General features: G+C 40.0%; 1 protein-coding gene across 1 annotated transcript; it reads left to right on the top strand.

Annotated features, from left to right (window-relative positions):
• Window positions 1-40648: 40648 nt before the first annotated feature.
• Window positions 40649-41754, top strand: LOC109239095 (titin-like). The gene is made up of 3 exons (XM_019405620.1): window positions 40649-40888; window positions 41119-41437; window positions 41480-41754. Exons 1-3 carry the CDS (start codon window positions 40649-40651, stop codon window positions 41752-41754), a joined length of 834 nt encoding a protein of 277 aa, XP_019261165.1.
• Window positions 41755-57763: the final 16009 nt, after the last annotated feature.

Here is a 57763-nt window from a genome sequence, read left to right as displayed (position 1 = left end):
ATATATATATATATATATATATATATATATATATATATATATATATATATATATATATATATATATATATATAAAACATCCTCACCATTTGAGTTCTAAACCCCTCTCAGTCATTATAATCACAGCCTCTCGGGCGTGCAGCCCGATCCATAATATATATATTTATATAACATCCTCACCATCTGGGTTCTAAACCCCTCTCAGTCATTATAATCACAGCCTCTCGGGCACCATAATATAAGGTAGGGATCTCAGCCCACATATTTCTTTCATTTAGGATTAACATTTCAAAAACTGTTTCATATTGTTCTAAACAGTTAGAAACATGACTGAGGATATGGTTTTTAACAAGTAAAGTGAGGAAAATCAGTCATAATGCCCCCTAAGGGTTCTACAAGTCGGCACAAGGCCCTAAACATGGCAACTAGCCCAAATCATAATGATAATTATTAAATCTCAGTCAAAATGCGGTGAAATCATCAATCGAGACGGACCAAGTCACAATTCCCAGTAGTAATGGACCCCACACTCATCATACATCGTGTGTCTCACCTCAACATAGCACTACGTTGTGCAAATCCGGGGCTTCAAACCCTCAGGACATCATTTACAATCATTACTCACCTCAAACCGGCCAAAGCTCTAGCTCGCTATGTCCTTGCCTCTCAAATCGGCCTCCTCGCGCGTCGAATCTGACCAAAATCAGAGCGAATACGTCACAATATGCTAAGGGAACAAAACCCAAGCAAAAACAATCGAAAGATATCAAAAATCTCAAAATTCGCAAAACCCGAGCCCTGGGCCCACTTCTCGAAACTCAGAAATTTTCACATCATTAGACTCCTTATCTCCCCACGAGTTTTTACATATCAAAAACACAAGAATCAGAGTTCAATTGGCCCTTCAAATCCTTAATTTATGCTCTCTTAGGTTCAAGCCCTAAACCACCATTTTTGTCCATTAATTCCTTAAATTTTCAGTCCTAATTCATGAAATAACACCATAGAATCGTGTTTTGGGTCCAAAATCCTTACCTTATCGAAGCTCCTTGAAATACCTCTTCAAAATCGCCCACAATTCTCCAAGTCCGAAGTGAGAAATGATAAACCCTTCAAAATTCGCGAAGAAGGACTTAAATACCTTCTGCCCAGACAAAATCGCATCTGCGGTCTAAAATCCACTTCTGCGGTACCGCTTCTGCGGTTTATTCTCCGCATCTGCGGAACTTCATTAAGTCCCGCCTGGCCGCCTCTGTGGTTCATTAGCCGCATCTGCGGTTCCGCAGGTGCGGCTCCCTATCCGCATCTGCGGTCCCAGCTTTACTCCCCTAACCCGCATCTGCGACCAAATTTTTGGATCTGCGGCTTCGCAGATGCGGCTCCTCGTCCGCTTCTGCGGAAAAAGCTGCCCCCGACCGAAACTCGCACCTGCGGCCTCCCCTTCGCACCTGCGAGACCGCACCTGTGGTCCCCTTTCCGCAGGTGCGGAAATACCAGCAACAACAGAAATTTCAGCACCAACACAACTCCAAATTCTTCCCGTTAGCCATCCGAAATCACCCCGAGGCTCCCAGAACCTCAACCAAAAGCACCAACACATCCTGAAACCTCATTCAAACTTGTTCCAATCATCAAAACACCTCAAACAACACCAAAACCATCAAATTACATCGGATTCAAGCCTAAGTTCTTCTAAAACCTCCGAAACACGCATTTGATCAAAAACCCAACCAAATCACCTCCGAATGACCTAAAATTTTACGCACACATCCCAAATCTCATAACGAAGCTACATCAACTCTAGGAATTCCATTCCGACCCTCGGATCAAAATCTCACCTATCAACAGGAATTCGCCAAAATACTAACTGTGCCAATTCAAGCCTAATTCTACACCGGACCTCCAAAACCACTTCCGATCACACTCCTAAGTCACAAATCATCCCCCGAAGCTAACCGAGTCATCGGAAATCACATCCGATCCCTCTAACGCATAAGTCAACATCCGGTTGACTTTTCCAAACTAAGCCTTCCTTAAAGAGACTAAGTGTCTCATTTCCCACTAAAATCAATCCAAACCAACTCGATCACACAATACACAGATAATGAAGCATAAAGAAGCAGAAAATAGGGAAAACGGAGCGGTAACTCATGAGACGACGGGTCGGGTCGTCACAATTTTACTTGCTTTCTAGGTTAGTTTACATTTCCGCATTTAGGTATAAATATTTTCTCAAAACAATTCTTAGTGTTTGGCATTGCATCATAAGTGATAATTCTCTTACATTCCTAATCGCCTACATGTTGTTCTCTGTGGGATTCGACCCCGACTCATAGTTGGGTAAATTATATTGCATGCGACCGTGTCCATTTACTTTTTAGTAGTGGATTTGGACGTCATCAGATGGATCTTCCCTGAGCCGTATGGGCCATATACAGTACCGAGTGGTTGATTATGATGAGTGAAAGGTGTGCTACAGCGAGGTTGAGTACTCTGAGAGTGTGAGTAAATGATTCGTCTCTGAGGTACATGGCATTGGCATGCATATATGGCATACATGCATAGAGACGCATTTTTCCTCATGCTGTACGGTATCATGTCATTCATGAATTTTTTGCATACATTGATATGTGGTAATAGAGAGGTATTTCACACTTGTTATTTGAAAAAGGAAACGAAACATGCCTATTGTGGAAAGTATTTTCAAGAAGTTACAGTTTTCAAAACTTACTCATATTTTTAAACGATTTCGGTAGAAGATTTGGGCTTTCATTGGTATACTTGAAAAATCTAACTATTTTCGAAAAACTATGAAAAGACGGAGAACTTTATTTGTGAGCTATTTCCATACATATTTGCTGTACACTGTATGAACTACTGTTGGTTATTTATGTTGGACCCACCCTATGCCAGCTCGTCACTGCTTTCAACCCAAGGTTAGGTTTGTTACTTTTTGAGTACATGGGGTCGGTTGTACTCATACTGCACTTCCTGTACATTGCGTGCAGATCCCGGATGCTGACGTTGCTGCGATCGATGGTTGATGGATTTGAAGGCGTACTTGCGTTCCTGCTGTATGCTGCCTCTTGTTCACGGTAACCTAGATTATAAAATTCTGTTTATGTACGTTTCAAATAGAAGATGTATTTTCTTCATAACAACTTTGTAAACTCTATTCTTAGAAGCTCATGATTTGTAGTACCGGTCCTTGGGAAATGTATAAGATTTGGATAATTCTATTATTTAATTGTTTTTCTAAGTTAAAAGGAATCGGATAGTTGTTAATTGGCTTACCTAGCGGGTTGGGTTAGGTGCCATCATGACTGGTGGATTTTGGGTCGTGACAGAAACCCGCCATAATCGTCCTATGTTTATGGTATGATTTGTATGTGAGTAGAGAATATGTAGAATTTTAATCGATGATGGATCTCGCATCCATATTCTCCCAATTCTTACAGTCAAAGAGCTTTGCATACCTATGGATGAATTATGTGAAAGTCGCTTGATGATTAAAGGGTGTGTAAAGAGCTATAGGGTCTATCAAATTAGAAATAAATATGGGAGATATGCATTCGAGTGTATGGATGCACATGATCGATGTAAAGACCTCCTATAATATCTTGTTTGGAAGGCCATGGATACACGAGAACAAAGTGGTTTCATCCAGCTACCATCAATGCTTGAAGTACTGTAAAGATGGGGTCGAAAAGAAGATAGTTGCTGATGATAAACCCTTTACTGAGGCTGAATCATACTTTGCTGATGCAAATTATACTTAAAGAATTATGTCTCACAAGAGGTTAAGATTGATGATACGATGTTGACCAAAAGTGTTGCAAAGATGGTTGATGTCATAAATGTTAAGGCAACGAAGGTTGAAGTGACTCCCATTCTTTGCTATGTCCTAAAGACAACGAAGGTTGAAGATCCATCTTCTGAACTGCAAGGTAATGTGTTTGGAGGCTTCATCCTTCCTGTCAAGCAAATTGATGCAATTAAGTCGTCCACAAAGTTGCTTAAATGGTTTGTCAAATCATCAAACCATAATTCGCTTCTAAATATAGCACTTTCTGCAAAGTGCACAGATGAGTCTTTGACCTAAATGCTTGCAAGTTGTTAGCAAAAGCTGGATATGATCCCATGTACCATCAAAGTTGGGAAAGATCCACCCGAAGCTTCAAACCCTACTCAAAAGATGATGATGGAGAAAGGGTACCCCCTGAAGCAATCACGTGAATGTTTGGATTACAAACAACCCGCGCCAATTCGTATCTCCATAAAAAGGGCAAGTTGTAACGACATTACTGCTAAATAAGAGTCTTCGAAGTTTAATGAGAAGCCTTCTATGTTTGATCGACTTACAAAACCAAGGACCTTAGTCTTTGATAGGTTGGGACCATTGAAGAAGGAACACAAACGTTGTGGAAGTAATAGAAGGATCAAAGCACCTATCTTCGCTAAAAAGGAGATTTTGACCACAAATTGCCCGAGTCTGATTCCTTCTAGAATGAGGCGAGAAACACAACTTGTAGTTTCATGTGGAAAGGTCCTCAAAGCAAAGGGGTAGAGGCAGTGGTTGATGCACTAAAAGAAGTGGTAGAGGCAGCGGTTGATGCACTAAAAGAAGTCAATCTCGGATCTATTGAAGTTCCAAAGCCCACGTATGTAAGTGCCTCTATAATCGATGATAAAGAGAGAAAATACATTGAGCTACTTAAGGAGTTCAAAGATGTATTTGCTTGGAGTTACAAAGAGATGCCAGGTTTGTACCCCAAGGTGGTTGTTTATCATCTTGCTGTCAGACGAGGTGCTCGTCGCGTGAAGCAAGCACAACATCGCTTCAGATTCGAACTGGTTCCCTTGATTGAAATCAAAGTTAACAAGCTTATTGAGGCTGGTTTCTTTTGTGAAGTTAAGTATCCTACATGGATTTAAAGAATCGTCCCTATAAGAAAGAAGAATGGTCAAATTCGATTTTGTTTTGACTTCACAGACTTATATAATGCTTGTCCACAGGATGAATTTCCTCTTCCCATCCTGGAGCTCATGATCGATGCCAAGACTGGATATGAGGCAATATCGTTCATGGATGATGCATATGGATATAATCAAATTCGGATGGAACCGAAGATGAAGAACTTATGCCTTTCGCACCCCTAAAGCTATATACTGCTACAAGGTAATGCCTTTTGGCTTGAAAAATTCTGGTGCTACATATCAACGTGCCATGCAAAATATTTTTGATGACATGCTTCATAAAATCATGGAGTGTTATGTTGACGACTTAGTGGTAAAGTCAAGGAAGATAGATGATCACTTACCGAATTTAAGTATAGTATTCGAAGGTTTTGGAGATACCAACTCAGCATGAATTCGTTGAAGTGCGCCTTTGGAGTTACTTCTGGGAAGTTCCTCGATTTTATTGTTCGACATCGAGGTATCGAAATTGATCAAGCTAAGGTGGATGCTATCTTGAATGTCACGACCCAAACCGAAGGGCCGCGACGGGCACCCGGTGCCTTACTCAACCGAGTACCAACGTAACATATCTTTCTTATCATACTATCATGGGTAAATGAGCTAGAAAACCCTTCATGAGATAACAAGAATAAAACATAAGGGAATACTTAACGTATGATGACCCAGCATGATATACAAACTTATACATGTGACATACGGGCCTATAAGGCCGACATGACCATTTGTAAACTCAAAACATAGGCCGACAAGGCCATACAAGTATCCATACACCTGACATCTGTCTACAAGCCTCTAAGAGTACATAAAATCATAAAGGTCGGGACAGGGCCCCGCCATACCAATCAATACATATCCAAAGCATACTGACCAAATAGGCAACTCCGGAGCAAGTGGAGTACACCAACACCTTCGCTGAGCTGATAGCCTACTAGGAGGAACGTCAACCTGTCTATCGGGACCTGCGGGCATGAAACGCAGCGTCCCCAGGCAAAAGGGACGTCAGTACGAATAAAGTACCGAGTATGTAAGGCAGGAAAGCATAAATAAGAACAGTAATGTAAAGAGAGATAGAGGAGATACAACCTGTAACATCTGAGTGCCTCTGGGGGCTACTGACATGAAATGCATAATACATATATATACATAAACTTTTAAAAACATACGCCTCTGTGGGCATCATCATCATCATATCATACCCGGCCTCAAAGAGGACTCGGTAAAAACATACCCGGCCACGTGAAGCTCGGTAAACCCAACTGATCAGTGGTTGCACAATAGGTGCCATACCCGGCCGACTATAGCGCGGCTCGGTAGAGTAAAGTAGATACGTATATAATGCATGCTGGACTTATGGAGTCACGTTCTAAACCTTTTGGAGTGACATAAAGTCATTGCACCATCGATTAACATTATGGACATCATGCCATCAATATGAACTTCACTAGGACTCAAGGATCATACATACTTTCTTGGAATAACTTTGTAAGGAAAGAATAACGTGGACAACCTTAGTTGCTAGGAGTAGATTCATTATGAAATAGCGTATCGTTTATGTTCGTTTCACTTTAGATCATGCCAAAAGAATGAAGGAAGAGCCTTAACATACCTTGTATACACTGCCCCAATCTCAAGCTATGAAATTTTCACGACTCCTTAGTCTACAATAAGAGAAACGATACTGTAGTTATCATTCAAGCGTCATAACTATTATGTATCGACCACAACCTATTTTACGATGAAACGGACAGCACCTCCCCTATATATATGACTTCACACAATTCCAAACAATCACCAAACAGCCCAAACAACATCAATAATAATCATATTGAGCCTCCCAAGACAGTCCACGCACAACCTAATCACTTCATACATACGACGGCCACCGTAGTCGTGTCAAACGACCCGGAAATGTTACGAAGAACTACTAGCCCACAACCCTACATCTATATGGTGTTTTTCCACATCCTTCCTCCTCCAAAACTCCACAAAACAGTAGTAAAATATACAACCCAATACCAACACGAAACAGTCCACAAAACAGTCCGCTACAAGTGAATAACTCGAACTCACGGCTTCCGATCACCGTCCCGTGAGTTCTTAATGTATGAGAAAATGAATTACCATGAATTCACAGAAGAATAAATGTATGAAAAAGAGCAGTAAACTCACCTTACTTGTTGGATAACTCAGCCCTTCCCTTGGTTCTTCAAACTCTAGGTTTTACCCCCAATTAGAACTTGAAAGAGAGGGAAAATCGATTAGGGTTTGTGGATAATTTTTGGGAGGAAGTTTGCAGGGGTTTAGGTCTGGTTATTTGTGATATATAATGAGGGTTATATTGCAGGAGATAACCCTTTAAATGGGCTCTTTGGCCGACCCGAAATTTCCTATTTTTGGGCTATCATTTAACCAAGTAGGTGACACACCTACTTGTCACCTAGCAGCTTGTGCAGTCTCGTAAAAATGCCTATATCTCTCTACTCCGATNTAATCACTTCATACATACGACGGCCACCGTAGTCGTGTCAAACGACCCGGAAATGTTACGAAGAACTACCAGCCCACAACCCTACATCTATATGGTGTTTTTCCACATCCTTCCTCCTCCAAAACTCCACAAAACAGTAGTAAAATATACAACCCAATACCAACACGAAACAGCCCAAAAACAGCGCACAACAAGTCGAATAATTCGAACTCACGGCTTCCAATCACCGTCCCGTGAGTTCTAGGTATTAGGAAATGAATTTATCAACATTCCTTCATATTTAAAAGTTTAAATACAGAAATAAGGCATTTTCTTAACTATTAAATACCTTCCAAAACTCCAATAACCTTCTCTGCGTGCTCCATGGTTAGAGCCTCTAAGGGGTCCAAATGGGTTAGACTTGAGTAGGTTGCGACTGACTACGACATTGATTGATAAGGCTAACTACAAAGAAAAAAGAGAGGCAATATAGCGATACTCACGTCGTGGGGATCGTTCTAGTGTTATTGCTTCGTGATTTTGTGCCTCGGATGATAATCTTGTTGGATAACCTTGTGGACAGCTTAAGGGTGAGGTTAGGGGTCTTATTTGGTCGAGCTCTCTGGAATTATGAAGAAAGAGACGACATAGGAAGATAAATATCCATTTTGGTTGAAAAGTCAAAAGGTGCTACTTGGCACCATCTCATTGGCCCTTTTTCAAATACCTATATCTTTTTATCCGGATATCGTATGAATGAACGGTTAAGAGTGTTGGAAACTAGATTCCAAGACCTTCAATTTGATATATAATATGTCCCAAAAAGACCTCATATAACACACGAAATGTATTGCTCAAAAAGCTTTAGTGACACACCTACTTGCCAACTATACAGTCTGTGCAGTCTTGCAAAACTGCAAATATCTCTCTACCCCGATGTCGTATCGAAGAACGGTTTAATGCATTGGAAACTAAACTCGTAGATCTTCAATTTGATATGTAGATCATCCATTGATTCCAAGTATATTGGGAGAAAAGTGCATCTACATTTGACCTAAATGTCAGCAAATTATAAATGGAACTTGTGATGACCTTTTCCAACTTTTGTTCCACAACTCGCTTGACTTCAAAACATAACACCAACTATCGTACGACTAAAATAACTCATAATATAATCTCGTTATAATGTTAATAACCCTAGTATCACCCAAAAGTACATGGTAAAATATTCCAACTTGTCGACTTTCGACGAAACTTATTTTCTTCAATTCGTTTAGCTTCTAAGCCTCCAAACCCTCTTGCTACTTGGTACTAATGATCTTAAATATTTGTAACCTCCACATTAACATGATGAACTAACTTTGTAAACTTTTAAAAGATGATTCCCTTTCTGAGCTCACATTAATTGACTTATGACGTACTCTTACATACGATAACACGGGGTGTAACATTGAAAATGCCTGAGCCAAAGGATATTCATGAATTAAAAAGCTTACAAGGTAAGTTGGCATATCTTAGAAGATTTATTTCAAATATAGATGAAAGATGCCAACCGTTTAGTCGCCTCATGAAGAAAGGGGTTCCTTTTGAATGGAGCCAAGCTTGCAGGAATGATTTTGAAAGCAATAAGTCATATCTGATGAAGCCTCCAGTACCCATACTTGGAAAACCATTAATATTATATATTTCACAAGAAACGTCAGTATTAGCACTTCTGGATCAAGGAAACAACGAAGGCAAAGTAAATGCAATTTATTACTTGAGTAGGATGATGACGCCAAATGAGCTCAAGTATTCACCTATCGAGAAGTTATGGTTGGAACTTGTCTTCTCTATTCAGAATTTGAAGCATTACTTCTAAGCTCACATTGTGCGACTCGTCCGAAGAGCGAATCCTATCAAGTCTGTCATGTCTAAACCTGTCCGAAGTGATTGATTAGTGAGGTGGTATGTCCAATTTCAACAATTTGAAATTGTGTATGTTCCTCGGAAGGCAGTAAAAGGATAAGCGTTAGCAGACATCCTAGATGACCAACCAATTAAGATGAGTGGGAGTTGTCTGATGAATTGCCAGATGGAGATGCAATGGTAATCGAAATTCAACCTACTTGGAAGATGTATTTTGATGGTGCTGCACATCGTGAAGGAGCTGGCCCTGGAATAGTGTTTATCACTTCTCAATGGGAGGTTTTGCCATATTCTTTCACTCTAACACAACGCTGCTCGAATAATGTTGGAGGATATGAAACAATTGCAACTATAAGTTTTTGGAGACTCTAAGTTAGTGATCAATAAGCTTTTGGCTAGCTATGAGGTAAAGAAGCCAGAGTTGGTCCCATATCATAAATATTCTCAGAGATTGGTAAGTTGACTTGGAGAGGTAACTATCCAACACATGAAAAGAAGGAAAATAAGAGAACTGATCATTAGCTGCCTTAGCTTCCACATTATCTTTGCCCGATCAAACGGAAGTCCATGTTTGCCAAAGATGGGTAGTTCCTCCACCCAATGTCTACGAAGAAGAAGAAAGCAAAGTTGAGCATTTTTCTGTCATTCTTTAGGTTGAAATTGAAGCTTGGCGACAACCATTAATCGATTATCTTTGTTATGGGATATTTCCAGAAAATCCCTGAAGGAAGACATAAATGCGAAGGAGAGACCCTCGCGTTCTTTTTTATAATGATACACTTTATAGACGATCATTTAATGGATTGCTCTTACGTTGTTTGGGGGCTGATGAATCCCTTCAAGCCCTGCAAAAAGCATATTCTGGAGTATGTGGAGCACATCAATCTGGGCCAAAAGTTCATTTCCACATAAAAGAATGGCGTGTTATTGGCCAACAATGGTAAGATTGTTTAGATTACACTCGACGGTGTAATGCTTGCCAATTACATGCTAACTTCATACATTAACTACCTAAAGTATCGCACCCAACTGTTGCCTCTTGGCCATTTGCTTTTTGGGGGTTTGGATGTTGTTGGCCCATTGCCAATGTCTTCTGGTGGACATTATACACTTGGCTGCAACTGGTTATTTCTCGAAGTGGGCTGAAGCTGTTTCTCTTAAGGAAATAAAGAAGGAAAACATGGCTAACTTCTTCCGAGTCAGTATCATCAAATGTTTTGGCATTCTTCGATATATATTGACGGGTAATGGCAAGCCATTTGATAACAAGTTGATGAATAAAATATATGATCTTTTTGGCTTCAAGTAACACAATTTCTCTATGTATTATGTTGCTACCAATGGGACACTCTAGCACTTGTTGAAAAAGGTTGTCTCTAAGTGTAAGAGAGATTGTCATGAGAGAACAGAAGAAGCTCTTTGGGCATATAGGACCACAAATTGCACACCAACGCAAGCGACTCCTTACTCACTTATTTATGGACTTTAGGTAGTCCTTCCACTTGAGCGTCAAATCCCATCGTTGCGGCTTGCCATTCAAGAAGAACTCACCGATGAAGAAAATGTTTGCTTACGCCTTGAAGAGTTGGAAGCTCTTAATGAAAAGAGGCTAGAAGCTCAACAAAGCCTTGAATGTTATCAAGCTTGGCTTGTCTCGATCTTTTAATAAAAGGGTTCGCCTTAGATCCTTTCAAGTGGGTGAACAAGTTGTTGTCGTGAAAAGGCCTATTATTACCCCTCGCCGATCTGGAGGCAAATCCCTGTTAAGTGGGATGGAACATATGTTGTACAAGAGGTATAATTAAGTGGCTTGGAAGGTTTGGAGACTTCCCCATTAATTGAAAATTCATGAAGCGATACTACGCTTGAACAAAACAAATACGCTCCTTAACGCACGAGCATAAATTGCATCTTACTTCTGGCCTGCAGGAGTACAACTGGGAATGACCCAAAAAAAGTCCGTTAGGTTGAAACCTCAAAAGCAACTGTCTGGGAGAAAGTTAGGACATTAAAGAAAAAGTCCGCTATGTTGAAAATCTTTAAAGAGGCGGCGTAAGAAAAAGTTAGGATATTAAATAAAAAAACTCACCCATTTCGAATTATGATATGACTTGATCCTCTTCACCGAGGTATGTAGGCAACTTAGAGTTTCATTCTAAGTTCAATCATTGATTTCAAAAAATACATATTACTTAAGGCATTATTCGAATGAAGTATGATGAGATATAATTCACTTGATTGACACTTAAAATTAGGTGTACATGTATTCTTTCTTTGACCTCTCTGTCTTATCAGAAATTGATGACTCAATGGGGGGCAAGCCCTCCTTGTCAAATTGAGGTCTCTGATGCAATGATTGTAGTCTTTAGTAAGAGGCTATATCTTCAAGTGGAAGTCTCCAATTCTAAGTCAAGTTGATTTTATCAAGTCTGTTACATCATCAATTTAAAGTATTCAATCTCCTAGGTCTTAAAGTTGTAGTCTTCAAGTTCGCCAAAGTCTTCAAATCCCTAAAGTATTAAAAGTAAATCTCACTTGTTATGAACTACGTAAATTACTTGATCCTCTTCACTAGGTATGTAGGAAACTTAGAATTTTTATTCTAAGTTCAGTCACCTTAGCAACAAGAAAGTGAGGTTTTTCTTTAGAATGCATGGATAGACTACCAAGTCTTAACCATTGAAGCACATAAAAAAAAAGCAAGAACAATAGGGAAATTAATGAGAATGCACAATATGAAGTGAAACAAAAGGAGTTTTATTACTGATGAGAACATCTACTAAACAATAAAATGCAAGAAGAAAGGAAAAATAAAATAAAACAATGTTTATAGCCTAATCTAAACACAACTTTTATTTGGCCAAATCCTTGAGCATAGCTTCCAAGTATTTCTTCTTCTTCTTCTTCTCCAAATCGTCCAAGTCATCAGCAGTCAACAAGGCAACATTGCAGCATACTTCATACTCCTTTCTTGCAGTTGAGACTCCTAACTTGGCTTCTTTCTCAGCAACTTCTAGAAGGGCTTCCATGTTCTTCTCTTTTTCACGGAGCTTCTCTATCTTCTCTTTCACTGTAACTAGGGACTGGCGGATAGATGACACTTCTCTAGCTTTCTCTTCTTCTTCAATCATGACATTTGTAAGGTGTACCTCGACTTCTGATATATTGCAATCTCTTCAACCTTCTAAAATAAAACAGATTGTGTCTTGTTATATGAAGCAGCAAGCTCAAAAAAGTACTCCAGTAGGTTTCTCAGATAAAGCAGATCGTGTCTTCGCTTTCACTTTAGTATTCTTTTCAAGCTCAGATACCTTCTCTGCATCACTACCTTTTAGCTTACATTGGATTGAAGTCCAAATCTTCAAGATAAACTCCTTTCGAATATCCAAGACAACCTTCTTTCCACAAAAAACAGACACTGCAACTGTTGGTTGTTCACATAAATCAAAGCCCAACTTCGCCCTAATTCCATCACGAGAAATAGAATTTGCCTCTTGATCTGCCTTAGCTGTGGAAGATGATCTCCAATGATATTTGGCTGCACATAAAAAATGTAAGAAAATTTTAGTAAAGTCATTTGGTCATGGTTCAAAAAAACATGTTTACCTTTTTTTTACCTTCCCGTTACAAGTTGTTAGTGTTCTTGAAAGGACATCAACGCTTTGGACCTCTACAATTCCACTTGGGTTAGGCCTTTTCTTTTTTTAACATTGATAGCCTTTAGTGTTATCACTAAATTCTTGGAATAGTCGCTTGTTAGAGGCATCAACAACTACATCCAATGGAATGAGACTTTTTTCAACTGGAGCATTGATCTTCTCTCCTTGAACTCCTTTGTGTAGCTGAGGTCCATTGCCAGTGTGCGCCTCAACTACCTTAGACTTTAAAGCAGGAAGCTTATCAATCACTAGGACATCCTTGTTATACTGTTGAAGAGAATTTATGACTGGCTCAATAGTATTCATCAAAAATTGTGAGTGGTCTTAAAGAAAGCTTCTAAGCGCCCTAGCCCACCAATATCAGTAGTTAGACGATATATATTTCTTAATGTTTGACCTAAAAGCAGGAAATATTGCCCTTGACTTAGATCTAGTCAACACACAAATTCATGAAAGTCTTAACCCTTCTTGTAATGAGGCCTCACGAAAATCTCGCTCCAAGCGACTAGAGGTATCTTGATAAAAACTAAATTGGCAGCTAAATCGATGATGGCTATAAGGTTCAATAATAAAGTTGACTCTATCCCTCAAAGGAAGATATTTCGAGCGAATAGTCATAAAGAAATCTAACTCGAATTCACCTGCCTTACCATCGTCATAGTAGTCGAAATCTAAATGATATTTTCTCCATTATGGATATGCTTCCTTGCTTCCTCTTTCCCAAAATATCTAGAAACACCTTCACCTAAACATGCAACCATAAGAGGAACAGTTGTTCCCTTCGTGCATTGGAAATAAGTCTTAAAGTAATGGGCTAACCAACCATACATATAATGGGCTGGAAAGTATGCTTGGGCAAGTTCAAGCAATGAGCACAAAAATACATAACCAAAAAGATAGAAAAGCAGCGAAGTATGCCTCATCTTTATTGTCACCCATAACTCCTATCTTATGGAATAAGGCTTCTTCAACAGTAGACCAATTAATTGCTTCCTCTATGACCCCGGTAGGATTGTGCGGTGATTTTAAACTGATATTTTACACTTAAATACCATAAAAGAGGAGAGGGAGTTGATTTGTGTAAAAGAGAACACCTCAAATATATAGAGTTAGTAGAATAGGATTAACTAGAGTTCTAATGTTACTCTTTCATGGTGGAAGAGTTCTAGTTATCTTCAACTTCTAACTCCTCCCTTATCTAGGATAGAGCTCACCTCAAGTAAGGAGTCCTGCTCCTTATCAATTATACAACTTTTTCGGTCAGGAGATATCAGATATAACCACTTGTGCTTATCCCGTTCACGTGCATGCCTTATTCTTAATCTGCCCTTGCCCTGGGTATACTGTGTATGGACCTGGTTCATGCATGTGTTTCTTTGCCAATCATAAAAACAAACTTACTCAGGCTATCAAATTCCCTTTTTTTTTATTATGACAAACTCTATGCTTTTCGTAAGCATGAAACCTGTTTCAACTCAGCTCAACATCAACACAATGTTAGAACACTTTCTAATATAATGTCACAAATCATCAAGGACCATGTTCATTATGTTATAAATATCACAGTCCAAAGTGAAAAAGCACAACTTAGCTATATCCTTTTGGCATCATCGAAAAGTTGCATAATTTAGTTAGATAACCAGATTTTAGCAAATCTTACTCATGGCCACTGAGGCTACTTCCAATGCACTCATGGCTTCATGTTTCACTTATCTATCTAAGGATATTAGCCATCTAAGAAATATCAAATACAATTAGAGCAAAAATAGTGATTATCATTGATAAGAGTCATCCACAAGCATAAAAGGAAATAAAAGTACTGCACTATGAGCAAAAAGACAAAAAAAATCCCATACGGGTCACTGGTTTTCTAACTAGGTTAGGAAGGGTTTAAGGTTGGGAAGGACCAGGTTCTTGGTTTCTGGCCTCAAGCAGCTTCAACATGTCATGAAGAATGCCTTCGTTCTTCTCATTTTCCTTTGCAAGTTCAGTCCTGAGAGCATCCCTCTCAGCTACTACTTCAGCCAGCCTCTTCTTTAGCCTCTCAAACTCAGCATCCTTAGACCCACTCTCCTACTCCAAGACTCTCACTTTGCTGTTCACAAGCACCCTCTTGGATGAACCGGGTTCTTTGGGAGAAGCATGGACTTCATAGTCATATACAATCAAGGTGTTGGACCTAAAATGATCTTTACTTATACTAACATCCTATTTCTTAAGGGGAACCTTAAAGTGAGCAAGCACAACAGTGAGAAAGACCCCATAGGAGCTGGATTATAAACACCGGCCAATTGATCTTCCTCCCACTATCCAGGCACTCCATGAGGACCAGGTCCGTGAAAGTTGCAATGTGCCTCCTCTCCTGCCCAGGAAGAACAAATTTGTTGACAAATTCAAAGAGCAACTTATGGTCAGGCTTCATTTCACTCTTGTATATAGCCCTGGGTTGTAGTATTAAGTCCCTATCAACAAATTTTTCGGTAATGGCAAGGGAGGTAGGTAGGTTTTCTAGGCTTGGCCATTTCAACCTCTTGTAATCATTGTACCCTTTGGCAGGTACCCCTAGAATTTCTCCTAGTTCCTTGTCATCAAAACTCACTTGCACTCCTTCCACTATGCTGGTTACTCTTTCATTCTTGATTTCACAGTTTGTCAGGAAATCCACAATTTCGGCTCGAGCTAGTTTTCTTCCAGCTGAAGGACCATGTCCTTCCAGCCCTGAAATTCTAGCTTCTCCAGCAACATCACCATTCCTTCCTCCTCCAAATTTATAAGGAGTCTACCCTTTAAGATTTTTCTTTTTCCAAACCTCACCATATTGTCATATTCTTCATTAGTTTCCTCTTCTTCACTTTCTTCTTCCACTACTTGCACTTTTCTTGATTTCCTGCCAAACATGGTTCTTCTTGCCAAGGCAGAAGGTTCAGTGTCAATAGACTTTGCAGGAGACTTCTTTTTGGAAGTCTTTCTTTTCTTTGCTTTTGGATTCATAGCCTCCATTTCCTCTACCTCGTCCGTATCATGAAGGACCAGGTCCATCTCCTCAATTTTAATTGTCTCAACTGGTTCACCCACTTTCATCTTTCCCTTTTCAGCAACTTTTCTTTTACTCTCTTCTAAGTCCCTTTCGAGTTCAGCTCACTCTGCTTCCTCTGACTCCTTGTAGCTCTCCCTCTTGTAGGAGGAGTCTCTATAAGGATAAAAGAGGCAACCTTTCTCTTTTTTCATGCACTAGTAGTTCCAGGGATTTTAACTCATTAACTTTTCTTCTTCTTTGGATTGTAGCTGTCAGACACCCTTTTTAGTAAATCTTCGAGGGGTTCCTCCACATATGGAACAGGTTCTTGGAACCTTTTCCTTAACCTAACCAGGTTCTTGAATTTTCTACAGATATTAGAAGTGAAGAAATGATTAAAGTCTAATCAATTTAAAGAGGGAGAGTTTGAGTGGGTAACGACTGCTTTTTGAACTCAAAAATCCAATCAATTTAGGAAAGTCAGTTTGAATAGACGTTGGACTCTTCCTTAGATTCTAGACAATTATGGCGCGTGAAACACTATTGGTGAAACTTGTTCGTTTGTAATGGATTGTCTTGGAGGAGATTGAGATTAAATGGGAATCTCTTTTTAACCACGATCCAATTACAGTTATTTCAGAATATGCGGAGTGGAGAGTATATACCATGTAATCCTGATGAACCAGGTTCTTAACTGAGAATTATCTTGTGTAAGCCTGAATTTTCCAAGAAAATAAGGGCAATATCATTAGAGATTAATGAGGCATTTTAGTACATGGCACACGAGTATACTAATAAAAGTATGAGACTGGGAAAAATCGAATCTAATTATTTACAAAATTCACAAATATCTAACCAATTATTGAGATAGAACTGGTTCCTTTTAGGTGTCTTAATCATCCCTAATTCTAACATGTTGCTTTCAAAGTGATCTCTAATTAGAGCTTTTGTGAAGATGTCAGCTATTTGCTTGTCAGTAGCACAAAATTCCACAATGATCAAACCTTTCTCATAGTTATCCCTCAGAAAGTGATGCCTAGCATCTATGTGCTTAGTTCTTTTGTGATGAACCGGGTTCATAGTCAACACTAATTGCACTAGTGTTGTCACAACAATTTTTGTTTGATCCACAATAATTGAGCACAACCTACATCAATTCCAAAGTCCATCAATTGTTATTTGATACACAACATGAGGTAGCAGCCACATACACAGCTTCAGTAGTAGAGAAGGCCACAAAATTTTTCTTTTTGGTGGCCTAAAACACAAGACATGAGCCAAGAAAGTGTGCCTTACCTGAAGTGCTCTTACTATCCAGAAGAAACCTGCATAATCAGCATATCCCACTTAGTTGAAATTACTATCTTTTGGATACCATAGGAAGAGATCAGTGGTGCCTTTTAGGTATCTCAAGATCCTTTTGAAAGCTGTCTAATGAGACTCATTGGATTTGCTTGGAATCTAGCACAAAGGCATACACTGAAAACAATGTCAGGTCTACTGCAGCGAGACATAATAAAATAGCCAATCATTCCCCTATACATCTTCTGATCAACAGATGAACCAGTTTCATCTATATCCAATTTTGTGGTTGTTGCTATAGGAGTGTCAATTTCTTTGGAATCTTCCATTTTAAATCTTATAAGCAACTCCTTCACATACTTCTACTGATGGATCATATTTCCATTTGATTTTTTTAATTTGTAAGCCTAAAAAGAAATTAAGTTCACCAATCATACTCATTTCAAATTCACTCTCCGTTAGCTTAGCAAATTCTTTACTTAACCTATATGTAGTTGCTTAAAAGATTATATCATCAACATATATCTGAAATACCAAGAGATCTTTAGCTTTTTCTTTTAATAACAAAGTATTGTCAATTTTACCTCTCTTTTAGCCATGCTCAAGCAACAATTTAGACAATCTTTCTTACCATGCTCTTGGAGTCCGCTTGGGCACATAAAGTGCCTTGTTAAGATTGTACACATGATCAGGACATTCCTTCCTTTCAAATTTAGGAGGTTGCTTGATAAACACCTCTTCCTTTAGATAGCCATTGAGGAAGGCACTCTTCACATCCATCTGATGGAGAGTGAATTCCATGTAAGCAACAAAGGCTATAAGGAGCTAATTGCTTCAAATTTTGCAACTGGAGCAGAATTCTCATCATAGTCTATGCCCTCCTCTTGACAATACCCTTGAACCACCAATCTGCTACGATGAAGAGGGCATAGACTATGATGAGACTTTTTCTCCAGTTGCAAGATTGGAATCAATTAGACTCCTTATAGCCTTTGATGCTTACATGGAATTCACTCTCCATGAGATGGATGTCAACAGTGCCTTCCTTAATGGCTATCTAAAAGAAGAAGTGTTCGTCAAGCAACCTCCTAGATTTGAGAGCAAGGAATTTCCTAATTACGTGTACAAGCTTGACAAGGCACTTTATGGGCTCAAGCATGCTCCAAGAGCATGTTATGAAAGGCTGTCAAAATTCTTGCTTGAGCATGGCTACAAGAGAGGTAAAATTGACAATACTTTGTTCTTATAAAAAAGGTAAATATCTCTTGGTAGTTAAGACGTATGTTGATGATATAATCTTTGGAGCAACTACAGATAAGTTAAGTAAAGAATTTGCTAAGCTAATGGAATGTGAGTTTGATTGAGTATGATGGTGAGCTTAATTTCTTATTAGGCTTACAAATTAAACAAAATTTAATTGGAACTTTGAATCCATCAGCAAAAGTCTGTGAAAGAGTTGCTTAAAAGATTTAAAATGGACAACTCCAACGAAATTGACACTCCTATAGCAACAACCACAAAACTAGATATAGATAAACCTGGTTCATCTATTGTGTCATGCCCCAACCTCGGGAGGCTCGACCGATGCTCAATCGAGTGAACCCAACTGAGCAAGCCTTTCGGACACTTTCTACCCAACTCACTATGATCAAGAAACCATGCTTTCATTTATTTAGACAGTAGGAAAGATCGTACATGTAACATTGTTAGTTCATTTTATATTACAACCCTTAAACCATAGTTAAGTTTCCAAAATCTCATACAGTTATAGTTTAGAAGAACAAGAGTTTAGAATTACAAGATAGTCTAGTTACCCATCCATCACCCGTACATAACCCACACAAACGTCAACGGAGTCTCTAAAGATACAAAAGACAGTTATGACAATGCCGGCAACAAGGCCCCGGCTATACCTCAAAAAGTGATAATTTATAACAAAAGATACACTGCATAACCCCTGGAAAAAAAGGGGGGCTAACCAAGGCTGTTGAGAGGAGAATGCACCGCTATCTACGATCGGCACTGTCTGCTATGGAACCACCTGCATCCATTCAAAGATGTAGTGCCCCCGGCAAAAGGGACGTTAGTACCGTGCAATAGTACTAGTATGTATAAGTGAACACCATCTCATTAGAAAGAACTATCATACAAGAATAAAGAAATCATAAGTATCAACAAAAGCTTTAAACAATCACCACATCATCAAATAAAAGGGATCACATAGCTTTCACATAATTTCCATAGCTTTAGGTTGGGACATTTAATACTGTTGCATCATCATTCACAATACCACCGCTTTCTTACACGGAGTCCGATCACGACCCGATCGGCTAGGTTGCGTCATTTAAGACATGTACCTCAGTCACAATTTCATTCCCACCTTCCGGTTTCAATATAGCACAATACCACCATGTGTGCGGCATGGCATCCGATCACGGGCCGATCGGCTAGGCCGTCTTACCAAGACGTTTTTCCTTTTTCATCAATCATCTCATTTCAATCTTTATTTCATATATATCAGTTCATCAGCACTTGGGGCCACAATTATCACATCATACTTGGCACTAGGCCACATTTCATAACTCAAACTCTTTTCCCCCACATTTCACATCATTTCCACTTTCAACATTAACCTTGCGATTTGAGATAATATGCACATACAAGAGCAATTCAAGTTGTAAGCATATAGAACATTTCACATAGTTTGGCATAACAATCTCAATTTAAACTTGACTTGAAATCTAGGCATTTTAGCACATGGTTCACATTCTTCACACATCCTCAATTTTCCAAGAATAGCATATTGAACACATTGGGGCACACCTTCCACATATATTTTTGCAACACCAATCCATTTGAAATAACAAGCAACACATCAATCAAATTTCGGACTTACAACATTTGCATGGACCCCAAAGGAGCTCAATTTCTAGGAAGAGGGGTTTTTAGCCATACATACCTCAATAGAGCTTTCCTTAAATTCTTACAATAATTTCGGAACTCCTAGCAACTTCGATCTATTTTATGTGAATTACAAGTTGAACCAAAAGTTAGGGGGATAATCAAGATTCTAACTCATTTGGGCACATTATCAAGCACTAAGTGTGCATTGTGATTTTAGGACCTTTTTGTGAGAGATTCTATTATTCTATGCCCCATTTGTTACATTTTTAGCTCACAATCTCCCCATACCCTTTTATCATACATGGATGCAAGAGGTAAGAACTTGTGCCCTAACCTCTTAGAATGAAGGCTTAGTAACTTTACTTGCTAATCTTCAAAGATTTGGGTAGTGACTTGGTGGGGATCACTTCCTCCCTCTAGAACTCTTTCTCTCACTCTAAATGTAGTAGAAACTAGCACAAGAGGGTCTAATGGGGTGTTTTTAACGGAATGTGGTCGGGTTATAAAAGTTAGAAAATAGGAGCCCCGACTCAATCTGCGGTCGCATATGCGAACGCATAACTAATATGCGGCCCGCAAAAGGGAGCGCAAAAGTGGCCCTCAGACTTGAATATTCCGCCCGGGTATGCGACCAATATGCGGTCCGCATACCTGTTCTACGGTCGCATAATGCACCGCAGAACTGTCCTTCGCAAAAATCCCATGGAGGTTATGCGTCCCGCATATCGATTATGCGATCACATAATTGGCTGCATAGTTGTCCTCAAAATTAGCTGACATTCTAACTCACTCTGCGGCAGTTATGCGGTCTGCATTGCTATTATGCGGCCGCGTAATGGGCCGCAGAAATGCTCTCTTCTGAAAAACATTTTTCCTTAACTTTTAAATGCACAAATCAATCCAAGAGGTCCGAACCGCGACGAGCTTATAAATTTCTAACACATATTCTTAACTTGGCACTACGAGATTTCGGATTTTTGAGTAAAAATTTCACGGGGCCTTACATATTGATCAGAAGATGTATAGGGGAATGATTGGCACTTTGTTATATTTCAAAACTAGTAGACCTGGCATTGTATTTAGTGTAGGACTTTGTGCTAGATTCCATGTAAATCCAAAGGAGCCACACTTGTCTGCTGTCAAGAGGATCTTGAGATACCTAAAAGGCACCACTAATCTCTTCCTATGGTATCCAAAAGGTAGTAATTTTAACTTAATGGGATATGCTGATTATGAAGGTTTCGTGTGGATAGAAAGAGCACTTCAGGCATGACACACTTTCTTGGCTCATGTCTTGTGTCTTGGGCCACCAAAAAGCAAACTTTTGTGGCCTTGTCTACCGCTGAAGCTGAGTATGTTCCTGCTTCCTCATGTTGTGCTCATTTGTTATGGATCAAACAACAATTAATGGAATTTGGAATTGATGTAGGTTGTAGCCCCATCTTTTGTGATAAGACCAGTGCAACTAGTATGACCAAGAATCTGGTTCATCACAAAAGAACTAAGCACATAGGTGTTAGGCATCACTTTTTGAGGGACAACGATGAAAAGGGTTTGATCACTGTGGAATTTTGTGCTACTGACATCTTCACAAAAGCTTTAAGTAGAGCTCACTTTGAAAGGAACAAGTTACAATTAGGGAAATTTAAGATCACATAAAAGGAACCAGCTCTACCTCAATAATTGGTTAGATAATTTTGTAAATAATTAGATTAGATGTTGCACAGTCTCATACTTTCACTAGTATACTCTTGTGCCATATGTGAGTACGTGATTTTTGCCCTGTGTGAAATATTCCCACAAATTAAAGAAATAGATTTTTCCCCAATTGTTTGCAATTTTTATAGGATTTTTGTAGGATTTTTGTTAATTGTTTGCATTTCTGTGCATGTTTACTTATATTAAACAACAACAACAACAACTACCCAGTATAGTCCCACAAAGTGGGGTCTGGGAAGGGTAATACGTACACAGGCCTTACCCCTACCCGAAAGGGCAGAGAGGCTGTTTCCAATCGACCCTCAGCTCAGGAAAGAAAAGGAAAAGGAAAAAGAAAAACAAAAAAGCATTAGTGACTCCAGCAGAAATCGCATAAATAATTATCTAAACATAAAACCATAATTAAATGGCATGCAATAATATCGACCAGTAACTACCATAAGGGGGCACAATACAATACGCAAGTCATCTATGGAGAGCCCTACCAAACCCCACCTAGCCCCGGGAATGAAGTACGAAAAGTTCTAGAAGCCCCTATCCTACAACCCTGATACTAGACCTCCAGACTTTCCTATCAAGGGCCATGTCTTCGGAAGTCCGCATTCTTGCCATGTCCTGCCTAATCACCTCTCCCCAATAATTCTTAGGCCTTCCTCTGCCTCGACTCGAGCCAACCACCGCCAGACGCTCACAACTCCTTACCGGGGCATCAGGGCTTCTCCTCCGCACATGCCCGAACCACCTGAGCCTCGCTTCCCGCATCTTCTCATCCACTGGGGCCACCCCCACCTTCTCCCGAATAACTTCATTCTTAATCTTATCTAACCTGGTGCGCCCGCACATCCACCTGAGCATCCTCATCTCCGCAACCTTCACTCTCTGAACGTGCGATTTCTTAACCGGCCAGCACTCCGCCCCATACAACATGGCAGGTCTAACCGCAGCTCTATAAAACTTCCCCTTGAGTTCCGGTGGCACTTTCTTGTCACACAAGACTCCAGATGCAAGCCTCCATTTCGTCCACCCCGCCCCTATACGGTAAGTGACATCCTCGTCGATCTCTCCGTCCCCCTGAATCACCGACCCAAGATATTTGAAACTATCCCTCTTGGAGATGACCTGAGATCCAAGCTTCACGTCCCTGCCTACTTTGCTCGACTCGGCGCTAAACTTGCACTCCAGGTATTCTGTCTTAGACCTGCTTAGTTTGAAACCCTTAGACTCGAGAGTCTGTCTCTAGACCTCCAACCTCTCGTTAACACCGACCCTCGTCTCGTCTATCAAGACTATGTCATCAGCAAATAGCATACACCATGTCACATCCCCTTGAATATGGCGTGTCAATGCATCCATCACCAAGGCAAATAAGAAAGGGCTAAGCGCGGATCCTTGATGAAGCCCCATAACCACCGGGAAATGGTCTGAGTCACCACCCAAAAATACCATGCATTGCATTTAGATTTTGTATTCACATTTTAGGATTAATTAATTAATTAATTAATTGCTTTATTAAAAATGAAAATTACAAAAATGGCTCATTTTTACATTCTTAGCTTTAAATTTTGGATTATTAAGTTTTCTCTTTTAATTTAGGATCAACTAATTTTTATAAATATTATAGTTAGATAATTAGCTTAATTTTACAATTTGAATTAATTTAGAAATTTAATTTAGGTTTTTAATTATTTAAAGAAAGAAAAGAAAACACAAAGAAAAGGAACTTGAAAAAGGCTGGTTTTTAAATTCAATTGGGCCAAATATTTTAGAAGCCCAAATTTTCCCCCAACCCAGCCCAGACCGGGTCGACCCGACCCACACCCAAGATCCGGACCCTTCTCCTTATTAAACTAACCTAATTTCCTAGACCTAGACCCTAAGGAGACACTCTAAGGAGATCCGCCGTTTTCAATACAGAAGAGACCCCCCCCTCCTGATTTTTTTGATCTTCTTCGTTACTCTAGCCGCAATACACAAAATAGACCCCCCTGAAGATCGTCTTCTTCGAGACCCCCCCTCTCCCGNGAAACTTTGTCTTCTGCACACCCACCCTATTCCAGCCTTCCGCCCTCTTCATCACCACAAGAACCCGCTGCCAGACCCATCTCACACACACGAACACAATCAAGCACAGAACCCTTCTTCTTCTTAAAAAGGACCAAGAGAACAAAAACGAAAAAGGAGATCTCTCTTGAATGAAAAGCTAGCTGCTTCAGCCGTTTCCACTCTCAACCAAGAACACCAACCATCATCGCCGTTGACCCCTTCTTCTTCTTCATCTCGCCGGTGACGACCTCCTCCAATTCCAACAAGCAATCAGCTGATGTTGAACACCATGAACGCACTTGAAATAACCATAAAATAATAGCTTCACGAAGTTCAGCCCTTCAGTCAATCTTTTGTTCGTGGGTTTTTATTGTCGGTGATATCTCATTGATTGTTGGTCGAGGTTCATCGAGGTTGTTGGCGCCGTCTTCGATTTATACCGATTTTGGGATCGAATTTGAGATTCCGGCAATAGTAGTTGTCAACTTCAGTCATTGTTGGAGAGTCGAGGTCCTTTGTTGAGTCTTGGTCGCGGTTCTTTGCTTGAAATTGTTTCAATTTTCTTATTGGATTTCAGATTTGAGGTCAGATTTTACTCTTGTCTTTTCTTAAAATTCAGTCGATCAATTTTTAAGGCAATGGATTCATCTGTTTGAGATTATCAGTGTATACATTTGGTTGTTACTTATATTATCATTATATTCTTTTTATTTGGCTTTAATGGTTATTGTTGGATCTTAGCATATAATTCATTTAACTTGGTTAAGTGGAAGAATCTGAAACTTGAGCCAATATAATACTTACAATTTGTGAAGTATATTTCGTAGTAAACCATTCTGTTTTGGTCCTTCGTTGATAGCTTGTATCATAGAATGGGATAGTTGATTCATATAATCTTAAACTTAGGAAAATAATCAACGACACAAAGAATATTGTTTCCCCCACGTTCACTGTTATGGTTGATCACTCGTTGTTATTCTCAAGAAAATGCAAGCTTGTTGCTGCTGGTTCTGTTGATGGATCTGTTCATACTTGGTCAGTATCAAACGCTAAAATGGTAAGCACTTTGAAAGAACACACGACCCCTGTTCTATGTTGTTCATGGAGTGGTCTTGGTAAACCTCTGGCTACTTCGGATGAGAGTGGAATCATATGTAGTTGCTTATTTGAATTTCCTTAATGTGATTCACTTGAAAAATTGGACTTGGATTTTAGATGAAGTAAAGTAGAATTGGGATTAAATTCGCGTTCTTGTCTTAATATAGATTAATTGAATCATCGTGATTGTGTACACGTTCGCGTGACATAATTGCGATCTTAAAAGCAAAAATCGGGGTATGCGTCCGCGCAACTCCGGCCAGACTTTTTTAATAATAACAAAGCGTTATTAATTGTGGACGCGTTCGCGTGAAACAATTTTTGACGCGCCAAACAAATGGGTACACGTACGCATGACCTGTTTTAAGATAATTTCTTAATTAAAAGAGGCAAATGCACATAGGTTCTAAAATGAGTAATTAAACAATTTGATTAAGCCAAGGATGATCAAAGCGACCGTGCTAGAACCATGGAACCCGGGAATGCCTAACACCTTCTCCCGGGTTAACAGAATTTCTTACCCGGATTTCTGTGTTCGCAGGCCGTAAATAAAGTCAAATTTCCTCGATTCGAGATTTTAAACCGATGACTTGGAATACCATAAATTATCCCAAGTGGCGACTCTGAAAAATAAATTAATAATCCTATTTCGATTGTCACTTAAATTTGAAAAAACTCCCTTATACCCCTTCCGGGGTAGGAAAAAGGAGGTGTGACAGCTCTGGCGACTCTGCTGGGTATAAGAACCCAGAATCTCTGGTTCAGGGTTCAAGAATTCGAGCTTGTTAATGTGATTTTTACTTGGATTTATTTATTGTTGATATTACTGTATTTTGTGAACCTAATGTGCTAATTGCTATTTATTTACCATTTCGATATTATTTGAATTGTATTAAAATGCCTTCTTACGCCACCCTTCCGAGTCTTCTGAAATATGGTGCACACGTTCGCGTGGCCCACTTTTCTGTTAGATGTCATACCAATTAGAACGAGGCTTGGGTCAGTAACAAGGCCGGGTAGACTTTCATGCTCCCAGTACGTTGCCCCCACCTCGGCTCGAGCTGTCCGCTCGGGTAAGCCAAGTCTAGAACACAACCCCAGGTTTAAACCTAGAATAACATAACCTCATGCTGGATCCCTAGTAGGCACGTTTGTTTGCATCATGTGCATTTGACTTAGGGGACTCAACACAGGGGTTGGGTCCGTCTAGGACAGGTGTACCCAAAAATAAAACACCATCCTGATGCATCCTATGTGCTACATGTTGCATTTCTTCTAGGGTAAAAGGGTCATTTGGCGGACCAATGATAGTGGAAGGTAAAAGAGAAATAAAAGAGGGTGAAGTGTGAAAATAAAGCAAGTAGAGCCCAGTTATGTTTTTCTTTCACATTTTTTTTAGAAAAAGACAGAAAAAAAAACACATGAAAAAGATTTTGCACTTTTTCATCATTTTCCGAAAATAAAAAAATCAAAAAAAAAGGAAAAGAAAATCCAAAAAAGAGCTTACATGTTTCATCATTTTTAAAAAAAAAAAGACAAAAAATATATTTTCTCTAAATTAGTTATTTTTTTTAATTCTCGCCCGTATCCAATCTGCTCGAACTACGCATACCTGATTCTCGTCTTTTGGGGCGGGATACGTAGGCAGCCCACATAGAGTCCGATCTTCCTAGTGAGTCTTAGTTTCTTGGCTTCGCGGGGTCTTAGCCAAATCTTGCACTTCTAGCCACCTCTTGGACACATAAGCCATTTTTCAAAAATAGCCTCAATCATATCTTGCATGTGTCCGATAGGAAGTTTTGTTGTCTCACATAGTGTTTTAAGTCTTTATGTGGTCTTAATTTTCTCATAAAGGTGTGGATCTACTTACCGGAGTTTGAGCATGACAGACGCCCTAGGACCATCCAGTCATGATCGCTCATCCAGGAATTTGCTTAAGGAGATTTTCTATTTTTATTTTTATGTTTTGAGTCTGTTTTTCTTTTTATGTCGTCTTTCACCTTCTAGTTTTGTACAGTAATTAAAGTCTTTCGTAGTCTAGTTAAGTTTTTGAGTCTTTTGTTATTGTATTTCCTATTTTGTATTGGAAAAAAGATGTGTTATAAATCAAAAATCCAAAAAAAAAAATTTGCGTTTTTATATTTCTGTTAGATGTTTTCTTTAGAATACTAACTGTAGAAGTTCAAAAAAAAAGTCTTTTGTGATTTTCCTTAGGAAACTAATATCTAGAACTCAAAATAAAAATTGCTTTTATATTTATTTTAGTATATTAAGACTAAAAATTCAAAAAAAAAAAAGAATTTTCTTTTAGTACCTCTTTAAAAGTTTTCTTTAAGATATTAATTCCAAAAATCCAAAAAGATTTTCTTTTGAGGTTCTTCTTTGGAAAATTAATGAAAAATGAACAAAACAAAATATTCTTTTTATTTTCACTAGAACTTTAGGATATTGTACATAGAAGAAAAAAACATACTTTATATGTTTCTTCCTTAGGTAATCAAAACGGAAATCCAAAAATAGTTTTTTTATTTCTCGTTTCGAAATCTTTCTTCAGGATATCAAATGAAAATTCAAAATATTTTTCTTTGGTTTACTCTTTTGATCTCCTTCCTAATAAAAAGAAACAAAAACTAACTTTCTCTTCTAGATTGTTTTCCTTAATAATTTATCATAGAGTATCTGTTTCAAAAAAAAAAAAAATATATGCTCGTTTAAGCTTGAGTTTAGAATAGGTTATAGAACATTAAGTCTATAAAATTCAAAAAAAAAAGGGATTTGCTTCTTTTTTTTTCCATAAAATTAGTCATTAAGGTAATAAACAAAAAAGAAAAAAAGAAAAAAGAAAATGAGAACGTTAGTTTGTTTACTTTATTCCGATTTTCCCGAACTACGCAAAGATCTGATTCATGCGGCGTCATGATACGTAGGCAACCTACATAGGGTTCGATCGAATCATTTTTTTAGAAATTAAAAAAAAGAAGGGAACAAAAAAAAGAAAAAAAAGAGAAAAAAAAAGAATGAAGTTGGGACGTGAGAAATGAGAGGAAAGAAAAGAGTGATAATCAGAAAGAAAAAAAAGAGAACATTCAAATAGACAAATTGGGATGATGCCAAGTGACCTTGTGACCCTCGAAGTCATTCTTGAACCGTTAAATTGTTGCTAGGTGCATTGCACGTAATGTGATATTTTTAGCTGTTAAATGCCCTAACGCTAACATGATGACTTCATTTTTGTTCCTCTTTGTTATCCTCATTATAGTAGAAGGGTGGTTGGTTTGTGGTTCTCAAACTGGTAGCTCTTTCATACAACACAAGGTCAAAGAGCAAGATAGCCATGGCTAGCAAAGACTTGGACGCAGGAGTTGTTGACCCGTCGAGGGAGTTTGTGGAGTCGGAGTCTGAATTGAAAGGGGAGGTCCAAATGTTAAAATAGCAGATGGCAGAAATGTATCAGTCTTGGATCAGGGGGCATCCTCCACCTTCATTCCCTGATAACTACACTGAAAACCCTGCAACTATCCCACCACTATCACAAATCCAGATTCCCACTGCTGCTGATATCTCCCCACAACTTTTTCACACTCCACTCCCCAGAATCACCTCATATCCCGCTCCTTTGACCACTTATGCTTTTGTAGCTCCTCTACCAGCTACTTTTCCTCGATCCTCTAACGCGACTATGTTCAAAGTCCCCGATGCCCAACACTATGCTCCAGAACCAACTTTCAAGCTCTCGGATCCATACTCTCACGCTCCTTATTTTGAGCCTCTCAGTGAAACTGAAAAGCCTGCTAAGACAGTGGAGCAAGACGAGATATCCAGGAAGGTAAAATCTTAGAGCAGTCTTTAAGAAACATGCAAGGGATAGGGAGCCAGATGAGCGTGGCTTACAAAGACTTGTGCTTGTTTCCTGACATCCAACTGCCTGCTGGGTTTAAGATGCTGAAGTTTGATTTGTATGACGGACATGGGGATCCCGTGGCCCATCTGAGAGGCTACTGCAGTAAGATGAGATGCGTCGGTGGGAAGGACAAATTATTGATGGCGTATTTCAGTCAGAGTCTGAGTGGGGCAGCTCTGGAGTGGTACACTCGCCAAGACATTAGCAGGTGGTACACATGGAACGATATGGCTCAGGCCTTTGCCCGGCACTTTCAGTACAATATAGAAATCGTTCCGGATCGCATGTCCCTCACCAAGATGGAAAAGGAGCCTACTGAAAGCTTTAGGGAATACGGGCTCAGATAGAGAGAGCAAGCTGTCAGAGTCAATCCCCCGATTGAAGAAAACGAGATGGTCGAGTACTTTCTTCAAGCTCAAGAGCCAACTTACTTTGGGAATTTGATCATGGCTATGGGTAGGCCTTTTAATGATGTGGTAAAAATGGGAGAAATGGTAGAAGATGGGCTGAAGTCGAGCAAGATCATGAGCTATTCTGCTTTAAAAGCCACAACACAAGCAATTCAGAACGACACAGGAAGCTTGCTGGGTGAGAAGGAACATGATGATGTTGCCATGGTTGTCTTAGGATCACGACATGGTCTGACGGATCCGCCTCATCAATATACTCAGCCTCAACCCCAACCCCAAACCTATCCCCGAGCTCCACTAATCCACCTCGGTGTTATCCTCCGAACAATGTCCGGTCATCTGTCCAACCACCGGGGCAATCCTTATGGCGAGCGCCAGCACCGCATAATGCACTCTCGCCTTCACAATATTTTTGAGCACCCAACAACCCTAGAAAATAGGGGCAGAGAGGGGAACAAAGGCAAAGAAATAGTTTCACGCCAATCGGGGAGTCCTATACTAGCTTGTTTGAAAAGTTAAGGCATTCTGGCCTAATTGAGCCACTCCTCGGCTATACTTCAGACCCATATGCAAAAGGTTTTGATCCTACTGTACGATGCATGTACCACTCTAACGTCCAAGGGCATAGCATTGGAGATTGTCGTGCTTTGAAAAGGGAAATAGAAAGAATGATTCAAGAAGGGATAATTGTGATCAAGGACAGTGACAGGGAGTATGTGAGTCCCCTTGGGAACTTGCTGACTGAAGTTAATGATATTGAAATTGGTAATGGTCCTAGTACTGTTGATGCAGAACTCAGTGGCTAAGATGTCGTGCTTGGTAATTGGAAAGACGCTCCATCTCTTGGCTAGCCGGGGAGGAGTCTTGGTGGTTTATTTTGTTGTTATTTCTGTTGTCCGAGTTATTTTTAGGGTTGTAATCCGGATATTGTCTTGTGACTCAAACCCTTCTATCCTTTTATTTTGCCTAGTTTGTTTAGTCGTAATAGCTCGTTTACTGTTACTTAGGTTTTTCCAGGGTTGTAACCCTAGTGTATTTTGCTTGTTTTGTTGTTTAAACCCTTTCACCGTCTGTCTAATGCAATTTCCTGTTTTCTGCTATTTCTAGTCAGTGTTTTTTTAGTTCTCTTTTCCTTTTATAGTTTCTTTCCTGCTGACTCTAGTGACATGACATGCACGCGTAATTCTCAGCCTGGTCTTAAAAGTTAGTTTAGTCATGAAGCAATGAAATAATTTTGAAGATGATAGGGACATTTGAGGGAAATAAGTAAAGGCATTTTGAGATCACTTCAAGCCCGAATTATGTGAAACTGGGGCAGATAGAACATAAAGAAGATACTTCGAAAGATGGTACAAGGTTCTAGGTAATGGCATGAAAAGTTGCCTTTTGCTTTGCTGGGTTACCGCACTACTATTCGCACTTCAGTAGGTGCAACTCCTTATTTATTGGTATATGGTACTGAAGCAGTGATACCCGCAGAAGTTGAAATTCCATCCCTTCGGATTGTTGCTGAAGCTGAAATTGATGATGATGAGTGGGTCAAAACCCGTTTGGAGCAATTAAGTCTGATTGACAAAAAAGACTGAGGGCAGTGTGTCATGGTCAATTGTATCAGAAGAGAATGACAAGAGCATACAACAAGAAGGTGCATCCCCGGAAGTTTGAAGTGGGTCAGCAAGTATTGAAACGCATCCTGCCGCATCAGGCTGAAGCTAAAGGCAAGTTTGCCCCAAATTGGCAGGGGCCGTTCGTGGTAACGAGAGTGTTGTCAATGGTGCTTTGTATTTAACAGATGTAGAAGACAAATGTGTGGATATGGCTATCAATTATGATGCAGCCAAAAGATATTATGTATGATTTCTTCGGTTTGTTTAATTGTGTTGTTTGGATTTTGGCATGCTTTGAATATTGGAATGAAGAAGACATTTTATTCTGCTATCTAAACACTTTATCCTTTGTTAACCCTTTGAGCCTTATTTATTTTCTTTCATATCCCTTTTTTGGAATCAGAAGCATAGTTTAGAAATACAGATACAGAAAAAGAAAAAAAAAAGAGAAAAGAGGAAAAGAGAAGAGAAAAAGAGAAAGAAAAATGGGAAAAGAGTAAAGAAAAGAAAAGACAAGAGAAAAAGAAAAAGAGAGAGAGAAAAGTACAAAAAACAAAGCAATTCCTATGTCATGAACTACGTTAGACCTGATTCCTTTTAAGGATACGTAGGCAGCCTCACGGTTCGGTCCCATCAAAATAAAAATTCAAAAGTCCCCAAGCAAAGAAACTGGGGCAGAAGTTGTGGTTGTTGTAAGAGATCTGATTCCAAAAGTTGTAATTTTGAGCCCTTTTAAGCTGTTTTTGAGCCTTTATGATACCCATTCTTTCTAATCCTATCCAAAAGACTACATTACGGTCCAAAGAAAGGCCTTCCAATCAATCTTTGAGTAGTTCCAAGTCAAGCGAGTTAGAGGTATGATTCACATCAGGGGCAACTGTAAGAACCCGTGAAATTTTTACTCAAAAACCTGTGATCTCGTAGTGCCAAGTTAGGAATATGTGTTAGAAAGCGGTCCGGACCCTTTGGATTGATCTGTGCATTAAAAAGTTAAGGAATAATATTTTCCCAGAAAAGTGCGTTTCTGCGGTCCATTATGCGATCGCATAATAGCTATGCGTACCGCATAGTTGCCGTAGAGTCAGACAGGTTTTTGGTTAATTTGAGGTCAACTATGCGGCCAATTATGCGATCGCATAATCAATATGCGGACCGCATAGTTATCGCATAATCCCCTTTGAATTTTTGCGAGGGGCAGTTCTGCGGTGCATTATGCGACAGCAGAACAGGTATGCGGATCGCATTCTTGCCTCATACCCGGGCAGTTTGTTCAGGTTTTGGGGACCATTTGTGGTCCCTTTTGCGGGCCGCATGTCTATTATGTGATCGCAGATTTTGTCAGGGCTCCTATTTTCTAACTTTTAAAAACTGACTCCATTCCACTAAAAATACCCCCTTAGACCCCTTTTATGCGATTTTTCCTGAAAATAGAGTGAGAGAGGGGGTTCTAGAGAGGGAGGGTGATCTTCATCAAGTCCCCACTTGATCTTTGCCTAAATCGTTGAAGATTATCAAGTAAAATTTGCTAGGCCTTCATCCTAAGAGGTAAGAACTTGTGCCCTAATCTATAATTTCGAAATTTTTACTAAAATAAGTGATCACGGGTGGGTTCGTGGGTATAAGAATTGACTATCTTGCATGCATGAGTGATAATGGGGTATGGGAAGATTGTGTGTTAAAAAGATGGCAATTGGGGTGTAAGGTGATGAAAATCTCTCACAAAAGGGGTCCTAGAACCACAACGCACACCTAGTGCTTGACAATATACTCAAATGAGCTAAAACCCTAATCATGTCTCTAATTCTTGGCTTAATTTGTAATTCTCATAAATAGCTCAAAGTTGCTAGGAAATTTCGGAATTTATTGTAAGGATTTAAGGAAGAGCTCCATTAAGGTATGTATGGCTAACCCTCTTCTTCTTAGTGTTGAATTCTTAGTGTCCAATTAGTTGGTGTGAGTTTCGAATTGATCATACTAGATGGATTGCACTAAAGTGTTGGGTGACGGACTGTTGTCCCAAAATATTTCTATGTGTTTACTCTGAATTCATGATAGTTGAAAATGTGATTATGTTCCCCAAGTGTTCATTATTTTCTTATGTGTGCATGCTTTATATGATAGCCCCCCCTTATCGTCTTGGATGATGAAACTACTTGAACGAATAAATAAGGGAAGACTTGAGTTGTAACAATGTACCCAAGTGCCAAGAAATAAATTAATAAAAAGAGGTGTTGTACCATGTAATGGGAAAATGGAAAGAAATGGGAACCAAGGAATAATTGAAAGAGGTTATGTCCCAAGTGAGATGGCTTAGCCGATCGGGCTGAGATCGGACGCCATGTTGTACACATGGTGGCATTTACATTGGATTTCTGATTATCATTGTGGACTTGGATATGTCTCACTTGGGATGGCTTAGCCGGTCGGGCCGAGACCAGACTCCGTGTAAAATCACGGCGTCATTATATTATAAGTTTTGGCATTTGGCACTAAAGAACATTAACCTAAAGGAATAGAAAGACTTAACCGGAACCATGTGAACCTTATTTGGTGTTTTCCCTTGTAATCCTGTGAAGTACTTGTTGATGTTATAACTGTCTTTTATTTGTTCACTGTTCATCCTATAAAGAATTGTGTTTGCTTTACATACTAGTACTATTCGACAGTACTAATGTCCTTTTTGCCGGGGGCGCTACATCTTTGAATGGATGTAGGTGGTTCCGTTGCTGATAGTGCCGATCGCAGATAGTGGTGCTCCCTTTCTCTCTTCACAGCTGTCTTGGTGAGCCCCTATTTCTCCCAGGGGTTTTGTAGTTCTTCTTTTGTGTAAATTTCCATACTTTGAGGTATAGCTGGGGCCTTGTTGTCAGCATTATCATTTTGGACTTTTGTATCCTTAGAGGCTCCGTAGATATTTATGTGGGTCATGTATGGGTGCCGGGGTGGTCATAGGATCACGTTGTATTTTGAAACTTTTCTCCACTAGACTGTCAACTGTATGTACTATTGGGAACTTAACAATGGCATGTTGCATTTAAGTACGAATCTAACTAGCAATGGTTATTCATTTAAATAATAACTCTCCCTCCCATGTTTAATAATTGGTAATGCATTACTTCTTCGGATATAGAATGAGTCGGGCGAGAAAGGTTAGATAGACTTGCTCGTACAGGTTCGCTCGGTCGCGCGCCAGTCGCGCTCCCCGAGGTTTGAGGCGTGACAGAAACACTCCGTTGTACACAAGGAAAACAAAAATGAGAGAGTCTTATCGGTGAAAACCTTCACAGGCACCATAAGGCGACGGTAAGTTGAGAGAAAGAACAAAATGAGAGAGGCTTGATGGTGAAAACCCTCGGGCACTACAAGTCGAATAAGGACCGTGAACCAGATTGGATAATCGGAGAATTGAAGCCCAGTTTCACGACTCAGAGGTACAACAAGAGTTGAACATTAGACTTGATTGACAGATTAGGCCACTTAATCAAAAGGTGCATGTCATGGTCATTAGAGTTGGTGTCCATATCTGATAAGTTTCTACTTTGTAATTTTCTTGTTAGGTATCATCTCTTTCCATTGTCCCTTACTCTGTTCCTTTTGTCTTGTTTACTTCCTCTTCTTGAGTCTTTTTGGTCAAAACAAGTGAGAAATGACTTCAAAATTTGCTACCAGCTTTCCAATTGCACAAAACGGAATCTGTCTTGCACATCAAAGTGTCATAAGTCAGGAAAGAACAGTAGGCGCACTGAGTTGGCAACAATCAACGTGTTTTGGGATTCATGTAAATTACAAAGGTTCGGTATAGGCCAATTCATGAGCAATGCAACAGATAAAGGGTATTGGGTTTGAACGGATCAGAGGTATTTTCTGTGATAAGGGTGACAGAGAAAGTGGTTAGTCAATAAACAGGCAAGGTCTTTCAAGTTGAAATAAAGGGTATCATGGCAAGTGAAGGAGCAATCGCCAACAAAGTCAAGGCCACAAACCAACCACCATGTTTAAACTTACAAGTTTTCTTTGTCTGAAACAGGGACGGAAGCTATGTTCATATCAAAGCTTGGAAGCTTGAAGTTTTCAGGTGTAATGCTTCAATTCTGCTTACGCAAAGGCTATTGAGAAGATCACACATCACCCCTTGGAGAAACACTTCCTAGTTTGGGTTTTCAAGTTATATTTTGTTGTAGGAGAGGCACGTCCTAAATCGAGATTTTACCCCTAGGAGACACACTTCCTAGTTTGGATCATATGAGTTTGTCACTAAGGTTTTACCCCTAGGAGACGCACTTCCTAGTCTAAGTCTTTCAAGTTATATTTTGCTCTAGGAGACGCACTTCCTAAATCGAGATTCCACCCCTAGGAGACGCACTTCCTAGTTTGGATCATATGAGTTTAAGTCACTGAGGTTTTACCCTTAGGAGATTCACTTCCTAGTCTAAGTCTCTCAAGTTATATTTTGCTCTAGGAGACGCACTTCCTAAATCGAGATGCCACCCCTAGGAGACGCACTTCCTAGTTTTGGTCATTTAAATTCATCCATAGGAGACGCACGTCCTAGTTGGAGTTTTACCCGTTAGGAGACGCACTTCCTAGTAGGGGTCTTTCAGATTATACTTGTTAGGAGACGCACTTCCTAGTATTGGTCATTTAAATTCATCTCTAGGAGACGAACTTCCTAGTTTGAGTCATTGAAGTTTCACCCCTAGGAGACGCACTTCCTAGTCTGGGTCTTTCAAGTTATATTTTGTTTTAGGAGACGCACTTCCTAAATTGAGAGTTTACCCCTAGGAGATGCACTTCCTAGTTTTGGTTTATTTAAGTTCATTCCTAGGAGATGCACTTCCTAGTTTGAGTCATTGAAGTTCCACCCTTACGAGACGCACTTCCTAGTCTGGGTCTTTCAAGTTATATTTTGTTTTAGAAGACGCACTTCCTAAATTGAGAGTTTACCCCTAGGAGACGCACATCCTAGTTTTGGTTCATTTAAGTTCATTCGTAGGAGATGCACTTCCTAGTTTGAGTCATTGAAGTTCCACCCCTAGGAGACGTACTTCCTAGTCTGGGTTTTTCAGGATATACCTTTTAGGAGACGCACTTCCTAAATTGAGATTTCACCCCTAGGAGACGCACTTCCTAGTTTGAGTCATTGATGTTTCACCCCTAGGAGACGCACTTCCTAGTCTGGGTCTTTCAAGTTATATTTTGTTTTAGGAGACACACATCCTAAATTGAGATTTCATCCCTAGGAGACGCACTTCCTAGTTTGAGTCATTTGTGTTCGCCCTAGGAGACGCATTTCCTAGTCTGGTTCATTGAAGTAGGAGACGCACTTCATAGTCTGGGTCTTTCAAGTTATATTTTGTTTTATGAGACGCACTTCCTAAATTGGGAGTTCATTCATAGGAGACGCACTTCCTAGTTTGGTTCATTCAAGTTTCACCCGTAGGAGACACATTTCCTGATCTGGGTCATTCAGTTTTTATTTTTAGAAGACGCATTTGCTGGTCAAAGTTTCTTGGTTTTGCTCACAGGAGACGCACATCCTAGTTGAGTCTTTAGCTTACTCGCATCATTGCTTCAATAGCATAAGTGGTTCAGAGTTTTGCTAACAACTCACAAATCTTGTGAGTAAAAACTGGGGCAGAAAATTTTGTTTGTTTTGTTGTTTTGATTGCAGGCACCCACCTGGAGAACAAGGGAATTCATTTAGAAATTATTTCAAGTTTCAAGTCAGTAGCAGGCACCCACCTGGAGAACAAGGGAAGTCATTTCAGAATTCAATTCAAGTTAGAAGTAGCAGAAGCTCGCGGCAAGAATGCGGGTCAACAGTCCGAGATGACCAAAGAAGAAGTTTCAATCCAAAAATAAAACAAAAGCAAAATAAATTTAAAAAAGAAAAATAAAAGAGGGAAGTGAATTCAAATGCAGAAGCAGATGAAAGATGCGAGCTGCTCAAGACATGGCTGAAGTCACGAGCACTGCCTGTCTGGTCTTGATAAGAAGAAGCCGTGGAAGGTTTAACTAACACTTGTAGCTAACAAGCATCAAGATTCAGATCAGAGTCCGCATGAAGAACCAACCAAGACTCAAGATCAAGCTTCAGAAGACTCATAGATAGGAATCTTGTAACTCGTAGCTGATAGGCTTAGTGAGTCTTTTGAATCTTGATTTTTGATGTAATAACAGGACCGCGGACCGGAACCTCGACGGAACGGCACTTCACTCGACTTTCTAACTCATCTCTTCCTCATTTTCCCGAACGACACTGACTTGATTCCTTTATATCCAAGGATATGTAGGCAACCTCGGAAGCAAGGTTCAGTCAGATCTTTCAAAAATGCTTCCCACGGAGTATCCAAACGGGCAAAGATCGCTCGTATCCGCTAAATTTATCTTTGCCCAAAAACTCTTCGTGTTTCCGAGCAAAGAGGGGCAGCTGTGAGCACGTGATTTTTCCCCTATGTGAAATACTCCTAGAAATTAAAGAAATAGATTTTTCCCCAATTGTTTGCAATTTTTATAAGATTTTTGTAGGATTTTTGTTAATTGTTTAGATTTCTATGCATGTTTACTTTTATTTATTAAAATCATAAAAAAATACCAAAAATATTATGCATTGCATTTAGATTTTGTGTTCACATTTTAGGATTAATTAATTAATTAATTGCTTTACTAAAAATGAAAATTACAAAAATGGCTCATTTTTACATTTTTAGCTTTAAAATTTGGATTATTAAGTTTTCTCTTTTAATTTAGGATAAACTGATTTTTATAAATATTATAGTTAGATAATTAGCTTAATTTTACAATTTGAATTAATTTAGGAATTTAATTTAGGTTTTTTATTAATTAAAGAAAGAAAAGAAAAGAAAAAGAAAAGGAACTTGAAAAAGGCTGGTTTTTAAATTCAATTGGGCCAAATATTTTAGAAGCCCAAATTTTCCCCCAACCCAGCCCAGACCGGGTCGACCCAACCCAACACCCAAGATCCGGACCCTTCTCCTTATTAAACTAACCTAATTTCCTAGACCTAGACCCTAAGGAGACACTCTAAGGAGATCCGCCGTTTATAATATAGAAGAGACCCCCCCCTCCTGATTTTTTTGATCTTCTTCGTTACTCTAGCCGCAATACACAAAATAGACCCCCCTGAAGATCGTCTTCTTCGAGACCCCCCCTCTCCCGNACTCTAAGGAGATCCGCCGTTTACTAATATAGAACGACGAACCCCCCCCCCCCCCAACTTTTTTTGATCTTCTTCGTTACTCCAGCCGCAATACACAAAATAGACCCCCCTGAAGATCGTCTTATTCGAGACCCCCCCTCTCCCGTGAAACTTTGTCTTCTGCACACCCACCCTATTCCAGCCTTCCACCCTCTTCATTACCACAACAACCCGCTGCCAGACCCATCTCCCTCACACGAACAACACCAAGCACATAACCCTTCTTCTTCTTAAAAAGGACCAAGAGAACAAAAACGAGAAAGGAGATCTCTCTTGAACAAAAAGCCAGCTGCTTCAGCCGTTTCCACTCTCAACCAAGAACACCAACCATCGCCGCCGCTGACCCCTTCTTCTTCTTCATCTCGCCGGTGACGACCTCTTCCAATTCCAGCCAGCAATCAGCTGCTGTTGAACACCATGAGCGCACATGAAATAACCACCAAATAATAGCTTCACGAAGTTCAGCCCTTCAGTCAATCTTTTGTTTGTGGGTTTTTATTTTCGGTGATATCTCAACAATTGTTGGTCGAGGTTCATCGAGGTTGCTGGCGTCGTCTTCGATTCGTACCTATTTTGGGATCGAGTTTGAGATTCCGGCAGCAGTAGTTGTCAACTTCATTTATCGTTGGAGAGTCGAGGTCCTTTGTTGCGTCTTGGTCGCGGTTCTTTGCTCGAAATTGTTTCAATTTTCTTATTGGATTTCAGATTTGAGGTCAGATTTTACTCTTGTCTTTTCTTAAAATTCAGTCTATCAATTTTTAATGCAATGAATTCATCTGTTTGAGATTATCAGTGTATACATTTGGTTGTTACTTATATTATCTTTATATTCTTTTTATTTGGCTTTAAAGGTTATTGTTGGATCTTAGCATATAATTCATTTAACTTGGTTAAGTGGAAGAATCTGAAACTTGAGCCAATATAATACTTACAATTTGTGTAAGTATATTTCGTAGTAAACCATTCTATTTTGGTCCTTCGTTGGTAGCTTGTAACATAGAATGGGATAGTTGATTCATATAATCTTAAACTTAGGAAAATAATCAATGACACAAAGAATATTGTTTCCCCCACGTTCACTGTTATGATTGATCACTCTTTGTTATTCTCAAAAAAATGCAAGCTTGTTGCTGTTGGTTCTGTTGATGGGTCTGTTCATACTTGGTCAGTATCAAACGCTAAAATGGTAAGCACTTTGGAAGAACACACGAACCCTGTTCTATGTTGTTCATGGAGTGGTCTTGGTAAACCTCTGGCTACTTCGGGTGAGAGTGGAATCATATGTAGTTGCTTATTTGAATTTCCTTAATGTGATTCACTTGAAAAATTGGACTTGGATTTTAGATGAAGTACAGTAGAATTGGGATTAAATTCGTGTTCTTGTCTTAATATAGATTAATTGAATCATCGTGATTGTGTACACGTTCGCGTGACATAATTGCGATCTTAAAAACAAAAATCGGGGTATGCGTCCGCGCAACTTCGGCCAAACTTTTTTAATAATAACAAAGCGTTATTAATTGTGGACACGTTCGCGTGACATGATTTTTGATGCGCCAAACAAATGGGTACACATACGCGTGACCTGTTTTAAGATAATTTCTTAATTAAAAGAGGCAAATGCACATAGGTTCTAAAATGAGTAATTAAACAATTTTATTAAGCCAAGGATGATCAAAGCGACTGTGCTAGAACCACGGAACCCGGGAATGCCTAACACCTTCTCCCGGGTTAACAGAATTCCCTACCCGGATTTCTGTGTTCGCAGACCGTAAATAGAGTCAAATTTTCTCGATTCGAGTTTTTAAACTGTTGACTTGGGACACCATAAATTATCCCAAGTGGAGACTCTGAAAAATAAATTAATAATCCCGTTTTGATTGTCATTTAAATTGGAAAAAACTCCCTTATACCCCTTTCGGGATGTGAAAAAGGAGGTGTGACACCATATGCTAATATGTCTCATTAATCTCTAATGATATTATCTTTATTCTCTTGGAAAATTCTGACTTACACAAGAGAATTCTCAATGAATAACCTAGTTCATCTAGATTACTTGGTATGTACTCTCTACATATTTTGAAATAATTACAATTGGATCATGATAAAAAAGAGAGTGCCACTTAATCCCAATCTCCTTCAAGTTTATCCATTAGAAACGAACCAGTTTTACCAAAAAGTAGTCCCACGCGCCATAATTGCCTAGATTTTAGGGAAGAGTCCAACGTCTTTTAAAACTGACTTTCCCGGTGTGATTACACTTCTGAACTTCAAAAGGAAATCGTTACCCACTCAAACTTCCCTCTTTATATTGATTAGGCTTAAACCATTTCTTCACTTTTAATCTTCCATCCATTAAAAATTTTCTTTATCTTCTCTCATCTCTTTTACACACACATCTCCTCTACACACATCAATGAAAAACCAATCTGAAAACTCTTCTTCACCTCCCAAAGAATCAACACCTACTCCTTCGATCATGCCTTCAACCACACCTATCTCTAAGAAATCAAGGTTCAAGATGCTTGCTCGTAAGACAGTCACTAACAGCGAACAAATCAAGAAAATAAATGAGAAATTCAAAGAAAGCGAGGAAGAGAAACCCCAAAAATCAGCAACTGAGAGGGAAGAAACTGTTTCATTTGAAACAGAACAGGTAACCTCTAGTCTAAGTAGTACTTCTAAGTCATTTCTGAAGTGGTTGAAAATTTAGAGAACAAGTTTGTGGTTGGAACGATTGCTGGGATAAAGACTACAATGTCTAGGATAGTTGGTGGTAAAAATAAAAAGTAAAAAGAAAAAGAGAGTGAGGGTGTTCAAGGAGATGTAAGAGGAAAGGGAAAAGGAGTGGTTGAACCTTTACATACTCCTGTTGGGTTGTTTGAGGAAACAGGGGAGATGGTGTTATGGAGTGAGGAACCTGTTGACGAGGAAGAAAGTTGGAGAGAAGAAAGAGGTAGTGGATCCAGTGATGCAAGTGCAGCTGAGGGGCTGGTTAGGTTGAGGAAGAGGTTCCAAGAACCTGTTCCATCTATGAAGGAACCCCTCGAAGAGTTTTTGAAAAAGGTGTCTGATAGATACAATCCAAAGAAGAAGAAAAGTTCAGGAGATAAAATTCCTCAAACTACTAGGGCACAGAAGAAGAGAAAGGTTGCCTCTTCTATCCCTGTAGAGATTCCTCCTAAAAGAGGAAGAGCTACAAGGAGTCAGAAGAAGTAGAGTGAGGCTAAACATGAATGAGCCTTAGAAGAGAGTAAAAGAAAAGCTGCTGCAAAGGGAAAGAAGAAAGTAAGTGAGCCTGTTGATGCAATTGAGATTAAGGAGATGGACATAGTTCTTCATGATGAAGACGAGGCAGAGGAGGTGGAGGTTGTGACTCCAAAGGCAATGAAAAGAAATACTTCCAAAAAGAAGTCTCCTTCAGAGATTGTTGATGTAGAGTCATCTACCTTAAGAACCAGGTCTACCAGGAAATCTAGGAAACTGCAAGTAGCGGAGGAGGAAGAAAGTGAAGAAGAATAGGAAACTGATGAGGAATAGAATAAAATGGTGAAGTTTGGAAAGATAAAAATCTTGAAAGGTAGACTCATCGGGTACTTGGACGAGGAAGGAATAGTGATGCTGCTGGAGAAGCTAGAACTCCAGGGTTGGAAGGACATGGTCCTTCAGGTGGAAGGAAGACTAGCCAGAACTGAGATTGTGGAGTTCATGGCAAATTGTAAAATCAAGAATGGCAGGGCCACCAGTGTAGTGAAAGGAATGAATGTGAGCTTTAACGACAAGGAGCTGGGAGAAATTCTAGGGGTATCTACTGAAGGGTACAATGACCACAAGAAGCTGAAATGGCCAAGCCTAAAAAACCTCCCCACCTCCTTTGCCATTATAAGAAAATTTGCTAATAATGAGTTAGAGTTACAGTCCAAGGATGTGTATAAAAGTGAGATGAAGCTTGCCCACAAGATGCTATTTGAATTTGTCAACAAGGTTGTTCTGCCCAGGCAGGAAAGAAGGCATATTGCAACTTTCATGGACCTGGTCCTTATAGAATGCTTGGATAGTGGAGGGCAAATAAATTGGCGGGGGTTTATCATCCAGCTCCTTGATAGGGTAATCACTAGCACTAAAACTCACGCCATACCCTATGGTTTCATTCCCACTATTGTGCTAGCTCACTTCAAGGTTCCTAAAGAAATGGGATGTTAGCACAAACAAAGATCACTTTGTGGCCAACACCTTGACTGTTTGTGACTATGAAGTTCATGCTGCTGATAAAGAACCTGGTTCTTCCAAGCGGATGCCTGTGAATAGCAAAGTGTGAGCCTTGGTGCAGGAGAGTGAGGCTAAGGACGCTGAGATTGAGAGGCTGAAGAAGAGGCTGGCTGTGACGACCCGGCGGGTTGTCTTAAGAATTAACGCCCCGATCCCCTATTAACTCCTTTCCCCGTGTTTATTTCTGCTATTTTAGTTTGCCGGGGATGTTCGGTTTTAATTTCGGAGAGCTTTTGGACACTTAGTCCCTAAATGAGAGCTTAAGTCATGTAAATTTTAACCATAGTCGGAACAGTGTGAAGACAGCCTCGGAATGGAAATATAATGGTCCCGTTAGCTCCGTTGGGTGATTTCGGGCTTAGGGGCGTGTTCGGATTGTACTTTGGAGGTCCGTAGCTAATTTAGGCTTGAAATGCCGAAAGTGGAATTTTTGAAGTTTCCGGTTCGATAATGAGATTTTGATCCAAGGGTCGGAATGGAATTCCGAGAGTTACAGTAGTTCCGTTATGTCATTTGGGATATGTGTGCAAAATTTCAGGTCATTCGGACGTAGCTTTGTTGGAGTTTTGATCAAAAGCGGAATTCGGAAGATTTTGGAAACTTAGGCTTGAATCCGATGTGTTTTGGTTGATTTGATGTCGTTTGAGGTGTTTTGAAGATTGGGTACAAGTTTGAATAAGGTTTTAGGATATGTTGATGCCTTTGGTTGTGGTCCCGGGGGCCTCGGGTCTGTTTCGGATGCTCAACAGATCATTTTAAGTTGTAAAAATGTTGCAGATTTTGCTCAGCTCTTGCAGAGGAATTTTAACCTTCGCGTTTGTGAGTGGACTCTCGCGTTCGCGAAGAGTCAGTTGAGGAAGCTGAAATTTAAGCCTTCAAGTTCGCGAGGGAGGCACCGCGTTCGCGAAGGGTAAGCTTGGGGAACCATCGCGTTCGCGAGGGTCTTGTCGCGTTCGCGTAAGAGGATTTTAGTCAAAGTCATTTTTGTGCTTCGCGAACGCGAGGCTTTGACCGCGTTCGCGAAGAAGGATTTAAATGCCTGGGCAGAATGTTTTAAACGGTCTATTTCGCGAATTTTAGCCTAGGTTCCTCCATTGTTAGGCGATTTTGAAGCTTTTTGAAGAGGGATGAAGAGGGATTCAAGGGGAATCACTTGGAGGTAATATTTTTGACTTCATAACTCGTTTTATGTGATTAAAGACCTAATTAGTGGTGGAAAATTTGGGAGAAATGGGTAACTAGGGCTTGAGTTTAAGAGACCTAGAAAGGGGTATTTGAAGGGTCAATTGAACTCCAATTTTAGTGTTCTTGTTATGCATAGACTCGTGAGAGTATGAGGATATCAAAAATATAAATTTTACCCGATTCCGAGACGTGGGCATGAGGGGAATTTTGGTCATTTTACCTAATTTCGTGTGTTAGTTTAGAAATTAGTTTAGAATTTGATTGTAGAATCAGTTGCTTGAAGTGTTATTTACAATATGCAATTGAATTGAATAGATTTGGGCCATTTGGAGTCGGATACTCGTGGCAAAAGCGTGGTTTTGCGTTGACTTGCGCTTGTTCAAGGTAAGTGGCTTGTCTAACCTTGTGTGGGGGACCTTTCCCCTTAGGATTGATATTGTGATAATTGAAATGCCTTGTACGTGAGGTGACGAGCGCGTACTTGTGCTAATTGTTGGAAATCTGGTTTTTATTTCATTAAAAATAGCCTTGAATTGTGTTATTCTTTTCTTGCTTACACTACTTGGAAATTTAGCCTGCTGTTAGTCTAGAGAAGCATGTCCACTTGACTAAATTGTTCTATTTGACTTAACTGCCTTATTTGTATTACGTGAAGCATGCTAGGTTAGAATTATCTATCCGACTTTGGTCTGAAATTGATTGAATTGAGTTCTTGTTGTTGCTGTGTATTTACTTTGGGACTACGGGACGGTATCCCGGGAGCTCCCCTGTATGTTTACTTTGGGACTACGGAATTGCATTTCGGGAGATCCCCCTGCACTTTTACATTGGAACTAAGGGATTGCACCCGGTAGATTCCCAGTACTGAGTATTTATATTTGGGACTGCGGATGTAGTATTCCGGTAGATCCCCGCGCATTTATAAGTTGGACTACGGGACTGCACCCGAGAGATCCACTGGATATGATAATTATATTTGGGGACTACAGGACGGTATCCTGGGAGATCCCCGGTTATTATCTTGGGGCTGAGCTGTATTCTTTTACTATGTTTTACTTGCCTCTGTAATAGCTGTTGCTGTCTTTCATATCTTGTGTTACTTATTTACGTTGTTTATTTCACACTGTTAAACCTTATATCTTATTTAACCTCAGTAGGGCCCTGATCTTCCTCGTCACTACCCAACCGAGGTTAGGCTTGGCACTTACTGAGTACCGCTGTGGTGTACTCATGCCCTTCCTGCGCATGTTTTCATGTGCAGATCCAGGTACTTCGACGACCACCCCTGAGGCGAGGCGACTGTTATAGCGACTTCGAGGTATATCTACCGCATCCTCAGACCGAGGAGTCTCTTTCTATTCTTGCTGATAGTATTAGCCCTTTTGTATTTCAGTTCTTGTTAGACATTATGGAGTTAGAGCTATGTAGTACTTCTTAGCTTGTGATTCATGGGTATCCGGGTCTTGGATTTATGTGTTGGTTTTGAGAGTTAAATATGGTGTATGCCGAGCGACACATTTATAAATTGGTTATTTCTTATTTCTGTTTTAAATTGTTTTACTTCCGTAAATTTTGGTTTCTTTTCCGTAATTTAGGCTTACCTAGTCGTAGAGACTAGGTGTCGTCACGATGGTTCACGGAGGGCGAACCGGGGTCGTGACAAGTTGGTATCAGAGCTCGAGGTTCATAGGAGTCAAGAATCATAAGTCGGTTTATTAGAGTCTCGCTGATTGGTACGGAGACGTCTGTACTTATCTACGAGAGGCTATGTAACTGTTTGGAAAATTCTATTTCGTTTGATTTCCTTGTCGTGCGAGATTTTTGATATCACAATTCTAAACTTCTGTATTTTACTCTCTCACAGATGGTGAGGACACGTGCTACTCGAGATGACCAAGTAGCCGCGCCCCCTACTGGAGCCGTTAGAGGCCGGGGCCGGGGTAGAGGCTGAGGACGCGCTCGTGGTACAGCCAGAGCACCCGCGAGAGCTGCCGCTGAGGCACCACCAGCAGTACTAGCCGGAGTCCAGACACCTGATGCGTCTGCCACTACTACTCCAGCACTCCAGGAGACTTTGGCACAGTTTATGACCATGTACACCACTCTAGCTCAGGCAGGGTTGCTTCCCCTTGCTGCAGCTACGTCCCAGGCCGGGGGAGGAGCACAGACTCCCGCCGCCCGCACTCCTGAGCAGCGAGTGCACATTGATCAGGTCCCAGAGGCTATTCTTGTACAGCCGGTAGCCCCAGCCCAGCCCGAGTAGAAGGCAGTAGCTTCAGAGGAGGAGCAGAAGAGGCTTGAGAGGTTCAATAAGTATCAGCCTCCGACCTTTAGCGGACTAGCCTCAGAGGATGCCCTTGGATTTCTTGAGGAGTGCTACCGTATCCTCCATACTATGGGCATATCAGGATCGAGTGGGGTTTGTTTCACTACGTTCCAGCTTCGAGGAGCCGCCTATCAGTGGTGGCGTGCTTATGAGTTAGACAGTCCGGATGAGGCAGCTTCCCTGACTTGGGCCTAGTTTTCAGATATGTTCACGAGGGAGTTTGTCTCCCAGAGTCTTAGGGACGCCTGGCGCACGGAGTTTGAGCATTTGCGCCAGGGTACCATGACTGTCTCGGAGTATGTTGTCCGTTACACTGACTTGGCTAGACATGCACTAGCTTTGGTTTCTACGGTTCGCGAGAAGGTTCGCCGGTTCATTGAGGGGCTTATTCCCAACATCAGATCTAGCATGGCTCGTGAGTTAGAGATGGATATATCTTATTAGCAGGCGGTGAGCATTGCTAGGAGGATTGAGGGTATGCATGCTAGGGACAGAGAGGAGAGGGAGGCCAAGAGGTCTCGAGAGTCAATGTCACGCCCCAAAAACCGAAGAGCACGACCGGCGCTCAACCGAGTAAAACCGACTGAGCAAGCCTGTTAGGTTTCATTCTACCCAAACTAATTCATGAATAAATAGGAGATGGACTCCATTAATCACACTTAGTAAGTATTTCATTAACAACTTCCATTTCATTTCCATTAGCAGCTTAAATCATAATTATCAAAATATTACAAGTTTTATAAATCTTTGCCAAACATCATTATTTCTAGTTTAATTCCAATACCCGACACTACCCACAACCTGTCTACGGAGCCTCTAAACACAACTGAAGAGTAATGTAATATGGAAATGAAGGTAACAAGGCTCCGGCTATACCTCAAATACAAAGTACATGATAAACAGGTGAAACAGGACCCCGAAACGAAGTGGGGCTCACCAAGTAAGCTGAAAGGATGATGCGGCACTAGCTGCGACCAACACTGCCTGCTATAGAAACACCTACGTCCATTTAAAGACGTAGCGCCCCCGGCAAAAGAGACGTTAGTGCCATCGAATAGCACTAGTATGTATAACTAAACACCATCTAGTTAGAAAGAACTTTCATACAAGAATTAGAAATCACAAGTATAACTCAAAACTTTAAACGATTACCACATTATCAAATAAAAGAATCATACAACTTTAACATCATTTTTCCATAGCTTTTAGTTTGGGGCATTTCACACTATTTATCATTTGTTCACAATACCACCGCTATCTTGAGCGGAGTCCGATCTCGACCCGATCGGCTAGGTTGCCTCATTTGAGACATATACTTCAATCACAATCTCATTTTCCCCTTATTCCGGAATTCATTCACAATACCACCGCTATCTTGAGCGGAGTCCGATCTCGGCCCGATCGGCTAGGCCGCCTTTCCAAGACATTGTTCCCTTCTCATTAATCAATTCGTTTCACATATATCATTTCATAGGCACTTGGGGCCACAACTTATCACATCATTCTTGGCACTAGGCCGCATTTTTACATCGTTACCAATTTCAATATTAGCTTTGCCATTTAGGACAGTAGGTGCACACAAGAGCAATTTAAATTGTAAGCATGGATAAGACTTCACATAGATGGCACAATATATTCAGCTTCAATCTCGATTTAAGGTCTAAGCATTTCAATACATAATTCATACCCTTGCCCCTTTCAATTTATCAAGATAGCACGTTGATCATGTCGAGACACATTTTTCACACATATAAGGTTATAACACCATCTCATGTAAAATAACAAGCAATGCAACAATTCAACTTTAATCTTACCATGTTCACACAATCACCGACGAAGCTCAATTTCTAAAAGGCGGGGTTTTAGCCATACATACCTTGTTTAAGCTTTCCTTAAGTTACTACGACGTTCCGGAAATTCTAGCAATCCCAATCTACTTTGAGACATAACAAAATTGAACACAAATTAGGAAGGTATTCATGGTTTCAGCTCATTTGAACATTTTATTAAATACTAGTTGAGCATCTTGATTTCAAATCTCTTTTACAAGGTTTCCTTCATTCCCCAACCCAACCTTTACTTATTTATATTCAACAATCTTTCCTACAAACCTAATTTGTACATGCATGTATACATAATACTATTACACCCAAGAATCATACCTCAATAACCCATCTTATACCCCAAACTCGAAATTAAAGTCTAATGTATAGAACCTTACTTCTTAGATGAAGAACATGTGATTGGGTTTTTTGATTCTTGAAGACTTGAGCAAGAGATGGGTGATTATGAAGCTAGGTCCCTCCTTTCTCTCTCTATATGCTCTCATCTCTCTCTAAAATCAGTAGGAAATGACCCCAAAATGAACCATAAAGCCTATATATTAAAATGGGGTCGGGTCATGAAAATAGGAAGATTAACCCTCCGAATTCGGGTCTGCGGTCGCATAATGGACCGCAGAATGGGTATGCTGGCTGCAAACGTGTCGCAAAACTCGGTGCCTAAAGCTGGGCTACACTGGTCCAATTTGCGACCAGATTTGCGATCGCAGATCGGTTATGCGGACCGCATAATGGTTTTTTCGATCGCATATCTGACACAGGATTGCATTTTTCCAGTCTTTGGTAATTTGATCATAACTTTGTGAATGTCCAAATGATGAACGGTTTGAAGCGTTTGAAACTAGACTCGAAGACCTTTCATTTGATAGGTTGCTCATCACACAAAACCATATATATATATATATATATATATATATATATATATATATATATATATATATATGTATATATATATATATATATATGTATATATAGGTATGGTCATCCAAAGTGGGGACTTGTGCGAACTCATTTGGAATTTTAGCCTATTATGAAATTTTCCAATTTGCCTTAGACTTGGGCCTTTCCTTGGACCCCAAATTACTTACCATAAGACTTATACACATATTTATCAAATCCAATTGATGCCCATCATGTTAATAGCACATAAAATATTATAATCAGCCTACTTGGCACCACAAAATCCTAAATTACTTAGCGATTTTTTTTTCCGCGGCCTTAAATTCTCCCCCGCTTAGGATCATTCGTCCTCGAATGAGAGGTAGAGCCCGCCCTAAACACCTAACATAACATATCTCTTTTCTAACCCACCTCAAGTCCCTAAATTTTGATTAACTCCCAAATTTTACAGAAAATTCGGCAGAATTTCCTTTGTAACTAGGACTATCCACCTGTCAGGGAACCACCAAAACCATCCTAAAAACACATCCACAACTCGACAAAGCACCATAATGCATATATCAATAACACGAACCTCAGCAGTACAAGCACTACACTATCACGATGATACCTGGGCATGGTCTGCACATTTTTAAATCATAACACCTAGAAGGTACTTTTCAAATCAAAACCAACTGCTATACCATCAAGAGAAAATACCTTATTTCCACAACTCTCTCGGCTTTCAATGTGGCCTCTTATGCTTACAAGCCTTGCCATAACACATTCACGGAAACAACCCCAACCTCCAAACTTATCTAACAAGGATGACGACTAGATACCTCACATAAGCTAACTATCCATTAACTTTACCTTCTATAATTTCCACCGAAATGAAAACTGAGTGAGAAGAATCTGTCTTCACAAACCTGCGAAACTTCCCCTTAAGCTGATCAAGCTGCTGATCACTCTGGTCACCCGGATCTTGCTGACTGATGCACAAGGGATTTCTGGCTACCTTCTTAGACATAGACATATGAAAACACTGAATATATGGAGAACAACAATGGGGAAACATCATACTCATAGCGCGGCATAATGTGAACTACACTTATTTCACCTTCATTATCAATTCACGTAACATCTTCAGGGGGAAAATGTTGGGAACAACCTGTTCGCCCTCCTAAATTCTAGATATCTACGCGAACACACACGCTAAACCTTTGATGACCTTCAACGATTACACCAAGATGTGCTATAATAAATTGACCATAAAATTACCTACCGAATGTATGTGATCACAGGGTGACTTTGACACGTTTGAACCTTTAATACCAAATAGATTCGATACAGTAAGGAGCAACAGAGTTCAAGATTGGGCTGGAATTATTCAGGAATCCATTTATGCGCCGAGCAGAGTATTTCATGAGGTTACATACTAAGAGACACGAGGATTTCTATTAATGATGCTGACATGGTTTAGTCCAGGTGACTACATCAATTATTAGACAAATAAGGCATAGGGGTAACTCGTACATTGGCAATAGGAACCATTAAGGAGGAATATTCAAGCACGTGACCCAGTTGTCTTATGGAGCGTAGGGAAAATCTGTTTATCAAGAATGAGAATACTCTGGCACCTTGAACGCGATATGGGTTTCAAAATACATGAAGTTCAATTACACTCTTAACATTAACTGACACAAGGAATCTATGCCACAAGCCTATGAGGATGAAAAGAAGTTGAACACTCATGAGATTATCACATTTCATACAGCTTAACCCTTCCTGATAATTGATCATAGATGAGAGAACTAAAGATACGACCACTTGTCTTCCAAATCAATATGCTCATGTTACGTGCAAAAATCTGAAGGCATCTAACCTTAACCTTTCACGAGTGAAACCACATAGCATAGGACATCCTGCCATAGGGGTGAAATCATGTATTGGTTAGAGGAGTTCCAATGGTTGACGTAATGCTCCGGGAAGAAAGACAATTAAAACTCATATCCTTCTTAAGGAGGTGGAATGTCAGGGGTAGCAAAATTTCCTACACATGACAATGACGTTGTTAATAATCCTAGAAGCCGAGTGAGCAGAAGGCCACGTAACCCATCCAATCCGACCCATTTAAGACATTTGAAAAGGGGACACACTTTGGTTTGAAATCATGGCAATTTAAGTTTGAACTTTAAGGAAAATCATTACTTTTGAAACCCCTGAGACAAGCCCTCGTAGTCCTAGAAAATCATCAACAATGGGAAGAAAATACTTAAAACCATTACGAGTTGGTATAAAACAAGGCCTCAAAGTGCCCACATGGATAAGTTTGAAAGAATGAGACATCTTAATGCATTTATCGGGAAAAAGTAAGCTAGGTTATATAGTCACATGGACAAGTAGAGCAGGTAGATGATTGTTTAGGAGAACATTTCATAAGGAGTGCGAGCAATATCTTTTTATCCTAACAAAAGGAACATACCCTGACCCTTGACGCCATAAGGCATAAAATTAGATTCACGAGGAGAGTTACCAGATGAAAATAGATAGTAAGGCAGCACAACTAAAAGTACCGCTTGGAATCGACAAGCCTAAACAGAGTCGAAGACATTAGAAGTCTGTAGAAAAGGGGAAATGTGCCCACTCTCAGGGCGCTTGTTGAGTACATAAAAGTGAGGTTAATTAAATCAGATCATATAGTTGGATAACTAGTCAAGACATTGAGATAATATCGCATTGAAGATCACGGGTAAACTACACATGATGCAAGACAAATGAAAAGAAGTGAGAGAGCCTTATGGAAGTAACCTTTACATTGTAACCACTAGGAATGGTGGTAATATAAAGCGATTATGAGAAGCTACATTTTTTAAAGAAGATCTCTGTATGTAGTCATGTGATGTATAGCTCCAAAATTCAAAAAAAGTCCAATTACGTTTAGCAACTCTACTTCACAAGGAAGCACTACAGCACACTTCTACACAACCAACTATTACCAGCCAAATTGGGAGACGCTATAAGACTTGACAGAGAGAGAAGCTTTGGCATACGAATGTGTTACTAGGTGTATTGCTCCTTGGTCATCCCAAAACCAAAAGGCGAGAGTTAGACTGATAAGCAAATCATTAGACTAGCACATGTGTAGATAATCCATTATCGAAAGGAGATCATTCAATCTCAGCAATTGCGGCATGCTATCAACCTTTGATGAACTCGAAGTGAGGTGGGAACCCAATGAGATAGTATAAAATAATTATGGAAGGTTTGCAGATGTTCATAATGAGTTCTCCATGGATTTTGACTTGAGAAATACCTAGATGCTAATGAAAGACAGAAAGACAAGAGAAACAGACATTGTGCTACGATAAGATAACCTCCAAAGGTGCGCTTGGTCTTGACGGAGAGCCTAGTAAGGGTCCTTACAAGAAAGGAAGTGTTACAATGACACATAGAAGGATATGTTCTCTCATGGTTATCGAACAAGTGTTGGGAAACTAGCACAATGAATTCACTAACTAAGGAACACAACTAAAACATGTTGTGGAGGTGTAAAGAGAAAATAAACATTTGTTATAAGCTCGACATGCTTCTGCTATATTAACTCCTAACTGCAATATACGACGGCGCCACGAGCAACCACAATACTTGGACGAGGTGAGCTACTTACTGCGGGATGTCCCAAGTGGACACGAAAGTTATGGCGACACAAGATCTTGCTATGACGGGGATGTGAGGATCTCAATTTTCAGAGAGACTTTATGCACACAGTGATCATTTCGATTGACATGCACTCATGTGATAGGTGTTAAGGTATGCTCTTATGTTACTAGATAGGGAGAAGCTTTCATGATGATATTCGCAAGAGAGTAGATTGACTTGTTCAAACCATATAAGCCATATACACAACTGAGTAAAAGAGTGACTCGAGAAGGATCGCAACACTGGGATGCTTTACATGGAACTCGACACCACATAGGTAAACTTTACGACGGTGCATGCATAGGCACAAGTGGGCAGATGTTGTCCATTTCAATAAAATATTCTGTAAGAAATTCATCAAGTATAGTCCCTTGTTAAGAATTTAGGAAATGCAAGTCGGAAGTATAATCCTAGAGTCATTGTCATAACCACATTCAAGGACACAATTATAGAACTTAATTCCACAAGAATGTAAATAAGAGGATTTGTAATAGAGTGGATTCACGAATAATGCATCTCGTTCAAAGAGTCGATACATGCAATGTTTTGTTATTCAACACCTTGTTAAGACCATGTTTATGAGAATTCTTCAATATGGATGTACATATACAACGAGTAGAAATTTTGATCTGACTCACTTAATGACTTTAGGTTGGTAGGGCAATAGCTTAATCGATACCCCTCGACTCCACATCCCTAACGTACGTAGGTAACATACTGATATACTACATGATCTGGTGGTGCATAGACATTAATATGAACAAGGGTACTCCCCTTAGCAACAAGTTCTACCAATGCCTCCATGGCTCGATACGTTCATCTAACAAACTCTTGGAAATCTCCCTCAGATTCAATGGTGGGGTTATTTCCTCCTTACTGCTTCCAAAATCATAAATTACTCATCTTGAGGTTAAGACATAGAATGGAAATTAGCTCCCTATCTTGAGCTCTACTGCACGATCTGGAGTATCAAAGAAGGGTGAAATTCCTAAATGTCCGAATAGCCTCCAACTTATAGATGTGGTCGACTACACACCGATAAGAAGGACTCTACTAGACACGGCTCCGAGACATCCTAGGACACTTTAAAACCGTAGGATCTGATACCAAGTTTGTCACGCCCCAAAAACCGAGGAGCACGACCGGCGCTCAACCGAGTAAACCCGACTGAGCAAGCCTGTTAGGTTTCATTCTACCCAAACTAATTCATGAATAAATAGGAGATGGACTCCATTAATCACACTTAGTAAGTATTTCATTAACAACTTCCATTTCATTTCCATTAGGAGCTTAAATCATAATTGTCAAAATATTACAAGTTTTATAAATCTTTGCCAAACATCATTATTTCTACTTTAATTCCAATACCCGACACTACTCACAACATGTCTACGGAGCCTCTAAACACAATTGAAGAGTAATGTGATATGGAAATGTCGGTAACAAGGCTCCGACTATACCTCAAATACAAAGTACATGATAAACAGATGAAACAGGACCCCGAAACATAGTGGGGCTCACCAAGTAAGCTGAAAGGATGATGCGGCACTAGCTGCGACCAACACTGCCTGCTATAGAAACACCTACATCCATTTTAAAGACTTAGCGCCCCCGGCAAAAGGGACGTTAGTGCCATCGAATAGCACTAGTATGTATAACTAAACACCATCTAGTTAGAAAGAACTTTCATACAAGAATAAAAAATCTCAAGTATAACTCAAAACTTTAAACGATTACCACATTATCAAATAAAAGAATCATACAACTTTCACATCATTTTTCCATAGCTTTTAGTTTGGGGCATTTCACACTATTCATCATTTGTTCACAATACCACCGCTATCTTGAGCGGAGTCCGATCTCGACCCGATCGGCTAGGTTGCCTCATTTGAGACATATACTTCAATCACAATCTCATTTTCCCCTTATTCCGGAATTCATTCACAATACCACCGCTATCTTGAGCGGAGTCCGATCTCGGCCCGATCGGCTAGGCCGCCTTTCCAAGGCATTTTTCCCTTCTCATTAATCAATTCGTTTCACATATATCATTTCATAGGCACTTGGGGCCACAACTTATCACATCATTCTTGGCACTAGGCCGCATTTTTACATCGTTCCCAATTTCAATATTAGCTTTGCCATTTAGGACAGTAGGTGCACACAAGAGCAATTTAAATTGTAAGCATGGATAAGACTTCACATAGATGGCACAATATATTTAGCTTCAATCTCAATTTAAGTTCTAAGCATTTCAATACATAATTCATACCCTTGCCCCTTTCAAATTATCAAGATAGCACGTTGATCATGTTGAGACACATTTTTCACACATATAAGGTTACAACACCATCTCATGTAAAATAACAAGCAATGCAACAATTCAACTTTAATCTTACCATGTTCACACAATCACCGACGAAGCTCAATTTCTAAAAGGCGGGGTTTTAGCCATACATACCTTGTTTAAGCTTTCCTTAAGTTACTACGATGTTCCGAAAATTCTAGAAATCCCAATCTACTTTTAGACATAACAAAATTGAACACAAATTAGGAAGGTATTCATGGTTTCAGCTCATTGAGCATTTTATCAAATACTAGTTGAGCATCTTGATTTCAAATCTCTTTTACAAGGTTTCCTTCATTCCCCAACCCAATCCTTACTAATTTATGTTCAACAATCTTCCCACAAACTTAATTTGTACATGCATGTATATATAATACTATTACACCCAAGAATCATACCTCAATAACCCATCTTATACCCCAAACTCAAAATTAAAGTCTAATGTATAGAACCTTACCTCTTAGATTAAGAACATGTGATTGGGTTCTTTAATTCTTGAAGACTTGAGCAAGAGATGGGTGATTATGAAGCTAGGTCCCTCCTTTCTCTCTCTATATGCTCTCATCTCTCTCTAAAATCAGTAGAAAATGACCCCAAAATGAACCCCAAAGCCTATATATTAAAATGGGGTCGGGTCATGAAAATAGGAAGATTAACCCTCCGAATTCGGGTCTGCGGTCGCATAATGGACCGCAGAATGGGTATGCTTGCCGCAAACGCGTCGCAAAACTCGGTGCCCAAAACTGGGCTACACTGGTCCAATTTGCGACCAGATTTGCGATTGCAGATCGGTTATGCGGACCGCATAATGGTTTTTGCGATCGCATATCTGACACCGGATCGCATTTTTCCAACCTTTGGTAATTTGATCATAACTTTGTGTAGGAATGTCCAAATGACGAACGGTTTGAAGCGTTGGAAACTAGACTCGAAGACCTTTCATTTGATAGGTTTCTCATCACAAAAAACCATATATATTTATATAGTTATGGTCGTCCAAAGTGGGGACTTGTGCGAACTCATTTGGAATTTTAGCCTATTATGAAATTTTCCAATTTGCCTTAGACTTAGGCCTTTCCTTGGATCCCAAATTACTTACCATAAGACTTATACATATATAGACCAAATACAATTGATGCCCATCATGTTAATAGCACATAAAATATTATAATCAGCCTACTTGGCACCACGAAATCCTAAATTACTTAGCGAAAATTTTTTCCGGGGCCTTACAGTCGGGCCATTATTCTGGTGCCCGTGCCCCAGCTGCAGGTCTTCATGGTAGGGGTCATATGGGTCGCCCCGTTCATTCAGCTCTTCTAGCAGCCAGTGGTATTCCAGCCCCACCTAGCCTCAGGAGCCTTATTATACACCTCCAATATCTAGTGCGCCTCCTGCACGGGGTGCTTCTAGTGGTCAGTCCAGCGGACCTGGCCCGAGCAAGTCACAGTCGCCACGTCCTCCCAGAGCTTGTTTTTAATGTGGTGACACATGCCATATGGTGAGGGATTGCCCCAGACATAGGAGGGGTGCACCTCCGCAGACTCCTCAGCCACAGCATGCCCCGCAGAGCTCTCAGGCTATTCGGTCCCAGCCACCTNCTCCACTGGCCCAGCCAGCCAGAGGTGGAGGTCGGAGAGGTAGAGGTCGCCCTCGAGGGGGAGGCCTGGCCAGATACTATGCTCTTCCAGCCCATACTGAGGCTGTCGCCTCCGATTCTATCATCACAGGTACTATTTTGGTCTGTCACAGAGATGCATCGGTTCTATTCGATCCAGGCTCCACTTATTCTTATGTGTCTTCTTATTTTACTCCGCATTTGGGTGTATCTCGGGGATTCTTTGAGTTCTGCAGTTTATGTTTCTACTCCTGTGGGAGATTCTCTTGTTGTGGACCGCGTTAATCGGTCATGTTTGGTTGTTCTTGGTGGTTTTGAGACCAGAGCCGATTTACTATTGCTCAGCATGGTTGATTTTGATATTATCTTGGGCATGGACTGGTTGTCGCCCCATTATGCTATTCTTGATTGTCACGCCAAAACTGTGACACTGGCCATGCCAGGTATACCGCGTGTTGAGTGGAGAGGTGCCTTAGGTCACACTCCCAGTAGAGTTATTTATTTCCTTAAGGCTCAGCGTATGGTTGAGAAAGGTTGTGATGCGTATCTAGCATATGTGAGAGATGTCAGTATAGATACTTCTTCTGTTGCCTCATCCAAAGGCCAAGAAGTGCAGAATACTACATTATTTTATTGGGACAGTCAAATTCGTTCTACCACCCCAGGAGCATGATCACAGAGCAGAATAAATACTTGGGGTCCAATTCATAAGTTCAAAGTGGAGGCAGAAAGTGATTCACGTCGTGTCGCGGCGTTTAATCAAGCGCTTGTCGGGATGCAACCCAACTTTACTGCTTTCTTTTGTTTTTTTTAAAAAAAATTATTTTTTGTTATATTATTTTTGTAGTGTCGATTTTTGATTTTCTAGGAGCATAGAAAGTAAAGCTATTAGAAGGATGCAACAACAAACTAGATGGTCGGAACAAAGTGTGAGGTACCCGCACGAAGGACCAGGCCTAGGAGAAGTCTGAGTACCCCATGAGATGCTAGTGCTTCGGCCATTGGCCTACCAGGGAGTTTCTTTTACCCACTTGTATGTATGGGTGTGCATTAGGGACAATGCACAATTTTAAGTGTGGGGTGAGGAGATTGTCTGGGTGACTTTCTATGCTATTTTAGTTATGTCATTTTAATTGAATATTTTTTTTAAATAGAAAAGATTGGACTTTTCCCGACGATGGATCTATTAGACAATTTTCTTGAGGGATTTAAGTCCTAAAAAAAAAGATTTTTTTTGTTAGGTAGTGTAGCAATTCCCCTTTGGGTTATCTTTGTGCCGCAGTTCTTTTCCAAGGGTTTTATTTGAACCGGGTGTAGTTACTCTATTTTTTTTAGGAATAGGAGCCATTGTGTTGTGTTTTGAA

This window comes from Nicotiana attenuata, unplaced genomic scaffold (assembly GCF_001879085.1).
Source record: "Nicotiana attenuata strain UT unplaced genomic scaffold, NIATTr2, whole genome shotgun sequence".
Lineage (NCBI taxonomy): Eukaryota > Viridiplantae > Streptophyta > Magnoliopsida > Solanales > Solanaceae > Nicotiana > Nicotiana attenuata.
This window is presented reverse-complemented; position numbering and strand designations above follow the sequence as displayed.

Bases quoted from the DNA above. Each gene is read 5' to 3' on its own strand.
- LOC109239095 (XM_019405620.1), top strand. From the start codon at position 40,649: ATGAAAAACCAATCTGAAAACTCTTCTTCACCTCCCAAAGAATCAACA. The intron at 40,889-41,118 runs GTAACCTCTAGT...GGGTTGTTTGAG, and splicing joins TTTCATTTGAAACAGAACAG to GAAACAGGGGAGATGGTGTT. The intron at 41,438-41,479 runs GTCAGAAGAAGT...AATGAGCCTTAG, and splicing joins AAGAGGAAGAGCTACAAGGA to AAGAGAGTAAAAGAAAAGCT.